Raw genomic sequence first — 60,948 nt, 5'->3', positions numbered from 1 at the left:
CATCCCTGAGGCTGTAGTTGAAATTAAAGCGTAAAAGCGATTTCTGGGCGCCATTCTGAGTGGTGATCCAAACGAACCGAATGACCCCGTTTGGTATCGAATTCGGGATTCAGAGGAACCGAGTCGCAGCCAATTAATAAACGCAGGTTAATATCATTCGAACGCCGTTCAATGAATCAAATAGTGTAGTTGAAATTACATTGAACAGTGAACCGAATGCCTCGGTTCGGTATCGAATTCAAAGAACCGAGTCGCGGCTAATCAATGGATGCAGGTTAATATCAGTTGAAGGCAGTTTAATGAGTCGAGTCGTGTGCAAGTGTCAAAAAGGTAGCGGTGTATGCTAATGTCGCTACACTTCTGAACAGGCACCAATTCCCACAGACATACTTTTGGCCAAAAACATGTTATACAGCATAAAAGCGTGAATATGCGTCCCTGAAGCCGTAGTTGAAATGATAGTGAACAGTGAACCGAATGCCTCGGTTCGGTATCGAATTCGAAGAACCGAGTCGCGGCTAATCGATGCATGCACGTTAATATCAGTTGAAGGCAAAAAGGGAGCGGTGTATGATGAGAAAGGTGTTCAAATAATTTTGGCCAAAACATGTTGTGGTGGTGGTGTGTGCGGGTGGTCAAATACAGTATAAAAGCGTGAATATGAGTCCCTGAAGCTTTAGTCGAAATAAAAACATACAGACAATCAGTGAATGGTGAGCCAAACGAACCGAATGTCTCGGTTCGGTATCGAATTCTTAATTTGGAGGAACCGAGTCGCGGCTAATCAATGCACGCAGGTTATGATTCGAGTCGTGTTCAAGTGTCAAAGAGGGAGCGGTGTATGCTAATAGCGCTACACTTCCTCTCTCTAAATCAATGCCTTTTATAGGCAGGGCTGCCTTTTACAGCCGCTGTGTTGTCAGTCAGTCAGTGAACAACCTGTGGTTCTTACACATAATAACTATAGCCTACAGCGCTTCTGCTCCAGCAACCCGGAACATGGACTCTCAGCTTCTCTCTGCACCATGAGCTGCTGTGTTTAACACACTGCCTGCACCCTTTATCTCCAAAAAGTGACTTTTACTCAAATTGAAAGGTAGGACATGTTTATAGTTTGTGGGTTCGTTTTTTGTAGTGAATTAGATCGACTTGAGAGGCTGTTTTGCTGTACAGGTATGAAAGTGTTTTACATACCAACCGTTCATTACGCAAAACTGTTTGTGCCGTTTCCTTTTGTTTTTAATCTCTGCTGTTTACTTTTTATTTAAATTAAAACTAATACAGTGCATATATGTGTAGAAACGTTCATCGGTAGGTGTTTATTTATCTGTAGTTGTATTTATTGCTGTAAATTATTGGTGCGTATTGACGCTTATGAGATTCTGAATCATCTGACTCAGTATTTGAGGTTTTGCGCATTTCTGACAACATTTAGCACACTATAGGTTCACTACACATTTCCAAGCATGATGCACATGTCAGAAACTGGTGAAACGTATAAAGATGCAAATAAAAGCTGCAATATGTCAGCAAGAGGAGAAGCGATCATATAAAATGGTCGGAAACTTCCTCTCTGAAGGCGCAATTGTGCCACTTCCTGATTTAGTTTGATGCAAAATCCACTTGTGTGCGAGTGCAAACAAGAAGTGGGTTTAAACCCGGTCTAATCATTCTTTCATTTGTTCTGAACACTTGGCTGAATCAGGGTCGCAGTGGGCCCTTGGCGCAGCCCTTGGCGCAGGGCAGCAGTAGACCTACACCCTGGACCGGGTGCTGGTCCGTCGCAGGACATCACACATTCACTTAAAAGCTCTTCAGATCAGCCAATCCACCTTCTGTATGTTCAACCCCTACATCTCAGTGGAGGTCCTGACATGAAGACCAGGAAGAACATGCAGCACTTGTCACAGACAGTGAGTAGTGGAGGCAAGGATGGATCAGGTTCTTAGGAACATTGTTGTTGTGCAGCTCTGCCAGCTGCACCCACTGTGTATAACGTTTGTTTCAACAGCTTAATGTTGCACAAAATAATTACAGTTTACCTCCAAGCTGTGGCGGTTTGTTTTAGTGCATGAGTTCATTTTAAGCTGCCACTTTATCCTGATCTGGGTAGCAGTAGCAACTGTGCAGGGCAGTTGTACCAGGGGACCTTCAAGTCAAGTCAACTTTATTTTTAAAGCACATTTAAAGACTACAAGAGCCAACCAAAGTGCTGTACAATATAAAAATCAGGCAGTAAAATCATAAAAAGTAGCAGTAAAGAATAACAAAGGACAGTAAAATTTAAAATAATGAATAAAAATACAGAAACAATAGGAAAAAGTTTGAGATGTACCCTGGACATAAGAAGAAGTTCTTTAAAACTTATTAAGGGCAATGAAAAGCCTGAGAGTATAAGTGTGTTTTTAAATTAGACTTAAAAACATCGATTGTGGATGACATCCTAATAAAAACAGGCAGGCTATTCCACAGTTTTGGGGCAACAACGGAAAAAGCTCCGTCACCTTTTGACTTAAGTCTAGATTTAGGAATGTATAGCAGCAACTGATTGGAGGATCTTAAAACTCGTGAGGTTGAGTATGGGCGCAGGAGCTCAGAGATGTACGTTGGAGAATTGCCATTTAGGACTTTAAAAGAAGAAGAAGAAGATATACTTTATTTGTCACATATACATATACAGGTGTACAGTACAATGAAATTCTTTCTTCGCATATCCCAGCTTGTTTGGAAGCTGGGGTCAGAGCGCAGGGTCTTGCTCAAGGACCCAACAGTGGCTGCATAGCAGAGCCTGGATTTGAACCCCCAATCTTCCGGTTGATAGCCCAAAGCTCTACCCACTAGGCTACCACTGTCCCTAAACTATCAGTAAGACCTTGAACTCAATCCTGTATTTAACGGGCAGCCAGTGTAGGGAGGCCAGCACAGGCGAGATCAACTCCCTTTTTTTGGTTCCAGTTAAAAGCCTAGCAGCTGCATCTAGAACCTTAGTGCCTACACTGATTAGGCCACTACAATCTATATTGGGCTGCTTATATGAATACTTATATAAAAGGACATGCATTACTCTTCTCATCATGCTTTACCCTTTTTCTTACAGCCAGCCCTGCTGGCCCGGAAAAAAATTTATTTTGGTATGTTATTGCAATTTCTTTAAAAGTCATATATTAAAAGTATGTTTTGTATGAGGGGATCATAACACTTCTCATGCAGTTTGGAGTCGACAGACCAATTACTGGCACAGCCGTCTATTATGCTAGCCTACAACCTATTGGCCAGCTGGGTGTCTACTCAGACATGATTGGCTGACGGTGGCCGAAGTCCTGCGATAGATTGAGAAGATATAGAAGATATCCTTTATTTGTCATATATACATATACAGATGTACAGTACAATGAAATTCTTTCTTCGCATATCCCAGCTGGTATTGGAAGCTGGGGTCAGAGCGCAGGGTCAGCCAACTTACGGCGCCCCTGGAGCAGACAGGGTTAAGGGCCTTGCTCAAGGACCCAACAGTGGCTACATAGCAGAGCCTGGATTTGAACCGCCAATCTTCCGGTTGATAGCCCAAAGCTCTACCCACTAGGCTACCACAGGCCCAATTGCACCCATTGTTTTCAATGAATCTGGACCTGCCGTTACCCTGACCAGGATAAATGAGGATGCAAAGTGCATCAAAGATTCAACAACACTGGATCAGTATCGGATTTGGGACATATCAGCCATATAAACATACAGTAGATGCCAGTAGATGGCCTATATGCCAGTAAGCACATCACTATTACACCTTTACATTTTTGCCTTACCTTTTTCCAAATACGTAACCTTGTTACTTTAGGGATGATGTATTTGAACCACTATTGGAATCAGTTGATATTTAGAGATTTGATTTCCAAATCCAACTCAAAATGGGATAAAGATTTTCCCTCATAAACAACACTGGATTCCAGACTTTTTCTGCTGTAGATAAGAATATTTATTATTCTTATCTACACATGAATTTACATGATTGTTTTATATATGGAGATAATATTTTATTTTTCTTATTTTTTTACACATGTACATGCCATCCATCCATCCATCCATCCAGCCATATTATATATTATCTATACACAATACTTATCTATACAAAACTGCAACTTCGTATTGAATAAAACAACATAGTGCCATCACCTTTACAGTGGAATTATTACAGATAACATGCATTATATATCTTTAACTTGTCCATATTATGCTAGCAGAGCTCAAACATGCCTCATTCATTTGTTTTACTGACCACCCCCACCCCAACTGCAATAGCTATTACATAATACACACTTTTCACTCAGTATATAAATTGAGATATTGTTTGTGATATTGTCTAAACACGGGTGACAAAGCTGGTTGCGACTTGAGGGTTTTAAGGTACTTAGTTTTACTCCCCACTTCCTGTCACCATGTCAGTGTGATATTAGTCTGGCAGGTTTATTTCTGAGATCATTCTTGTCCTGTATTCACATGCAGGATCGGTATCCTTGGTATACTCTCAAATTGTCTCAGTTTCTCAATTTTCATTTAGTTATTTATTTTTTGAAGCATTGAGGCCGGATCGTAAAACAGCAACAATAAGAGGTACGCTTCAATCCACATCGTACACATGAGGTAGCAGCTCACGTCTGGAATATCAGTCCAACAGATCCTTTGTGGTCAGCTAGTAGACTAGTTATCTAGAAGACATGCTTTGAACTTGCTGTTGAGGTTGACTTGTGTCGGCAGGTATGTTCTCTGAACCAGGCTTTGTGATCACTGATTGATGGAGGAGATAACAATGCAGACCGAGAGCAGAATTTAAAAGGCAAATGTGTCCAGCATGTGTGTGTGTGTGTGTCTTCCTGTTTTTTTAAATTTTTTTAGTTTCACTAATATGAGCTTGCAGAATAAAAACAGTAAGAAACACGGCAGTGCGTTCATGTAAGCTTCACTGGAAGCCGTGATGGAAAGATAGATGGACTACCATGAATCTGCCGTGCAGAATGCAAATGGGATATTCGGTTATTCGATAATCCCTGATGGCTGTGGCCTCTTTCAGCAGGATGATGCGCCCTGCCACAAAGCAAAAATGCTTCAGGAACGGTTTGAGGAGCACAACAACCAGTTTGACGTGTTGACTTGGCCTCCAAATTCCCCAGATGTCAATCCAATCGAGCATCTGTGGGACGTGCTGGACAAACAAGTCCCATCCATGGGGGCGGCACGGTGGCTAAGTGGGTAGCACTGTCGCCTCACAGCAAGAAGGTCCTGGGTTCGATCCCCAGGTGGGGCGGTCCGGGTCCTTTCTGTGTGGAGTTTGCATGTTCTCCCCGTGTCCGCGTGGGTTTCCTCCGGCTGCTCCGGTTTCCTTCCACAGTCCAAAGACACAATTGTCCATGACTGTGTTCGATATAACCTTGTGTGAACTGATGAACCTTGTGTAATGAGTAACTACCGTTCCTGTCATGAATGTAACCAAAGTGTAAAACATGACGTTAAAATCCTAATAAACAAACAAACCCATCCATGGAGGCCCCACCTCACAACTTAGAGGAGTTAAAAGACCTGCTGCTGACCTCTTGGTGGCAGATACCACAGCACACCTTCAGGGGTCTAGTGGAGTCCATGCCTCGACGGGTCAGGGCTGTTTTGGCAGCAAAAAGGGACCAACACAATATTAGGAAGATCATAGGCAAGGCAAGGCAAGTTTATTTGTATAGCACCTTTCATACACAGTGGCAATTCAAAGTGCTTTACATAAGGAAAAAAGAAAAATTAAAAGCATTAAAACATTTCTGAGATGTAGAACCTCAGAAAGGTTTCTTGCAAACATTTAGTTACATAGTCATAATGTTATGCCTGATCGGTGTATATTATTATAATTTTAGCAGATTTGTATCCTTGGACTGTTACTTAAACCAGAGTAGGAGATGTTTACTGTGGAAGCTCTTCTGGATAAGGGCGTCTTCTGAAAGCTGTAAGTGTAAATGACGCATCAGCAGTAAAACCCTGAGACGAGTTTTCAGTTTGACTCAGGACTCGACGGGTCTGTAGAGAAGGAAATCATTATTTCACACACTGATGTGAATTTTTAGACAGTGTGGTTTCACAACCCGTTTCTTTAATTACACCGACGCTCATCTGCACTCGCTGCTCTGCTGTCAGATCTCTCGCCTAAATGTTAAACAATACAGAATACTGAATCCTGAGTCGTCTGTGCTGAATAACTGGCAGAGAGGCTGTTTTTATCTGATGTTTGTTTGTTGTTTTGTTTGAGTTTATGTGTTGATTTGATGTGGGCGTGTCTGTATGAGGTGTGAGGGCGGAGATCGTTGTTTACTGTTCACTCTGTAACACTCCTCTGTTTACTGATCAGAAACTGCAGCTGAAGCTTTACTGCTGGATTCATCCGTTCATTCATTTATCTATCCATCAGTTCATCCGTTCATTCATTCATCCATTCATTCATTCATTCATTCATTCATCAGTTCATCCATCCCTCAGTTCATCCATTTATTTATTTATTGCTTCATTAATTTATTCATTCATTCGTTTATTGATTCATTAATTTATTCATTTATTGATTTGTTCATTCATCCATCAGTTCATCCATTCATTCATTCATCAGTTTATCCATTTATTCATCCATTCATTCATTCATCAGTTCATCTATTCCTTCATTCATTCATTTATCCATCAGTTCATTCATTCATCCATTCATTCGTTCATCCATCCATCAGTTCATTCATTCATCCATTAGTTTATTCATTCATTCATCAGTCCATTCATTAATTCATCCATCTCTCCATCAGTTCATTCATTCATCCATTAGTTCATTCATTCATTTATCAGTCCATTCATTAATTCATCCATCCATCCATCAGTTTATTCATTCATCCATTAGTTTATTCATTTATTTATCAGTCCTTTCATTTATTCATCCATCCATCAGTCCATTCATTCATTCATCCATCCATCAGTTCGTTCATTCTTTCATTCATCCATCCATCCATCAGTTCGTTCATTCTTTCATTCATCCATCCATCCATCAGTTTGTTCATTCTTTCATTCATCCATTAGTTCATTCATTCATTCATCAGTTCATTCATTCATCCATCCATCAGTCCATTCATTCATTCATTCATCCATCCATCCATCAGTTCGTTCATTCTTTCATTCATCCATCCATCCATCAGTTTGTTCATTTTTTCATTCATCCATTAGTTCATTCATTTATTTATCAGTTCATTCATCCATCCATTCATTCACCCATCCATCAGTCCATTCATTCATTCATTTATCAGTTCATTCATTCATTCATCCATCCATCTATTCATCCATCCATCCATCCATTCATCCATCAGTTCATCTGTTCATTCATCAGTTCATCCATTCATTCATTAGTCCATTCATTCATCTATCAGTTCATCCATTCATTCATTAATCCATCAGTTCATCCCTTCATTTATCAGTTCATCCGTTCATTCATTCATTCATCCATCAGTTCATCCATTCATTCATCCATTTATTCATTTATTTGTTTATTTATTGATTCATTTATTTATGCATTAACTGATTCATTTATTTATTTATTTATTAATGTATTTATTTTTTGATTAATTCATTCATTCATTTTTCTCATTTTGTCTCTCATAGTTGAAGTGTACCTATGATGAAAATTACAGACCTCTCTCATCTTTCTAAGTAGGAGAACTTGCACAATCAGTGGCTGACTAAATACTTTTTGACCCCACTGTATTTATTGATTCATTCAATTATTCATTCATTGGCTCATTCATTCATTTATTTTTTTATTGACTCATTTATTTATTCATTTATTTATTCATTCATTCATTGTCTGTTTTATCACAGCTTCATCCTGATCAGGGTCATGGTGGGTCTGATTCATTGGGCAAATAGCAGGAAACACCCCACACAGGTCACCAGTCCTTCACAGGGCATCGCAGGTCCAATTAGCTCATGGTCAGGTGTCCAAATACTTTTGGTCATATCATGTTCTGCCACTGCAGTTACATCCGCCTTACTGATACTTTATCCAGTTTCTACACTTTGATGATGAGCGGTAAAGTACACTAGCTCACTACCGCTGAGATCTGGGGATCCAGGGTTCGAATCTCAGCAGTGCTATCGGCCAGTCGGGCATATGCATGGACATGATTGGCTAACGTCCAATTAGTGGTGGGTTATACAGCAAAACAATATGTATATTCCTGATTAAAGATGTGAATGATTCTTTAATTATTATTAAAATTTAAATGTGTGTAAATAGAAAAGATTAATAGTGTCTGCAGTAAAACCCATGATCCCTGACATCAGTGCACATGCAGGACCGCCTGTACCAGCATGTTTGTACAAGCCCGACAGCCAGTGTGTTCCTGCATGTTCTCTTTTTTGTAATGCTTAGTTTTCCAGCTGTTTCTCTGATTTAAAATGCAGATGTTGGGTCAGAACCAGCCAGAGGTGTGTACCCTTATTCCACTGCACTTTGGGCTTCAGGAATACATTTATTTACCATTTGATATTTGTGTATTTAACATAGTTTTACAATTATAATCAATTTCTAATTAAAATGTAGAACAATACACTATACTGTATGGCCAAAAGTATTCGGACACCTGACCATGAGCTTGTAGGATATCCTATTTTAAAAACAAATGGTATTAAACTAGAGTGACGTCTGTGTGATCTTTTCTGCTAGAATCTGCGAGAAGGCTTCTCACAAGACTTTGAATTATGTCTGTGGGAATTTGTGACCCTTCAGTCAAAATTGTATTTGTATGGCCGGGCCTCAATTGATGTTCCGGTTCATTCCAAAGCTTTTTATTTTTCATTAGGGCTGAGGTCAGGGCTCTGTGCAGGACACTGGAGTTTTTTTTATTTAAGTCGAGCTTTTCTTGACTGTGCACAGGGGCAACGTCATGCTGGAACAGGAAAGGGTCTTCCCTAAATTGTTCCTGCAAATTGGGAAGCATAACATTTCCTTAATTCTAATTCCTATATAATGTAATTCCTTAAATTTAAAAAACTCCAGTGTCCTGCACAGAGCCCTGACCTCAGCCCTAATGAAAAAAAAAAAGCTTTGGAATGAACCGGAACATCAACTGAGGCCAAGCCATACAAATGCTGTTTTGACTGAAGGGGCACAAATTCCCACAGACATAATTCAAAGTCTTGTGAGAAGCCTTCTCAGAAGAGTGTCTGTTATTCTAGCTGAAAAGATCACACAGACGTCACTCTAGTTTAATACCATGTGTTTTTTTCAAAATGGAATATCCTACAAGTTCATGGTCAGGTGTCCAAATACTTTTGTCCATATAATGTATACACAAAGTACTTTGTGATCTAACACCCCAATTGTTCCTCATTTCCATAAAATGCTCTTTGATTCATGCTGATATTGGGACTGTATTAAGCAGGTTATGGTTGTTAAATGATATACTCATATTTAGGCTTTTGTACCTGGCACTTATTCCCCTATTTCATATTAGCTTATTTAATGGTAGGCTTGTCGTTTCAGCTTTACTCAGCCTGTTTGCTCACTGTTGAGAAAGGGAAAGTGGAAAACCACTCACACTAAAACCCCACAGTGGGCCACGGCCTGTGATTCAGAATCACTGCGGTGTAACAACAGGTCACCGCAAATCTGTGGGATGATTCACATACAGGTCTATGGTTAAATCAGTTTTAACCTGAGTTAATTATAAAGTAAAGAAAATAATTATGAAATTGCACAAAATAATAATAATAATAATACATTTTATTTATATAGCGCTTTTCAAGATACTCAAAGACGCTTTACATAAGACAAATAATCAAAACAAATACATACACCATACAAATCATAGTACAAAATCAAAATAGTACATCAACATCAAGAATAATTAAGATAAAAACAAAGAGAGCAGCATAAGACAGTTCATTAAAAATTAGCTAAATTATGAGAGAGAACAACAAATATAGAACAATTTCTTAAAATTAGACAGAAACAGGACAGATTCACATGCAATCAGGAAACTAAAAACTTTACAAGTTTTAGGATCTAGGACTTCACATTTCTGTCGTGATCTAAGTATAAAAACTATTAAAAAGAATAGCAAAAATAAAAGCATTTATTTCGTGGTGTTACAAGTTAAATGCCATTTTGAATAGATGAGTTTTGAGAAGTGACTTGAATTTGGACAGGTCAGGACAATCTCGTAGGTGTTTGGGGAGAGCATTCCATAAAGATGGAGCAGCTATGGAAAAGGCCCTGTCACCCCAGGTCCGGTGCTTGGTCCTAGAGGGTATGGACAGTAGGTTAGCCTCAGAAGAGCGAAGGCTACGGGAGGGAATGTGCTGATGGAGCAGGTCGGTGAGGTAGGATGGGGCCTGATTATGGAGAGCTTTGTGAGTGAATAGAAGAATTTTGAATTGAATGCGTTGAGCAACGGGAAGCCAATGAAGTTTTTGGAGAACAGGTGTAATATGATCACGGGAGCGAGTATGAGTAAGGAGGCGAGCAGCTGAATTCTGGATATACTGAAGTTTTTTTAGGATTTTGTTAGATGTACCATAAAGGATGCTATTGATTGAAATGAAATAAAATGATGATATTGATGATGATGATGATGATGATGATTGATGATGATGATGATTGATGATGATTGATGATGATGATTGATGATGATGATGATGATGATGATGATGATGATGATGATGATAATAATAAGATTAATAATAATGTAATAATAATAGTGGTGATAATAATAATGATGATGATGATAATAATAAGATTAATAATAATGTAATAATAATAGTGGTGATAATAATAATGATAATAATAATAATGACCATAAATAATGTAATGTTAATGGTAATAAAAATAATAATAACAATTATAATATAATAACTAGGGATGCATCAATACCATTTTTTCCCAATCGAGTACAAGTACAAGTACATGTATTTTTGTACTTGCCGATACCGATACCTATTTAGAATACCGTTTTTTTTTTACACAAAAACACACGTGAGAAGTGACGAGAAGTTTAATGATACCACGTCCAAAAATGCACGTCAACAAGTAGCGAGTGATCAAAGCGTTTGTGCGCTGACGTGATGAAATCAAGGAGGAAAAATAAATGAATCTGAGTGGATTTGGCAACACGAATAGCATGGATTGTTCTGTAGTGAGTTGGAGGTTAATAAATATGTTTGCAATGTTGGTGTTTTGTTGTTATGTTTTGTAGAGAACGATCAGGTCAGAAATACTGTAAAACGTGTGTGTGTGCTGGTGTATTCTGATATGAACTATATTATCCCCCTGTCCCACCTGTTTACACTCCTCTCCTGCGTTTCCCCTCACACCGTATCCTGCGTTCTCATTGGCTGTTCGACATGTCACTCATTCCCAGTTGCACATCTGAGATCAGATATCTGACGTGCTAGAAAACTCGAGCGCTCGGCGAGCCGGTCGGATCGAGTTGTTGGATAGTTCACACTTAGCGATCGAGAGCCGAGTTTTGATCGCCGAGCGAACGCCGAGTTGCTCCCGAGCCGGCAGATCTAGCGCCGACCAGTCGCCGAGCGAAAATCAGGGCAAGAATCGTGTAGTGTGAACCAGGCATAACACAGCAACGTGCACTAGGCTCACGGTATCGGATGTTTAGTATCGGAGCCTCGTTTGCGAGTACGAGTACAAGTTATTGAGCGCGGTATCGGGCAAATACCCGATACCAGTATCGGTACTCATGCATCTCTAATAATAACAATATAATAATAATAATAATAATAATAATACTGCACTGTTGAGATTCAAACTAAGGTCGAACCCAAGCTTGCTTTTTAGTTGCATTACTTGCAAGTCTTGCTGATATGAAACTCAGTGATGTTGTTTTTTTCATGATCTGCTTTACAGTCTGAGCTAAAACAGACAAACCTGAACACACAATATCACCATTCGGCCGTTTTCATTCACCCACACAGAGCACAAAATGAAAGGTTTCAGTACAAGGTGTGTATAAAAGCAGACTCGAGACGGTCACTAGAAACCTCCAGCACTGACAGATTTAGACTGACCTGCAGTCAAGTGTGTCTTGTTTGGAACTTTCTTAAACAATGACTAACATGGACCAGAGCAAAAGAACAACTGTTCCACTCATGTGAATAAACAGTGTAAATGTGTTGGAGCTTCAGGTGGAGGTTTTCAGGCCTTCATACTGTTGATATCAACTCACTCACTCAACAGGAGCTGATGGTTCTAACTGGATATTCTATTGGACTGTTGACTTTATAACAGTTCATTATAATTAATAATAATATGTTTTATCTGTTTGGCCTAGGATGTAACGATGCACCACAAGACAGTTAAAAATCAATTCACATGTGTAACGATTTAAATCGGTTTACATGCATAATGAATCGATATTCACTTTATTCAGCAGAGAGCACTGATGCTATTCACCTTGCCTGGTTGACGTCACTACAGGGTTGCCAGGTTCTGAATTTTCCAGCCAAATTTATTTATGTGAGGATACTTCCTTTATTTGTATTTTTAATTTATTTATTTAATGTGGGATTTATTTCATTTTAGTTTTTTTACACAATCAGGGAAATGTGCAGCGTTGTTTTGCATAGTTTGTACCTACCTCAGAAATGAAAGGACATTCATTATTTAGATAAATAAAAGATAAGCACAAATAGAGTATTTTATTTTATAATTTTTTAAAAGAGAAATAATAAAAGGAAACTGTCATCATTTGTCCTTAATTTAATTTTGTTTAAAAAATCGGGGGGAAAAAGTATCGTGAACCCAGTATCATGAATCGCATCACCTCGTGGGTAGAGTGTATCGTTACATCCCTAGTTTGGCCTGTAGTTAAAGGTTTGGACCCATCATCATAAACAATATTAAGTCTTCACTCCTGTTGAATGAACTAAACTTGGCCCTTCAGGTCAGCAGTTCTCAACCTTCTTTTCCTCTTAGACCCCTTGTGTTCAAAATACATTTCTGGAACCCCCTTGAATCGGGATCTTTCGTAGTAGCCGTCTGTTGACCTTTGCACTTTTGTTGTTGGTAAATTAAATATAATATTAAATATATACAGGCGGTTTCACATGGATTTATATGACATTACAAGAAATATTGATTTTCCTGTAATATCACGTGTGATTCTTTTTATTGTTATTATTATTATTTATTTATCTATTTTTTTACTCTCAAATAAATGCAACTGGACCCCCCTCTAGGCTCCCGGCCTCCGGTTAAGAACAACTAGTTTAAGCTGCCTTGTGGGGAGCAGCTGCACTAACATATTCAGTCCACCAGGTGGCAGCCAAATCCCACTAAACCCTGTTGTTGAACGAAATAAGCGCCACATCTTCCCTGTGTCAGAGGTTCCACTATTCCTGGGATTAGATGCTTCTCCTTTTGTCAAGGTCAGACAGAATTACAAGAGGTTATGAGCTTATGTTAGATGGTCTTCATACTGAATGTAGTCATTATTATTAATATTCTAATAATAAAGTAGTCTTTTATTTAAGTTATACACTATATGCGCCTTTGCAAACTACGCTACATAGACATTATTGAAAATAATTATTGAATACATGTGCACAGAGCAAGCTCTATAAAGACATGAAGAAAAGCTCGATTTAAATGAAAGAAACTCCAGTAGCCTGAACAGAATAAATGAACAGGAACATTAGTTAAGGCCCAGCCATTTAAATTTGGGCCCAAATTCCCACAGACATACTTTAAAGTCTTGTGATAAGCCTTCTCATAGGAGTAACTGTTGTTCTAGCTGGAATGATCACTTGGAGGTCAGTCTATTTTAATATCATTTGTGTTTGAAATGGGATGTCCAACAGCTCCTGACTGGGTGTCCAAATACTTTTGGCCATATAATAAAAGTCCAGTCGAGTGAAATTACCAAAGATGGATGACAGTTGAGTACTGGACACGTCTTAAGGCTAATTAAAGCAACCAGGATGCACCTGACCACAATAAAAATGGATTCTTTACAGGGACAGTAGCAAATGTAATCAGAGACATTACTAGCACTTGGGTGGAGTCGCTCTCTCTCACTCTCACATACTCTCTCATACGCTCTCTCACTCTCTCTCTCTCTCTGTGGGAGTGACTCACTGCTGAGCCCAGAAGCTTCTAGACGAAGCCCCGTCACCACAACTGGTCAGCATTGCCCCACCCCCACCCCACCCCCATTATACTGTTATTGTATTTTTGTTTTGGGGGGGGGGGGGGGGGGGGGGGTATAATTTTGGCACGTGGATACACACAGTCACTATGCGCCACAGCAGGGCTGATGTGGCGGACTGAGCCACACAGCCGGTCATTTACAGAAGGGGGTGTGATTTATGGGAAGTGATGCTCAGGGAGGGAAGATGGGCATCAGAGAGAACCTAACAGTGCTGAATCATGATGACTTTACTGAAGCCGGAGAGAGGAGTGTAATGTTTTCAAACCGGAGTGCAAGAGTAATGTAATACAGGGCTGTGAAAAAGTATTTACCCCCTCCTAATAATGGATTTCTTCTATTAGTTGCTAACTTGTCACATTTAAATGCTTTAGATTATCCAGCAAACTTGAATCTAAGACACAAGAAAAGACAAAATGCAGCTTTTAAATCATCATTCCAGTTATTAAGACAGACAGACAGACAGACAGACAGACAGACAGACAGACAGATAGACAGACAGACATAAAGATAGAGATAGAAAGATAGATAGATAGATAGATTGACAGACAGACATAAAGATAGACAGACAGATAGGTGGATAGATAGATAAATAAAATCAAATCAAGGTTTATTTGTCACATACATGGTCATACACAGTACAACTGGCAGTGAAATGCTTTAGTGACTGCTCCGCCACAGTAATTACAAAACTACAAAATAGTTAAAAAATATATTATACAACAAAATATAAAAAGTTTTTAAAAGTAAGAGTTTAGGACATTAGAAAAATTAACAATATAATTAAAAAGAGCAATTTAAAGTAAGCAATTTAAAGCAATTTAAAGTAAAATACCATGACAGACCCTGGTAATGACACACCCCCATACCATGACAGACCCTGGTACTGACACGCCCCATACCATATCAGACCCTGGTACTGACACGCCCCCATACCATGACAGACCCTGGTACTGACACACCCCATACCATGACAGACCCTGGTACTGACACACCCCCATACCATGACAGACCCTGGTACTGACCAGGGTATAGATAGACAGACAGACAGACATACATAAACATAGACAGACAGACATAAAGATAGACAGATAGATAGATAGATAGACAGATAGATAGACAAACAGACACACATTAAGATAGACAGATATAGATAGATACATTTACATTTTCAGCATTTAGCAGACGCTTTTATCCAAAGCTTACACAATGAGCAGAACACGATGAGCAATTGAGGGTTAAGGGCCTTGCTCAGGGACCCAACAGTGGCAACTTGGTGGTGGCGGGGCTTGAACCGGCAACCTTCTGTTTACTAGTCCAGTACCTTAACCACTGAGCTATCACTGGCCCTAATAAACAATAGACAGAAGGATAAATAGATAGACAGACAGACAGACAGACAGATAAATATATAGATAGACAGACATGAACAAAAATAGACAGATAGACAGACAGACATAAAGATAGACAGATAGACAGGCAGACAGATAGGTGGATAGATAGATAATAGACAGACATACATAAACATAGATAGACAGACATACATAAAGATAGACAGATAGACAGATAGACAGATAGATAGATAGACAGATAGATAGATAGATAGATAGACAGACAGATAGATAGATAGACAGATAGATAGATAGATAGATAGATAGATAGATAGATAGATAGATAGATAGATAGATAGACATTAAGATAGACAGATATACAGGTCCTACTCAAAAAATTAGCATATTGTGATAAAGTTCATTATTTTCCATAATGTAATGATAAAAATTAAACTTTCATATATTTTAGATTCATTGCACACCAACTGAAATATTTCAGGTCTTTTATTGTTTTAATACTGATGATTTTGGCATACAGCTCATGAAAACCCAAAATTCCTATCTCAAAAAATTAGCATATTTCATCCGACCAATAAAAGAAAAGTGTTTTTAATACAAAAAAAGTCAACCTTCAAATAATTATGTTCAGTTATGCACTCAATACTTGGTCGGGAATCCTTTTGCAGAAATGACTGCTTCAATGCGGCGTGGCATGGAGGCAATCAGCCTGTGGCACTGCTGAGGTGTTATGGAGGCCCAGGATGCTTCGATAGCGGCCTTAAGCTCATCCAGAGTGTTGGGTCTTGTGTCTCTCAACTTTCTCTTCACAATATCCCACAGATTCTCTATGGGGTTCAGGTCAGGAGAGTTGGCAGGCCAATTGAGCACAGTAATACCATGGTCAGTAAACCATTCACCAGTGGTTTTGGCACTGTGAGCAGGTGCCAGGTCGTGCTGAAAAATGAAATCTTCATCTCCATAAAGCTTTTCAGCAGATGGAAGCATGAAGTGCTCCAAAATCTCCTGATAGCTAGCTGCATTGACCCTGCCCTTGATAAAACACAGTGGACCAACACCAGCAGCTGACATGGCACCCCAGACCATCACTGACTGTGGGTACTTGACACTGGACTTCAGGCATTTTGGCATTTCCTTCTCCCCAGTCTTCCTCCAGACTCTGGCACCTTGATTTCCGAAAACAGTACTTTGGACCACTGAGCAACAGTCCAGTGCTGCTGTTTCTGGTTCAAAAGTGGCTTGACCTGGGGAATGCGGCACCTGTAGCCCATTTCCTGCACACGCCTGTGCACGGTGGCTCTGGATGTTTCTACTCCAGACTCAGTCCACTGCTTCCGCAGGTCCCCCAAGGTCTGGAATCGGCCCTTCTCCACAATCTTCCTCAGGGTCCGGTCACCTCTTCTCGTTGTGCAGCGTTTTCTGCCACACTTTTTCCTTCCCACAGACTTCCCACTGAGGTGCCTTGATACAGCACTCTGGGAACAGCCTATTCGTTCAGAAATGTCTTTCTGTGTCTTACCCTCTTGCTTGAGGGTGTCAATGATGGCCTTCTGGACAGCAGTCAGGTCGGCAGTCTTACCCATGATTGCAGTTTTGAGTAATGAACCAGGCTGGGAGTTTTTAAAAGCCTCAGGAATCTTTTGCAGGTGTTTAGAGTTAATTCGTTGATTCAGATGATTAGGTTAATAGCTCGTTTAGAGAACCTTTTCATGATATGCTAATTTTTGGAGATAGGAATTTTGGGTTTTCATGAGCTGTATGCCAAAATCATCAGTATTAAAACAATAAAAGACCTGAAATATTTCAGTTGGTGTGCAATGAATCTAAAATATATGAAAGTTTAATTTTTATCATTACATTATGGAAAATAATGAACTTTATCACAATATGCTAATTTTTTGAGAAGGACCTGTAGATTAGATAAACAGATAGATAGATATACAGACAAACAGACAGATAGGTAGATAGATAGATAGACAGACAGACAGACAGACAGATACATAGATAGATAGACAGACAGAGTCGAGGGATAATGAGGATCAGGATGTGACTCTACACAAAGCTGATCCGCATATGAACTCGCCTCGTGCAGGTGAAAAGATACAGTCAGCTACTGCACACGTGTCGGAGGGGGCGTGTGTCAGTCTTGCTCTCCTCAATCCATTTAACGATGTGAAACGTGTAAGTGTGTCGTGTGCAATACAATTTTTCACAGCACTGTATATGCTCACAGTGAGGGCTAGATGGGACATTCGTAGCCCAGTCAATAGAGCCTTGGACTGTCAATTGAAAGGTTGAGAGTTTGAATCCCAGCTCTGCTATGCAGCCACTGTTGAGCCCTTGAGCAAGACCTTTAACCCTCTCAGCTCCAGGAGAGCCACACACTGCCTGACCCCGCACTCTGACTCCAGCTTCCAAATCAAGCTGAGATATGCTGAAAAAGAAACTTGTACTGTGCACGTGTATCTGTATATATGACGAATAAAGGCGTTTTATTCTATAGATGATATGATTACTGAAATGTGTCTGCAGCGTTTATACTGCTGTACTACGTCCTCTGCTGTACAGGACTGTACAGAACTCCGAACCCGACTGACCCCAAATAATACAACACATGAACCGTTTACTTTAAATAACACGCTGACGTCCATTTTAATCTCTACTAACAATGCGTCTACAAGACTTTGAGCTTGAACTCCAGCAGTGGGGTCATCTTGGTCAGCAGCTTCCGTCTTGTCCATTTTTAAACAGCTGCTTTCTTGTTTTCCAGATGTTGAGTGAGGTGAGGTGAAAGGGCTCGTTTCTCTGGCCGTGCAAAATTTGTTGTTATTATTATAGTTTATTATTATTGTTTATTAGGATTTTAACGTCATGTTTTACACTTTGGTTACATTCATGACAGAAACGGTAGTTATTCGCCACGCAAGATTCATCAGTTCACAAGTTTAATGTCAAACAGTCATGGACGATTTAGTATCTTTAATTCACCTCACTTGCATGTCTTTGGACTGTGGGAGGAAACCGGAGCTCCCACAGGAAACCCACACAGACACGGGGAGAACATGCAAACCCCACACAGAAAGCCGGACCGCTCCACATGGAAATCGAACCCAGGACCTTCTCGCGTTACCCACCAAGCGACTGCGTGGGCCGACTAAGAATGAGCTGGATAGACATCAGGATGTGGATTGTATTATTAGGGGCTAGGAAGTAACAAGTGACACGAGACTGAGGGCATCGAGAGAACTGACTCATGTGTGCAGCCAACCATCACAAAGTGATGATGCCGGAGTTGCTTTATACATATGTGTATAAGTGTGTGTATATAGAAATGTGTGTAAGTATAAGAGTGTGTGTGTATATATAAATGTAAATATATATATATGTGTGTGTGTGTGTGTGTGTGTGTGTGTGTGTGTGTGTGTGTGTGTGTGTGTGTGTGTGTGTGTGTATATGTGTGCGCACTGTGTGTTGTACTCTTTGTCGGCCCCTCCTCGGTACACTATTACTCGATCATTCCAAGCACTGCAATTACACTTACGTAGTAATAACATGGTCATGTGTGTTTTATTGTTGTACAGGTGCATCAGGTGCATTAGTGTTGTTGGGAGCAGCTTTATATTGGGATCAGAAAGTGTCCACTAATAAAAGACGCACTGCGCATGAAAAAGGAAACTAGCTCTCATCTCTAACTGTCCACCCACAACCAGTGCTAACAGCGTGTGTGTTCCTAATAAAAAGGCCTGTTACGGGTTAAGGTACTGGACTATTAATCATTAGGTTGCCAGTTCAAGCCCCACCATTGCCAAGTTGTCACTGGCCCTCAATTAACCCTGCTTGATGTGTATTCTGTCATAAAAGTCGTTTAGGATAAAAGCGGAGCAGTTGGGGTACAGTCAGTACTTGTATACCCACAAAGTTTCTTTTGTATGGTTGTTGTACCTTAGAAAATCATAACATGTTGCATGAACCTAATAGGCATACCTAATAAAGTGCTCTGTAAGGGCTTTGATTGTTATATTTAGTTTGATTGTTTATAAGGTTGTTTTTTCTGCCTGACCGGTCGATAGCACCGCTGGGGATTCAAACCCTAAATCCCAGCAGTAGTGGTCTAACACAATGTACCGCTGCACCACCCGAGTGCTACATACTGTATATAACACTGTATCATAAAATGCTCGTCCTGTAAGGCCTCTCTAAATTCATTCATACACCTACTCCCACCCTGGGGTCATTCAGAGTAACCAATCTACCCTCTGCATGGAGGACTGAACCCAGCTCTGCAGGATCCTGATGCTGTGCTGTATTTTCCATCCAGCTGTGGTCAGAAATGCGGCAGCTGCCCTGCCTGTAACACACTGCAGTGTGGCGCCACGTGCGACTGAATCTGGGTCAGAAATGCTGTCGCGTCGCCACCGCCGTCGCCTACTTTCTCACTGCAGCATCTCAGCACTGCAGAGCCCCGCCCCACTTTGCTTCAGTCTGTCGGCTTCCGCCCAGCCCCCCTTCCCCGGTGTGTGTGCGCAGTGGGTGGATCGGGAGGGGCGGGTCTGCGCTCCCCGCCGGCTCAGCTGTAGTAGTAGTTGTAGTAGTAGTAAAGGGCACGTGGGGACACACGCCTACATCATTTACTCCTACGCTACATGGGCAGAAGTATTAGGACGCCCCTTCTAATTATTCATTCGCTGATTAATGTGTAAGGAAATTATATGCTTCTAATTTGCAGCAACAGTTTAGGGAAGGACCTTTCCTGTTTCCTGCATGAAGAAAAGCTCAGTTTAAAGAAACTCCTGAGTCCTGACCTCCGCCTCACTGAGTGATAGCTCGGTGGTTAAAGTACAGGTTGCCATTGCTGGGCCCCTGAGCAAGGCCCTTAATCCTTAATTGCTTAAACTGTATTCAGACCCAACTGTAAATCACTTAGAATAAAAACATCTGCTAAATGATACATATGTAAATGTAAATGAATGAAAATCAGTTAACTTACTTTTTTGACCAACATCAGTGCCCAGCTATACGAATGCTGCCATAGTTTGACTAAATGGGCACAAATTCCCACAGACATACTTCAAAGTCCTGTGAGAAGCCTTCTCAGAGGAGCGACTGTTGACGTTCTATCTCATTTAATTTTAATACCTTTTGTTTTTTTGTTTTTTTAACACAGGTTCACTAGATCATTAATAATATTAGGACAGCAACAGTTTAGGGAAGGTTCTTTCCTGTTTCCTGCATGAACAAAAGCTCAGTTTAAAGAAACTCCAGTGTCCTGCACAGAGCCCTGACCTCAGCCCCACTGAGGACTAGTAATTATGAGGTAGCCAGTTCAAGCCCCACCATCACCAAGTTGCCATTGTTGGGCCCCTGAGCAAGGCCCTTAACCCTTAATTGTATAAATTGCAGTCAGTAATAAGTGTAAGTCGCTTTGGATAAAAGCGTCTGCTAAATAAAGGCTTTCTTGACCAACATCAGTGCCCAGCCTTACAAATGCTGCCGTAGTTTAAGTGATTGTGCACAAATTCCCACAGACATACTTCAAAGTATTTAAAGTGAGAAGTCTTTTCATACGAGCAGCTGTTGATATTCTCACTCAATTTTAACTCATTTTTAAAACAAGCTCACGATCAGGCGTCCAAATACTTTTGGCCATATAGTGCATTTCACTTCTGGTGGTAAATGCAAACATCCTGCATCATGCATTTATTCAGAGGATATAAATCCTGCCTGATGAAGGTATATTGACCATGAGTGGTGTATAAAGCAGCACGCAAAATTTTGTACATTCAGGTTTTTCCTGCTCATATAAACTAATAATGCAAAAATGTGCCATTAATAAAAGTGCTCGCCTGGCGTTTTTACTCCAGCGCATTTATCAGAATGAGGAGAGTTGATATCGCTACAGAAACCGTATTTCTGGCAACCCGTTTGCATATATTTCATTATTGGTACTTTGCCAGATTACACGGCCTGAACCGAACTCATGGATCAGCTATTTATACCGAGCGGCTAATCTCTCCTCTCCCGCCGCACCTATCGGCTCCTCCCGGCATGTTTGGTATCCAGATCCCTTTTTGGCTCCCATGGAAACAGCAGAATAGTTTCAGCCAATGGGAGAACAGGGTGGATGGGTTGTAGTCAGATGATCTGGATTCAGTCAGCGCCTTTACCCACCTCTCCCCACACACACACACACACACTTTCCCAAACGAAGCAAGAGAGCAGGAGAGGGGGGTGCTGGGGGATCTGGTTGACTGACACACACACACACACACACCTTTCGGTGTAGGTCAATTGCACAGTATCCCCCCCCGTTTGTTTAAAGGGAATTGAAGCGGCTCTTCTGTCTCCTGTACACCAGATCTAAGAACTGAAAATGATATTTTGGATTAAAAAGAGCCATAAATAAATGACCTACAGGTTTATGTTTGATTATTTAATTCTAATCTGACCTAAATGACTGAATCTCTGTTATTCAAAGGCAGAAGTTTGATTTAATTGCGGCACATTTCATGTCTCCCCTCTCTTTTTCACCTGATTCAGTCGTGTCCAACGGTCCTGTGGAGAGAGGGCTGAGGCTGTCCTGCATCCCCTCCGACCCTTGTGCATCTGCCGATCACTTCTTTTCACCTGCCAGGGGCGGGGTCTCAGAGCAGAAAGCCACACACTGCCATCCGTGATCAGTCCCTCCCCTTGTGACAACAGTACCACATGGTTTGCAGCTATCAGCTGCCTGGGCGCCTGCACAGATACACGATTGGCTGTGTGTCTGTGCAGGCACCCGGCCCACTGATAGCAATTTTACCTCTGCGCCAACCGAGCGCCCTTGCTAATACTTTTTTCCTCCCAATCTTTAGCGTGTCCAATTTTTACCCAATTGCATTACACTTCCTCTCTACTGGTGCTGACCCCTGCCCCGTTGAAGAGCGCAAACTAATACACACCCCCTCCGACACGTGCGCAGTAGCCGACTGCATCTTTTCACCTGCACGAGGCGAGTTCATCTGTGGATCAGCTTTGTGTATGCAGAGCCACACCCTGATCAGCATTATTCCTCGACTCTGCGCAGACACCATCAATCAGCCAGCAGAGGTCGTAATTGCATCAGCTATCCGGTTCCCTCCCTGTATGAAAAACAGCCAATCGTTGTTCATGTAGCTGCCCAGCCCAGCCGGATGGCAGAGCTGAGATTCGAACCGTTGAGTTTGAAATGTCAGTAAACCTTTTTAACTGACTCTAGAGTGTCATTTTTACACACAACATTTGATTGGGCAACACATCGTTCTCATTAAGCTTAATGGCATAAGTGTTTTTGGAGGAAAGGGTAATCACGTTTGTGGATTAGCATTAGTTAAACGGCATTGTGGGTAATCGAGAAATTGACTTCTTTCAAAGACTTTTTTTGGTTTTTTATCTTTGATCAGAAAGTAAATCATGGACGTCATTGGCTGTTACATAATTCTGTGGAGAATCGATTGGCCCGATGCGAAGTTTTTGGATTTCGAGGTCGTCCCGTTTCCACAGACCGTTCTCTCTAATTGGTGGGTAGAGTGAGCTAATTCATATCATGAGCTGCTCGATACCCTCCCTGCTTTTCGGGAAATATTTCTCCTCTAGTTCCAGCCTGAGGACCGCCCCAGGGATTATAAACACTGATTTTTTTTTATCAGGAAAAGGTCACGGTTTCCTGAAACGCACGAAACGAAGAGATGCTGAAGAGAGTCAGAGTAAATAGAAGTATTGAGACTCTCCTTTTAATTATCAAATTCATGTGTTTCAGGTGTAATTAAACACTAATGTATAGAATGATATGCTTCTGACTATGCATCAGCAGTTTAGAGAAGCCCATTTCCTGCCCCTGTGCATATAGCAAGCTCTATAAGGACATGACTAAGGTCCTACCTGATTCTCGGCCGTAACACTTGTGTCACGGACCGTCCTACGGCAATTCAGTTAGCAACTGCTTAGTCAAAATGTCCAAGATGTTGAAGTCTAACGCAGCTGAAAACACTCTGGTAACTGAGCACTGACCTCAGCCTTGCTGAACAGCTTTGGAATGAACCGGAACATCAATCAAGGCCCAGCCTTACAAATCCTACTTTGCCTGAAAGGGCACAAATTCCCACAGAAGCCTTTTTAGAAGAGCGGCTGTTGTTCTAGCTGAAAAGATTTGTTTTTGACATGGGATTCCAACGTGCTGCTTATGGTCAGGTGTCCGAATACTTTTGGTCGTATAGTGTATGCTTAGCTGGTGTGTGTCCGTGTGTGTGAGAATGTTTGTCACACTTGTGGTGTGTGTGTGTGTGTGTATGCGTGCTTCCTCTGCAGGGGACAGCAATTAGTCAAACCTACAATATCACACCAGACACATGAGCAGTAATAACGATATTTAGGTTTCCTGTCAGAGATGACGGACGCGCCGCTGATCCATCTTCCCGTCCTCAGGTTTCTAATCGGACGCCATGGGGAACCTGATTAAGGTGCTGACGAAAGACATCGACAACAACGCTGGCAACTTTTTCCTGGACTTTGAAAGTAAGTACGAACGTGCACGGACGCTCCGCCGTGACCTGCTTCTGTAATCAGTCCTTGAGTCGATTTTCAGACAGGAGGACGTCATTTTTATGCTAATGTAACAAGTCAAAGTCACACCGCTGATGAAACGCTTAGCATTCCTTCAGATCGCTCACAGTTAAAGGAGGCTCATGGGTTAAAAATGAACAACCAAGCAACCCACATTTTGTCCATGATTTTTACAGCGACCGGCCAGTACAAACGATGCATCAAATCCAAACACAAAATGAAAAATACGTAATAAAAATTGTGGCAATGTTAAAACGTGTTTGTTTAATTATTATTATTATAATTATATAATTATTAATTATTTTTCTCTGCAACAAGGGTTTTAAAAACCTTGGCCTGCTGGACATGTTGCTGCTCTCACCCAATCGAGAAGAACAAAGGCTGTAACACGCCCCCACTGACACACGCACAATGACTTACTTCTATTTACCTGTTAGGGGTGGGATTTCACAGAGCGTGATCAGTTGCCCCCGTGCAGGTGCCGCGATCGGTCAGCAAGGAGGATCCTAGTTTCAGTTACTGTCCTGCCCCTTACAGACACATAGCCAACCGTGTGTCTTTGTGGGCGCCCAGCAGGACAATATCAATAGCTCAAGATCTCAGCACTGGTGGGCTAAAGCAGGCTCGCAGAGAAAAATAATAATAATTAAATAAACTGTAAGCAAACGCCCCCTTGTGGAGGCTTTATGTTATGGATTGTTTGTGTAGCTTGGATCGTGTAAAAAAAAAAAAATGGACATAATGTGGGTCACTTAAAAAAGTTTTAGGGCTAGAGTGTTTTACCGCTGTGCCACCCAAGCGCCAATGTGAAAACATTTTTAACAGCAAACCGCCATTACAGTATAAGCACATGTAAAAAAAAAAAAAAAACACATCTGTTTTAGCCAGCTGAACTGGCTCTAAAATACCAACTTATGATTTAATATCTAACTTAATACAATTGTTTGCAGTTGGTGATAGTGGTGGTTCTTCTAGACGTCTATACTAGACTTTCCCCTCTCGTATCTATCCATAATAATACGTCAGGCCTTTTTAAAAGCAGTTCTCAATCGAGAACTTTTGAACCATAAGTGTTTCTAGGAGGTGGAACTGAGTGCCGTTCTTGTTACAGATGCTCAGCCCACCGAGGCGGAGAGAGAGCTTTGGGAACAGGTAAACGAAGTTCTGACGGAGGCCATGAGCATCCTCCATGATCTGCAGTCCTACAGCGGAGCAGGAGACGCCATCAGACAGGTGATATCAGTAGTTATGAATAAATGTCAAACTTATACTGTTTTAATGTCTTAAACTGATTTAATAATCGTAATAAAACGATAGTAATATCTTGCCATTTAAAAACCCTGTAATTTGTCATTGTGTAACACTTGGAATCACCCCACACTGAGAAACAGGACACAACATCCATAAGCATAATCTATAATCTATACAGGTCAAGACCTGGAGAGCAATCCACACTGTATGGCCAAAAGTATTCGGACACCTGACCATGAGCTTGTTGGACATTATTAAAATAGACTGACTTCTATGTGATTTGTTTTCTGCTAGATCAACAGCCTCTCTTCTGAAAAGGCTTCTCACAACACTTTGAAGTATGTCTGTGGGAATTTGTGTTTGTATGGCTGTTGGTCAAGAAAGGCTAAATTGATGCTCAAGGGCATTCCAGAGTTGGCCAGTGAGAGCTAAGGTCAGGGGTCTGTGCAGGACAGTAGTTTTCTTCATGACTTCATAGAGCTTGCTTTGTCCACAGGGGCACAATTGAGTATATACTGTATATACATATATATATATATATATATATATATATATGTATATATATATATATATATATATGTATATATATATATATATATATATGCATATATATATATATATATATATGTATATATATATATATATATATATATATATACAGTGTATCACAAAAGTGAGTACACCCCTCACATTTCTGCAAATATTTCATTATATCTTTTCATGGGACAACACTATAGACATGAAACTTGGATATAACTTAGAGTAGTCAGTGTACAGCCTGTATAGCAGTGTAGATTTACTGTCTTCTGAAAATAACTCAACACACAGCCATTAATGTCTAAATAGCTGGCAACATAAGTGAGTACACCCCACAGTGAACATGTCCAAATTGTGCCCAAATGTGTCGTTGTCCCTCCCTGGTGTCATGTGTCAAGGTCCCAGGTGTAAATGGGGAGCAGGGCTGTTAAATTTGGTGTTTTGGGTACAATTCTCTCATACTGGCCACTGGATATTCAACATGGCACCTCATGGCAAAGAACTCTTTGAGGATGTGAGAAATAGAATTGTTGCTCTCCACAAAGATGGCCTGGGCTATAAGAAGATTGCTAACACCCTGAAACTGAGCTACAGCATGGTGGCCAAGGTCATACAGCGGTTTTCCAGGACAGGTTCCACTCGGAACAGGCTTCGCCAGGGTCGACCAAAGAAGTTGAGTCCACGTGTTCGGCGTCATATCCAGAGGTTGGCTTTAAAAAATAGACACATGAGTGCTGCCAGCATTGCTGCAGAGGTTGAAGACGTGGGAGGTCAGCCTGTCAGTGCTCAGACCATACGCCGCACACTGCATCAACTCGGTCTGCATGGTCGTCATCCCAGAAGGAAGCTGACGCACAAGAAAGCCCGCAAACAGTTTGCTGAAGACAAGCAGTCCAAGAACATGGATTACTGGAATGCCCTGTGCTCTGACGAGACCAAGATAAACTTGTTTGGCTCAGATGGTGTCCAGCATGTGTGGCGGCGCCCTGGTGAGAAGTACCAAGACAACTGTATCTTGCCTACAGTCAAGCATGGTGGTGGTAGCATCATGGTCTTGGGCTGCATGAGTGTTGCTGGCACTGGGGAGCTGCAGTTCATTGAGGGAAACATGAATTCCAACATATACTGTGACATTCTGAAACAGAGCATGATCCCCTCCCTTCGAAAACTGGGCCTCATGGCAGTTTTCCAACAGGATAACGACCCCAAACACAACCTCCAAGATGACAACTGCCTTGCTGAGGAAGCTGAAGGTAAAGGTGATGGACTAAACCCAATTGAGCACCTGTGGCGCATCCTCAAGTGGAAGGTGGAGGAGTTCAAGGTGTCTAACATCCACCAGCTCCGTGATGTCATCATGGAGGAGTGGAAGAGGATTCCAGTAGCAACCTGTGCAGCTCTGGTGAATTCCATGCCCAGGAGGGTTAAGGCAGTGCTGGATAATAATGGTGGTCACACAAAATATTGACACTGGGCACAATTTGGACATGTTCACTGTGGGGTGTACTCACTTATGTTGCCAGCCATTTAGACATTAATGGCTGTGTGTTGAGTTATTTTCAGAAGACAGTAAATCTACACTGCTATACAAGTTGTACACTGACTACTCTAAGTTATATCCAAGTTTCATGTCTATAGTGTTGTCCCATGAAAAGATATAATGAAATATTTGCAGAAATGTGAGGGGTGTACTCACTTTTGTGATACACTGTATATATATACATTTATATATATATATATATATATATATATATATATATATATATATATATATATACAGGGGTTGGACAAAATAACTGAAACACCTGGTTTTAGACCACAATAATTTATTAGTATGGTGTAGGGCCTCCTTTTGCGGCCAATACAGCGTCAATTCGTCTTGGAAATGACATATACAAGTCCTGCACAGTGGTCAGAGGGATTTTAAGCCATTCTTCTTGCAGGATAGTGGCCAGGTCACTACGTGATGCTAGTGGAGGAAAACGTTTCCTGACTCGCTTCTCCAAAACACCCCAAAGTGGCTCAATAATATTTAGATCTGGTGACTGTGCAGGCCATGGGAGATGTTCAACTTCACTTTCATGTTCATCAAACCAATCTTTCACCAGTCTTGCTGTGTGTATTGGTGCATTGTCATCCTGATACACGGCACCGCCATTGGATGCACATGGTCCTCCAGAATGGTTCGGTTGTCCTTGGCAGTGACGCGCCCATCTAGCACAAGTATTGGGCCAAGGGAATGCCATGATATGGCAGCCCAAACCATCACTGATCCACCCCCATGCTTCACTCTGGGCATGCAACAGTCTGGGTGGTACGCTTCTTTGGGGCTTCTCCACACCGTAACTCTCCCGGATGTGGGGAAAACAGTAAAGGTGGACTCATCAGAGAACAATACATGTTTCACATTGTCCACAGCCCAAGATTTGCGCTCCTTGCACCATTGAAACCGACGTTTGGCATCGGCACGAGTGACCAAAGGTTTGGCTATAGCAGCCCGGCCGTGTATATCGACCCTGTGGAGCTCCCGACGGACAGTTCTGGTGGAAACAGGAGAGTTGAGGTGCACATTTAATTCTGTCGTGATTTGGGCAGCCGTGGTTTTATGTTTTTTGGATACAATCCGGGTTAGCACCCGAACATCCCTTTCAGACAGCTTCCTCTTGCGTCCACAGTTAATCCTGTTGGATGTGGTTTGTCCTTCTTGGTGGTATGCTGACATTACCCTGGATACCGTGGCTCTTGATACATCACAAAGACTTGCTGTCTTGGTCACAGATGCGCCAGCAAGACGTGCACCAACAATTTGTCCTCGTTTGAACTCTGGTATGTCACCCATAATGTTGTGTGCATTGCAATATTTTGAGCAAAACTGTGCTCTTACCCTGCTAATTGAACCTTCACACTCTGCTCTTACTGGTGCAATGTGCAATTAATGAAGATTGGCCACCAGACTGGTCCAATTTAGCCATGAAACCTCCCACACTAAAATGACAGGTGTTTCAGTTATTTTGTCCAACCCCTGTATATGGTTAAGGTACTTGACTAGTAATCAGAAGGTCGCTGGTTCAAGCCCCACCATTGATGCTGTTGGGCCCTAAAGCAAGACCCTTATACATGAGTGTGTGTGTATATGTGTATGTGTATATATATATATATATATATATATATACTGTATATATATACACACACACACACACACACACACAGACAGGAACAGAAAAGTTTTCCTCATATAATTGATGTATTACACCTGTTAGCAGTTGATGTGCTTAAAACACATGAATTCAATAATTAGCAGGGGTGTTCCAATACCTTCGTCCATATACTGTATAAAGGAACTAGGACAAAGCACAGAACTACAAACATTAAACTGGTACACGTATCTAGAACTCTATCAGTGGCAAAACGCGTCCCAGAACCGAGCACAAACCGAGCTACATGTACAACAGGAAGCGGGTGACTACAACGTCCAAGGAGCAGATTAAAAACAGGGTGCATAGACAGGGCACGGGACACGGAAACAAAACAAAAACACACGTGGAGCGCTGGCACAGGGATCGCACCGCTGGAGGGGACACCAGAGAGGATGTTACACACTGACTGTGTGTGATAATATGACTGCAGTAAAACGATAATATGAATCAGCTGTCAGGTTGCATTCCTCCAGCTCTGCATCACCGGATTGTTTATCGTTCCGGCTACTTAAGCACATGAAAGAAGCTTCAGCTGATGATGGAGCCGTCGACACGCTGATTCACACGCCGCCGGTGCTGAGAGGAACACGGAGCGCTGTGGGAATTAGTCAGAGTTTATGGGAAATATCTTCACAGGTCCTTCACAGTTGAAAGGTTGGGGGTTTGAATCCCTTAACCGATTACGATCTGTGGGTGACGTACAATTGCAGACTCTGCGCTCTGACCCCAGCTCACGAACAAACTAGGATACACGGATAAAAACGTATGTGTGTGTATATAACCAATAAATCTGTTTATTTGTGGTTTGTTTGTTCAGGCCATCCAGCAGGCGAGTGATGAGCGTGCGCAGGAAAAGGCCTGGACTGCCGTGGTGCCGCTAGTAGGCAAACTAAAGAGGTTTTATGAGTTTTCTTTTAAGCTAGGTAAGAGTTTTAGCTATACTAATGCCTCACACAGACACACACACTCATACTCATTTACATACACTACACGACCATGTGCCAGCATGTTAGACCTCTGATCCACCCAAACGTGTCCCACGACTATTTTTAACATGCCGTCCTATTCACTTTTCATGCGATTGCTCATTTGGGTGCCTTTACTTATTCCCCATTTGCATTATTGATCGAACCAGTCGATCCATCCGTCTAAATCATCGACAGCCCGCCACCAATCCATCTGTCCATCCATCAGTCCACTTCCAATCCATCAATCCCATCTATGAAGCCATCTGTCCAGTTCCGGCATGATGACACCTCTTTGTCCTGTCTGTTTTGTAGAGGGTGCCCTGCATGGCCTGCTGGGATTTCTAACCAGCGCTCGCTGCAGCCCCACACAGCACCTGGAGCAGGAACAGGCCCTGGCGCGGCAGTTTGCAGAGATTCTTCACTTCACGCTGCGCTTCGATGAGCTCAAGGTAGGTCAGGCAGCTCGACATCAAGGTCAAAACTCCTCTTCTGACCGGCCTCAACAGAAGCAGCGCCATCTGTAGTACAAGTGAGGATAGGAATATGGAAGGGGTAGATATGATTGGGGTGGGTTAAATGAAAGGAACGTACAGGTACAAGGATGGGTGATGTGCTCAGGGACTCAGGACTACATTCAGGAGAAGAGCCTTAGATACATTTACAGGTAGGTATTTGTGACAATGCAGTTCAAATAGTTATGGATTAAGGGCCCTGCTCAAGGGCCCAACAGTAACTTCTTGGCTTAAACCAGCAACCTCTCATCCATCCCATTCATACTTTCATCCAACCATCTGTACAACCATTAATCCTATCCATCATCCATCCATCCAACCATCCAACCTTCTATACATCCAACCTTCTATACATCCAACCTTCCATCCATCCAGCCATCATCCAACCTTCCATCCCTTCATCCAGCCATCCACCCATCCATCCAACCATCCAACCTTCTATACATCCTTCCATCCATCATCCAGCCATCCACCCATCCATCCAACCTTCTATACATCCATCCATCATCCAGCCAGCCACCCATCCATCCAACCATCCAACCTTCTATACATCCATCCATCCATCATCCAGCCATCCACCCATCCATACAACCATCCAACCTTCAATACATCCTTCCAGCCATCATCCATCCATCCAGCCATCATCCAACCTTCCATCCATCCATCCATCTATCCATCCCTTCATCCAGCCACCCATCCATCCAACCATCCAACCTTCTATACATCCTTCCATCCATCATCCATCCATCCAGCCATCATCCAACCTTCCATCCATCCATCCATCCATCTATCCATCCCTTCATCCAGCCAGCCACCCATCCATCCAACCTTCCATCCATCCATCCATCCATCCATCCCTTCATCCAGCCATCCACCCATCCATCCAACCATCCAACCTTCTATACATCCTTCCATCCATCATCCAGCCATCCACCCATCCATCCAACCTTCTATACATCCATCCATCATCCAGCCAGCCACCCATCCATCCAACCATCCAACCTTCTATACATCCATCCATCATCCAGCCATCCACCCATCCAACCAACCATCCAACCTTCTATACATCCATCCATCCATCATCCAGCCAGCCACCCATCCATCCAACCATCCAACCTTCTATACATCCATCCATCCATCATCCAGCCATCCATCCATCCATCCAGCTATCATCCAACCTTCCATCCATCCATCCCTTCATCCAGACATCCACCCATCCATACAACCATCCAACCTTCAATACATCCTTCCATCCATCATCCACCCATCCATACAACCATCCAACCTTCTATACATCCATCCATCCATCATCCAGCCATCCACCCATCCATACAACCATCCAACCTTCTATACATCCATCCATCCATCATCCAGCCATCCACCCATCCATACAACCATCCAACCTTCTATACATCCATCCATCCAGCCATCCACCCATCCATACAACCATCCAACCTTCTATACATCCATCCATCCATCATCCAGCCATCCACCCATCCACCCATCCATACAACCATCCAACCTTCTATACATCCATCCATCCATCCATCCATCCATTTATCCATCCATCCCTTCATCCATCTATATATCCATCCATCCATCCATCCCTGAATCCCTTAGGTTGGATGCAGCAACAGATGGGATCACAAAGTGTATTTATTTTAAAACTCCTCTTCTGACCGGCCTCAACAGAAGCAGCGCCATCTGCAGTACAAGTGAGGATAGGAATATGGAAGGGGTAGATATGATTGGGGTGGGTTAAATGAAAGGAACGTACAGGTACAAGGATGGGTGATGTGCTCAGGGACTCAGGACTACATTCAGGAGAAGAGCCTTAGATACATTTACAGGTAGGTATTTGTGACTGAATGCGGTTCAAGTAGTTATGGATTAAGGGCTTTGCTCAAGGGCCCAACAGTAACTTCTTGGCTTAAACCAGCAACCTCTCATCCATCCCATTCATACTTTCATCCAACCATCTGTACAACCATTAATCCTATCCATCATCCATCCATCCAACCATCCAACCTTCTATACATCCAACCTTCTATACATCCAACCTTCCATCCATCCATCCCTTCATCCAGCCATCCACCCATCCATACAACCATCCAACCTTCAATACATCCTTCCATCCATCATCCAGCCATCCACCCATCCATCCAGCCATCCAACCTTCTATACATCCATCCATCCATCATCCAGCCATCCACCCATCCATCCAACCTTCTATACATCCTTCCATCCATCATCCATCCATCCAGCCATCATCCAACCTTCCATCCATCCATCCAACCTTCTATACATCCTTCCATCCATCATCCATCCATCCAGCCATCCATCCAACCATCCAACCTTCTATACATCCATCCATCCATCATCCAGCCATCCACCACCCATCCATCCAACCTTCTATACATCCAACCTTCTATACATCCAACCTTCTATCCATCCATCCATCCAGCCATCATCCAACCTTCCATCCATCCATCCATCCCTTCATCCAGCCATCCACCCATCCATACAACCATACAACCTTCAATACATCCTTCCATCCAGCCAGCCACCCATCCATCCAACCATCCAACCTTCTATACATCCATCCATCCATCATCCAGCCATCCACCCATCCATCCAACCATCCAACCTTCTATCCATCCATCCCTTCATCCAGCCATCCACCCATCCATACAACCATCCAACCTTCAATACATCCTTTCATCCATCATCCACCCATCCATACAACCATCCAACCTTCAATACATCCTTCCATCCATCATCCACCCATCCATACAACCATCCAACCTTCTATACATCCATCCATCCATCATCCAGCCATCCACCCATCCATCCAACCATCCAACCTTCTATCCATCCATCCCTTCATCCAGCCATCCACCCATCCATACAACCATCCAACCTTCAATACATCCTTCCATCCATCATCCACCCATCCATACAACCATCCAACCTTCTATACATCCATACATCCATCATCCACCCATCCACCCATCCATACAACCATCCAACCTTCTATACATCCATCCATCCATCCATTTATCCATCCATCCCTTCATCCATCTATATATCCATCCATCCATCCATCCCTGAATCCCTTAGGTTGGATGCAGCAACAGATGGGATCACAAAGTGTATTTATTTGGTCGATATAGCTTGTAAAATGGGTCATTACTGATATACAACACAAATGTAATTATTTACCTTCTAAATATGATTATGTTAAAATATAAGTTTAAATATAAGCTACTTTCTTTAAAAGTACTGATGGTCATAAGTCCCAACTGGACACTAAAGTAGCAGCATCTCTATCAGCAGTCATGCTAACTTAGCACTAGAGGTTTCTCATTAGCATGTAAACCTGTGATCGGATTATTGCTAAAACCAGATTCCCCTCAGTTATTACATGATTCTGTACGTGTCAGAGCACTTACATGCCTGGTAGTGAGATGCTGGTGTGTGTCGTGGTGGTACAAGTGCAGCAGGGTGACTGGGAGCTTAATGGACTAATGGATTAAAACGTCTTCCACTGTCAGCAGAATGTGGCAAGAACTGAGCACAAGCTAAAGTAACTGTGGATAAAACAGTATGAGTTTTAGTCTCTAGTTCTATACCTGCAGGTTATATACTACAGGCCAGGTGCAGTGGTGTGAAAAAGTATTTGCACCCTTTTCACATGGCCTGCTGTACATTTGCAACTAAAATGTTACTTATACTCTGTTCCCTTCAGATGACCAACCCAGCCATCCAGAACGACTTCAGCTACTACCGCAGGACCCTCAGCCGCATGCGAATCAACAACGTGGTCGTAAGTGCAATCCTTTTATCTGTGCGCTCTACTGGAAACGTGTTTCATTAGCACAGGGCTTATGTTTTAGTAATGCGCCGTTTCACCAGAGTCCGGGGGTTAACGAGCAGCACTCTAATCCGCCAGGCTTAAATCATTAAGTATCAGAGGTGTGAGGTCCTGACTCAGGGAAACGCTCCGTCTAGTCCTTTTCATCCAGCTCTCACAGGGCTGATCACGGGCGGGTGCTGGAGGTGGGGGGGCGGGTGCTGGATGTGAGCGTATGCTAATGGATTCAGCCTCGTAAGCATCCCAAGCAGGAAATAAGATGGAAGTTACATGACCTTGCTGCCCAATTAAAAGCTCCTGCGGTCATTAGGAATTATGAGCCGCCCCTCATCTAATGAATCGGAAGCTTTGGTGTTGGCAGGGCGGGTCTGCGTGCTGGGTGCACATTAAAAGTGGATTTACATTCATTTAGAGGGTAGAATAATGAATGAAATGTTAAATGTGCTTTTTCAGCAAACATTAAGAGAGGATTTCTGATTCTGAATCCTTCATTTGCATAGTGATGCGTATGGCATGTTTAGCAGCTACGCTATATGCATACATGGACAAAAGTATTACACTGATCACCATAACATTAAAACCACCTCCTTGTTTCTACACTCACTGTCCATTTTATCAGCTCCACTTACCATATAGAATCACTTTGTACTTCTACAATTACTGACTGTAGTCCATCTGTTTCTCTACATGCTTTTTTAACCTGCTTTCACCCTGTTCTTTAATGGTCAGGACCACTACAGAGCAGGTATTATTTAGGTGGTGGATCATTCTCAGCACTGCAGTGACACTGACATGGTGGTGGTGTGTTAGTGTGTGTTGTGCTGGTATGAGTGGATCAGACACAGCAGCGCTGCTGGAGTTTTTAAATACCGTGTTCACTCACTGTCCACACTATGAGACACTCCTACCTAGTTGATCCACCTTGTAGATGTAAAGTCAGAGACGATCGCTCATCTATTGCTGCTGTTTGAGTCGGTCATCTTTGAGACCTTCATCAGTGGTCACAGGACGCTGCCCACGGGGCGCTGTTGGCTGGATATTTTTGGTTGGTGGACTATTCTCAGTCCAGCAGTGACAGTGAGGTGTTTAAAAACTCCAGCAGTGCTGCTGTGGCTGATCCACTCATACCAGCACAACACACACTAACACACCACCACCATGTCAGTGTCACTGCAGTGCTGAGAATGATCCACCACCCAAATAATACCTGCTCTGTAGTGGTACTGTGGGGGTTCTGACCATTGAAGAACAGGGTGAAAGTATGCAGAGAAACAGATGGACTACAGTCAGTAATTGTAGAACTACAAAGTGCTGCTATATGGTAAGTGGAGTTAATAAAATGGACAGTGAGTGTAGAAACCAGGAGTTGGTTTTAATGTTATGGCTGATCAGTGTACATAGTTATGGTCCTAAGCCCTAATATGCGGATGAATGATCCGCTGTGGTGACCCCTTACTGATCAGTCCCAAATCCCAAATAAATCATTTACAATCATTCATCGATTCAGACTAACAAAATCAAATAATAATCAAAATACTAGGAACAGTGTGTGTTATCTATGTATCCCAAGTGTTTAAAGTTGCTGCATGTTAATGATTTCATTTATGCCACTAGTTTATTGTATTATTTAAGAATCGTTATAAGATGGTATAATAATAGTGACAGGTCTGTGCACTCTGTTGTGTCTGTAGACAGAGGAAGAGCAAGAGGTGAACAATGAACTGGCCAATCGCATTTCTCTCTTCTATGCGCACGCCACACCCATGTTAAAAACCCTAAGCGATGCCACAACAAAGTTTGTATCAGAGGTCAGTGTTTATTTATGTCTGTTAGCATTTACAAATGTATAATATATAGGGATGTAACGATACACTCTTCCTACGATGCGATATGATTCACGATACTGGGTTCATGTTACGATTTTTTCCTGATTTTTTTAAACAAAATGAAATTGAAGACAAATTATGAGAAAGTTTCCTTTATTATTTCTCTTAAAAAAAATAAAATGCTGTATTTGTGCTTATCTTTTATTTATCTAAATAATGAATGTCCTTTTATTTCTGAGGTGGGTACAAACTATGCCAAATAATGCTTAATGTGTAAAAAAAGAAAAAAAAGAAAGTATCCTCACATAAATACATTTGGCTGGAAAATCCCCTACCTGGCAACTTTGTGAAGTGCCGTCAACCAGGCGAGTTGAATAGCGCCAGTGCCCACTGCTGTTTAAAGTTTACATTTTACATTTACATTTTCAGCATTTAGCAGACGCTCTTATCCAGAGCGACTTACAGAAGTGCTTCTATAGTGAACATTTCATTTCTCAAGTTTAGGAAAACAACAGTCAAAGAACACAAATCTGCTAAAACCTGTTAGAACCAAAGTGCTTTTTTTTGTTAGTAAATAAGTACAAGTCAGCCTAAGTGTTTAATAAAAAGGTGCGTTTTTAATCGTTTTTTAAAGACAGCAAGAGACTCAGATGTTCGGACAGACAGAGGAAGTTCATTCCACCACTTCGGCGCTAGAACAGAGAACAGCCTTGATGCTTGTGAATATCGATTCATCTTAAATGAATAACCGATTTGAATCGTGACACATGTGCACCGATTTTTAACTGTCTTGTGGTGCATCGTTACATCCCTAATAATATATATACAGTTTAAAATTGCATTTACTTTTTTATTACAGAATACACATTTAGCAATAGAGAACACAACAGATTGTCTGAGCACAATGGCGAGCGTGTGTAAAGTCATGCTAGAGACGCCGTAAGTTCATTTTAAATTCCTCTTAGATTCACTTTTGCCTCTTTTACCAGTATTTCAAACGCCAGCGGTGGCTTAGTGCTGAAGGTACCAGACTGTTCCAAACGTTTGTGTATGTGATTTGACCGTAGCGAGTACCGCAGTCGTTTCGCCAGTGACGACACAGTGTTATTGTGCCTGCGCGTGATGGTGGGAGTCATCATCCTGTACGACTACGTCCATCCAGCTGGAGCTTTCGTCAAGTCATCAAAGATTGATGTGGGTACACTAATGCGCCGTCACACTAACTACACTAACTTTCATATTCCTTTCATATATAATGATTGCTGTATGTCTGTTATTCACAGATGAAAGGAAGCATTAAGGTCCTTCGGGATCAGCCACCTAACAGGGTAGAAGGTCTCCTTAATGCGCTCAGGTTCGTTTCCTTAAACATTTTCTCTCCTAGTATTTGTAGCATTTGTAGCATTTCAGCCTGTCCTTTTATTCATGCTAATTCGGGATGCACGTTACACCACCTGTCAGCAATCAAGTAATGGCGAGTGAAAAGTAGCATCTAAAATACAAAGATATGAGTAGATATGAAGTATTAAATAAGTATCAGGTGTGCTGATGGAGTAAATTAAAGAAAAAGTATATATATATACTGTATATACAGGGGTTGGACAAAATAACTGAAACACCTGGTTTTAGACCACAATAATTTATTAGTATGGTGTAGGGCCTCCTTTTGCGGCCAATACAGCGTCAATTCGTCTTGGAAATGACATATACAAGTCCTGCACAGTGGTCAGAGGGATTTTAAGCCATTCTTCTTGCAGGATAGTGGCCAGGTCACTACGTGACGCTGGTGGAGGAAAACGTTTCCTGACTCGCTTCTCCAAAACACCCCAAACTGGCTCAATAATATTTAGATCTGGTGACTGTGCAGGCCATGGGAGATGTTCAACTTCACTTTCATGTTCATCAAACCAATCTTTCACCAGTCTTGCTGTGTGTATTGGTGCATTGTCATCCTGATACACGGCACCGCCATTGGATGCACATGGTCCTCCAGAATGGTTCGGTAGTCCTTGGCAGTGACGCGCCCATCTAGCACAAGTATTGGGCCAAGGGAATGCCATGATATGGCAGCCCAAACCATCACTGATCCACCCCCATGCTTCACTCTGGGCATGCAACAGTCTGGGTGGTACGCTTCTTTGGGGCTTCTCCACACCGTAACTCTCCCGGATGTGGGGAAAACAGTAAAGGTGGACTCATCAGAGAACAATACATGTTTCACATTGTCCACAGCCCAAGATTTGCGCTCCTTGCACCATTGAAACCGACGTTTGGCATCGGCACGAGTGACCAAAGGTTTGGCTATAGCAGCCCGGCCGTGTATATCGACCCTGTGGAGCTCCCGACGGACAGTTCTGGTGGAAACAGGAGAGTTGAGGTGCACATTTAATTCTGCCGTGATTTGGGCAGCCGTGGTTTTATGTTTTTTGGATACAATCCGGGTTAGCACCCGAACATCCCTTTCAGACAGCTTCCTCTTGCGTCCACAGTTAATCCTGTTGGATGTGGTTTGTCCTTCTTGGTGGTATGCTGACATTACCCTGGATACCGTGGCTCTTGATACATCACAAAGACTTGCTGTCTTGGTCACAGATGCGCCAGCAAGACGTGCACCAACAATTTGTCCTCTTTTGTACTCTGGTATGTCACCCATAATGTTGTGTGCATTGCAATATTTTGAGCAAAACTGTGCTCTTACCCTGCTAATTGAACCTTCACACTCTGCTCTTACTGGTGCAATGTGCAATTAATGAAGATTGGCCACCAGACTGGTCCAATTTAGCCATGAAACCTCCCACACTAAAATGACAGGTGTTTCAGTTTCATTGTCCAACCCCTGTATATATACAGTGTATCACAAAAGTGAGTACACCCCTCACATTTCTGCAAATATTTCATTATATCTTTTCATGGGACAACACTATAGACATGAAACTTGGATATAACTTAGAGTAGTCAGTGTACAGCTTGTATAGCAGTGTAGATCTTCTGAAAATAACTCAACACACAGCCATTAATGTCTAAATAGCTGGCAACATAAGTGAGTACACCCCACAGTGAACATGTCCAAATTGTGCCCAAATGTGTCGTTGTCCCTCCCTGGTGTCATGTGTCAAGGTCCCAGGTGTAAATGGGGAGCAGGGCTGTTAAATTTGGTGTTTTGGGTACAATTCTCTCATACTGGCCACTGGATATTCAACATGGCACCTCATGGCAAAGAACTCTCTGAGGATGTGAGAAATAGAATTGTTGCTCTCCACAAAGATGGCCTGGGCTATAAGAAGATTGCTAACACCCTGAAACTGAGCTACAGCATGGTGGCCAAGGTCATACAGCGGTTTTCCAGGACAGGTTCCACTCGGAACAGGCTTCGCCAGGGTCGACCAAAGAAGTTGAGTCCACGTGTTCAGCGTCATATCCAGAGGTTGGCTTTAAAAAATAGACACATGAGTGCTGCCAGCATTGCTGCAGAGGTTGAAGACGTGGGAGGTCAGCCTGTCAGTGCTCAGACCATACGCCGCACACTGCATCAACTCGGTCTGCATGGTCGTCATCCCAGAGGGAAGCTGACGCACAAGAAAGCCCGCAAACAGTTTGCTGAAAACAAGCAGTCCAAGAACATGGATTACTGGAATGCCCTGTGGTCTGACGAGACCAAGACAAACTTGTTTGGCTCAGATGGTGTCCAGCATGTGTGGCGGCGCCCTGGTGAGAAGTACCAAGACAACTGTATCTTGCCTACAGTCAAGCATGGTGGTGGTAGCATCATGGTCTTGGGCTGCATGAGTGCTGCAGGCACTGGGGAGCTGCAGTTCATTGAGGGAAACATGAATTCCAACATGTACTGTGACATTCTGAAACAGAGCATGATCCCCTCCCTTCGAAAACTGGGCCTCATGGCAGTTTTCCAACAGGATAACGACCTCAAACACAACCTTCAAGATGACAACTGCCTTGCTGAGGAAGCTGAAGGTAAAGGTGATGGACTAAACCCAATTGAGCACCTGTGGCGCATCCTCAAGTGGAAGGTGGAGGAGTTCAAGGTGTCTAACATCCACCAGCTCCGTGATGTCATCATGGAGGAGTGGAAGAGGATTCCAGTAGCAACCTGTGCAGCTCTGGTGAATTCCATGCCCAGGAGGGTTAAGGCAGTGCTGGATAATAATGGTGGTCACACAAAATATTGACACTTTGGGCACAATTTGGACATGTTCACTGTGGGGTGTACTCACTTATGTTGCCAGCCATTTAGACATTAATGGCTGTGTGTTGAGTTATTTTCAGAAGACAGTAAATCTACACTGCTATACAAGTTGTGCACTGACTACTCTAAGTTATATCCAAGTTTCATGTCTATAGTGTTGTCCCATGAAAAGATATAATAAAATATTTGCAGAAATGTGAGGGGTGTACTCACTTTTGTGATACACTGTATATATATATATACACAGACAAAGCAAAATATTATGACCACTGCCAGGTGTAATGAATAACACTAATTATCTCTTAATTATGGCACCTGTTAGTGAGGGGGATATATTAGGCAGCAAGTGAAGCAGGAAAAATGACCAATCGTGAGGATTTGAGCGAGTTTGACAAGGGCCAAATTGTGATGGCTAGATGACTGGGTCAGAGCATCTCCAAAACTGCAGCTCTTCTGGGGTGTTCCCGGTCTGCAGTGGTCAGTATCTATTAAAAGTGGTCCAAGGAAGGAACAGTGGTAAACCGGCAACAGGGTCATGGGCGGCCAAGGCTCATTGATGCAATTGGGGGGGGTCCAAAGGCTGGCCCGCGTGGTCCGATCCAACAGGTGAGCTACTGTAGCTCAAATTGCTGAAGAAGTTAATGCTGGTTCTGATAGAAAGGTGTCAGAATACACAGTGCATCACATTTTGTTGTGTATGGGGCAGCATAGACCAGTCAGGGTGCCCATGCTGACCCCTGTCCACCGCCGAAAGCGCCAACAGTGGGCATGAGAGCATCGGAACTGGACCACGGAGCAATGGAAGAAGGTGGCCTGGTCTGATGAAACGTTTTCTTTTACATCACGTGGATGACCGGGTGCGTGTGCGTCGCTTACCTGGGGAACACACGGCACCAGGATGCACTATGGGAAGAAGGCAAGTCAACAGAGGCAGTGTGATGCTTTGGGCAAAGTTCGGCTGGGAAACCTTGAGTCCTGCCATCCATGTGGACGTTACTGTGACACGTACCAGTTACCTAAGCATTGTTGCAGACCGTGTTCACCCTTTCATGGAAACGGTATTCCCTGATGGCTGTGGAGCAAAATTGCTTCAGGAACGGTTTGAGGAGCACAACGACAGGTTTGAGGTGTTTACTTGGCCTCTAAATTCCCCAGATCTCAATCCAATCAAGCATCTGTGGGATGTGCTAGACAAACGAGTCCGATCCATGGAGGCCCCACCTCGCAACTTACAGGAGTTAAAAGGATCTGCTGCTGACATCTCGGTGCCAGATACCACAGCACACCTTCAGGGGTCTAGTGCCTCAATGGGTCAGGGCTGTTTTGGCAGAAAAAAGGGACCAACACAATATTAGGAAGGTGGTCATAATGTTATGCCTGATCTGTGTGTGTATGTGAAAAACTGTGAATTCATCTGGATCAGTTGCAGCTTAATGGTTAAGGTACTGGACTAGTAATCAGAAGGTTGCCAGTTGAAGCCACATCACCACTGCCAGGTTGCCACTGTTGGGCCCTTGAGCAAGACCCTTAACCTTCAATTGCTTGGATTGTATAGTCACAATTGTGAGTCGCTTTGGATAAAAGCGTCTGCTAAATGCCAAAAATGTAAATGTAAATGGATCTGCAAAAACTGGCTGTCAGGTTTCATATATTAAACTGCGGTTTTAAGACGAACGAGCAAAGTTTATTTTAGCTCTACGAGTCTGTATGTGCACAATTTCAGCCAACAAGTCGATTCTTCATGCCCGTCCATAATATTCTGGTAAACTTCAATTTGATTGAATCATTGATTGATTTCTGGGCTATGTTTTCATTATTGTCTTTAATTACAGGTACACGACAAAACATTTGAATGACGAGACTACCTCCAAGCAAATTAAACACATGATACAATCCTGACAAGGTTCAGAAGAAGCTTGAGTGTGACGTGACGGTGGTTATACGTATATATGTTTTAATAAAATAGGAATGGCTATGACGATGTGCAGGTGGCAGCTATTGGGAAACACTGCTGTGCTTTAGTTGTGTGTAGTTACCGGCTTCATCGTTTTAAACGAATGTTATTAATAATGAATTTTTAAAAGGAGCTTTTCTGCTGTGCTGTTTTTAAAAGAAACTGTTTTATTTTTTATATTTTTTATTGCTTGACTGAGGACCAAAGATTGAATATGGATACTTTTGATACCCCTTTAAACAAAATAAAGAAACGTTTCTGATACTGGTGTGTAAATGATTATTATTTTTAGACCATTTTGATTAGACGTTATATATGTACAAAAGTATTTGGACACCTTTTTTTATTTTTGTTTTCATGTGTTTCAGCCACATCAATTACTAACAGGTGTAATAAATCAATTAAATAAAGGTAAATATGTTCATTATTATAACTTTGCACCAATGGTTTAGGGAAGTCCCGTTTCTGTTCCAGCATGACTGTATTCATATACACAAAGAAAGCTCTATAAAGCCATGAATAAGTTTCAAGTTTAGCAGCAGTTGTACATTGAAGTTGTTCAGAAAGAGAAAGAGAGAGTATTGTGTGTGTGTGTGTGTGTGTGTGTGTGTGTGTGTGTGCATTTAAACATAGTAAAGTACAGAGATGATTGTAATTAAATGTAAACTTTGGCAAAGATTTAAAACAGCTGATTGTGTGACGGTTTCTAGTGCGATTGATGAATAATACTGCAGGACAGGTCATTGTCCAAACTGTCATTTGAAGTGGTATGATAGCTTGTAAAAGCTCGTTTTAAAGAAATTCTTAGAAGCCCTGACCTCAGCCCCACTGAACAGCCTTGGAATGAACCGGAACATCAATTGAGGCTTTCTTGACCAACATCAGTGCCCAGTCAAACAAATACTGTCGTCTTATTACACTTTTTATCCAAAGCGACTTCCAGCACTGTGTACAGAATACTGTCTAAGCAGTTGAGGGTTCAGGGCCTTGCTTAAGGACCCAACAGTGGCAGCCTGTCAGTGGTGGGGCTTTAACCAGCGATCTTTCCATTACTAGTCCAGTACCTTAACCGCTAGGCTACAACTGCCCATCTTTTGACTGCATGTGCACAAATTCCAACAGACATACTTCAGAGTCTTGTGAGAAGCCTTCTCAATAGAGTGGCTGTTGTTATAGCTGAAGAGATCACATACACATACACGGCACTCTGTTTTAATTCACTTTGTTTTGGAAATAGGAAATGGAAATGTCCAACAATCTAATTGTCAGATGTTCCAATACTTTTGTTCACCTCCGAGTGGCACTAAAAGGAAACACATTTTGGGTTTTTGGTTTTGCTTAGTCAAGGTTTTCACTCAAACTCAAACCTCAAACGTAGCTTAACTGGCATGACAAAATATGGACATTCGTATTGCCAAAGCTTACTTACATATTTAGGAAATAAAATAGAGAATAATAAGAATAGAAAAGTTATAGCAGAATAGAATGGAATAGAATTGAGGGTTAAATACGTCAGTGTGCTGCTCTGATGTGGGTGTTTTACTGATTGAGCCAAAATTCTTCCACAGCTCTGTGGGATAAAAATATTTCCACTGATCAAAGGCATTTTGTTGCATTTTTTTTGCAGTTGTACCAACCTCCCCTTTTCTGGAAGTCTTTCCATGTCACTGTCGTTTGATGTCTGTGGAATTTTGTACTTTTTGGGTCATAAGAACATTTGTAAGGTCAGACGCTGATGTTGGATGACAGGGTCTGATTCATCTCATAATTGTGATTCATTTTAAAAATGCTATTCATTCAACAGCTTCACCCAAACTCAGTCATACTTCTTAATTAAAGTATCGCCTGTGAGAAGACCGACTTTTCTTACTTTTCTCGGCTCACTCGCACAATTTTGGCTTAGTCGTGTTTGCTAAATTGCTTACATTTAACAACATCAGAGGGTGTTTAGATTTCTAAATCTAAATGTGAAATCTATAGCACAGATTCACATTTTATACAGTTTTTATTTACTTTTTATAATTTCTAATATACCTTATATTTAATACTAATATACTTAATACTTTAATACAGTATTTAAGGACTTAATTGTGTGTATCTCATCTTTGTAGTGTATACGCGTATGTGACCGTGTAGGCTCTGCACACACACAACAATTTTGTTATATTTTGTATATATTCATTTCACAGACGTTTTCCGACCTGCGCGCAGCCCTAGCGGACCCCTTCTTTTCACCCATGCATTCTGCACAGGTGCCTCTATCTGCTAATCAGGGTCCTTCCACAGCGTTTGAACACCCCACCCGCATAGTCCGGTCATCCCACCCTAGCAGACATGGTGGCCAATTAGTGTCTGCTGCAGGCACTGCCAATTATGCCCGAGTTTCGAACCGAGGAGTTCAGAATCTCGGCGCTGGTGTGCTAGCGGAATATCCTGCTGCGCTACACACCTGGGTGCTACACACTTTTTTTTTTTTTTTTTAAGAAAAGTGCCACCTGTCATGTCAGTCATTAAATTGCACTCATAAACTGAATGATAGAATAAATGGAAGCTATGATACACAGCACAGCTACCTTAACGGTTCAATGTAAACCTAGAACATCCAGCGACGGTGCAAGGCTTCATGCATAATTCTGTCTCAATTACAAAAATTCTCGTCCGTATTTTGACCCTCTTTTGCGTCCACAGAATTGATTGGCAGTTTTCCAGACTCAGTTACACGGGTTGTGTTTTTTTTTTTTTTTTTTTTTTTAGCTGCTTTAGACTTTGACATCTTGGACATTTTGACTAATCGATTGCTAACTGAATTGCCGTAGGATTGCTAGTATAAGAGACTTTTCTGTGCTCTAGTGTGCTGACAATGTTTGATGTGTGTGTCTTTTTGGGGATTCCATAATCAATGGAAAAGTGTGCTTCCCTACACATGTGATCATCTCTCTGTAGTCTGTGCTGCGCAGGCCAGTAAAGTGTTATGCTCATGATAGTTTGTCTATGTACAGTTTATTTATTACTTTATAAACTCAGCAAACTCTAAAGACGCTCGGTTACTCTAGGACGCCTCATAGTGGAAATTAACCAGTTAACGTGAGGTACTTGAACGCTACCCCTTGACTAGGTGACTTTAAAACTTTTGTTTCTTTAATGCGATTCAGAGGCGAACTTGGTCCTGTGCTTTAAATCCTGGATTTCTAAAACATTGGCTGCCTGGTTAAATTAGAACCAGATGCTTTTTTACTATTTCCTAATGCCGTGTTTGGGCCAGAGAGATTCGTTTCAAACCCACATCCTTGTTACTAACACATCGTCTGGACTGGACTGGTCATCGTCATCCCATGAGCAACTCGAGTCGAATTCCCTTTCACCTCTTCCGTGTCCGTCCCTGCCAAGTCGGCCAGGGATACAAAGGAAACGGGGACGGCGGGGCTGGAAAAGTTTTTCACCAGCGTTCCCGCTCTCAGCTGGCCCCGGCGCATGCCAACGTTCTCTCAGCCCGATGGAATGCGGCGTGACTAACGAACCCTCTCGCTCAGTGTTAGTCAGCTGACCGGTGGAGAAATGACACAGAGGGAGGAAGAGAATTGGGAACCTCGCGTTACGTCCGGTGAAGTTCAATCGAAGTGAGTAATACTGTTCTGCGCCGGACTGTTTAATGGGAAAAGGACCTCCTGCTGAGCGTGTACGGTTTCATCTGTTCTCCTCACCGCAGTGCAGCGCGACCGGCTCGCTTTCACACGGAGCTCGGAGCAGAACGCACACTGCTTTCTTAATGGCTTTCCCGAATGATCGAGACACTTTTACCAGCGCTGTCTGGTTCACAGCCAAATCCCTGCCTGTACCCAGACAGCGAGAGGCACAGCTGATGACTTCCTACCAGTGTGTGTGTGTGACCTGTAATTCCAGAGCGCCATCTCCCAGGGTGGCCACTACAAAGCAGACCAAACACCATATGGTGGAAAGATTGCTCACACTGATCTTCAGCGCCGGTGTCAGCACAAACAAACACACAAAGTCACCTCAGGTCATTCAAACCAACGGGTTGTGGTGTCACAACCCGCTAGTATGCCAGCTAATGTCTCCTTCCGTGCACCGAAAACTGTCCTGTTAAACTGTCCCTGACGACCTTGACTTGTTTACCTTCATATAAATTTGAATGTAATGACAATTTATTTACATTTGAAATTGACTCATTTGTCCGCCATGTTTGTCATTTTCTGCGAGAAAAGTTGTGCCGCACTGAATGCTGGGATTGCCTTCACCGCTAAGGAAGCATCGGACGCTCCCTCATTATTAAGTCACATTATCACTCAGAATTTTTTAAAAATTTATTTTTCTCCCCCAGTCTAGTCGTGTCCAGTTACCCTGATTGCGTCCTCTATACTGATTCGACCCTTCACCGCTGACTGAGGACGCCTCTCAACTGACATGCGCCCCCTCCAGTACGCACAGTCAGTACAGACTGCATTTTTCACCTGCACGAGTCGAGTTCATACACTTGACGGGCACTGTGTATGGAGGACCACACCCCCATCAGCATTATTCCTCAGCCCTGTGCAGGCGCCATCAGTCAGCCAGCAAGGGCCGCAGTCGCACCAGTTATGAGGACCTATGATCCGACTCTCTTACCCCTAAGAACAACAGCCAATCGTTGTTCATACTGCCGCCCAGCCTAGTCGGAAAGGCAGAACTGAGGTTCAATAAGATGTATTCGAAACCCCAACTCTGGTGAGCTAGCGTATTTTACTGCTGTGCCACCTGAGCGGCTCATTATCACTCAGAATTAAGGCACCTCAGTAGAAGCATTTTATGGAATCTAGGGTTAGGGAATTTAGACACGCCTTCTTCTCAGGAGTGTAAGATTACGTACAATGTAGAGAGATCACTAGGTTTTCAGGCAGACCCTGTATATGTGGTTTTATGTTAGAAGCAGGGCTGTCAGGTGTTCAGAATTCATGGTAAGGTGTAGGATTAAATGCCATGTGAGTTGAGGTACTGTACATTAAGACTGTACTGTGTGCTTTTAGGGCACACAAGGCTGGTCAGGTTGGTGGATTGATCCATCCAATCCAGTCTAATAGCAGCTTTTAATCAGAATTTACTCACATGATCAGTGTTCCAATAATTTGTGTTACCAGCCAACTTGCTGAGTTTTGCTTGGGGTTGCTTGGAGTTAATGATGGATTTGGTCTCTCAATTGTCCAGCTCTACTCTGCCCTTAGTCAAGGCTCATATAAGAGTCAAATTTTATGAGTGAAGATACAGCTCATGGGGAGGGGGGGTTGTGAGTGGCGCCAGCGTGTCACTTCAAAGTGAACAGACCCAACAGATCCTGTCAAAATACACACCCGTCCATCTGGAGAAAACTGGAACCCAGTCTGCTATTCGGACCTAATGGTTTTGAACACATCTAAATTTGGTAGTCATACTTTAGGTGTATCTGTCTACAAGGACCACAGATAAAGTGCCTAGTATTTTATACAGTTGTATATCTTTGCCCTGATCTATGTTTTGCTATTGTTCGATTGCAGTTTGACAGGCAGCTCCTTGGGCTTCATGGCTTGAGAATGGAGTGTAAATTGCGAGCTCTTACAGATTCAGGTTTATCCACTGTCTGGGTCCTTTCTGTGCAGAGTTTGCATGTTCTCCCCGTGTCTTTGTGGGTTTGGTTTTCGTCCCACAGTCTAAACAAAACATGCAGTCAGGTTAATTGGAGACACTGAATTGCCCTAAAGGTGAATGTGTGTGTGTGTGTGTGTATGTGTGTCTGCCCTGCGATGGACTGGCGCTTTGTCCAGGGTGTTACTGTGTGCCTTGTGCCCATTGAAAAGCTGGGATAGGCTTCAGCACCCGCCCCCCGACAACAATTGGATAAGCGGTTAAGAAAGTGAGTGAGTGTTTCTGCTATAACAGTTGCTAACAAGTGTAATAAATCACTTACATAGGAAATGCTATGCTTCCAACTTTGCCGCAACAGTTTAGGGAAGGCTCTTTCCTGTTCAAGACACAGAGCCCTGACCCCAACCTAACGGAACAGGTTTAGAATGAACTGGAACATTAATTGAGGCTTTCTTGATTAACATCAGTATCTAGCCCCACAAACGCTCTTTTGACTGGATGGGCACAAATTCCCACAGATACTTTGTACTTTAAAGTCTTGTGAGAAAGCTTCTCAAAAGAGCTGCTGTTATTATAGCTGAAAAGATCACATAGAGGCCAGTCTGATTTAATACCATTTGTTTTTAAACCTGGATGTCCCAACAACCTCATGGTGTCCAAATAATTTTGGTCATATAGTGCATACCCTCCAATTTCTTTAAAGTAGTCACTTTACCTTTGTTTGTTTTTGGGAAGTGATAGGAAAGAGTGAAAGTGTGAAACTCCTCACAGACACTGACGGTGAGAGGATCAAACCTAGATCCTCAGGACCATGGCTGGATTACTGACCGGGCCAGTGGGGCCAGCGCCCAGGGGCCCTTGAGGTCAGGGGGCCTGGCCCAAAACATTTTGCGATGCCTATCAACATTTATGATACAATATATTTTTATTTCCGAGGGCCCTCATTTTAAGGATCCTCTGACTATTAGGGACTTTGACCCCAGGGCCTCTTGGGGGCCCTATCCATGCTTTTGGGGCCCCTAACCATGCTTTTGGGGCCCCTAGCCATGCTTTTGGGCCCTAGCCATGCTGTTGGGGGCCCTAACCATGCTTTTGGGCCCTAGCCATGCTTTTGGGCCCCTTATGAAAATGGATGAGGCGTTGTGGCACTGCTCTGACTTCGACTTCTGGCTATTAGGGGTCCTAGGAAAGAGGGGGGCATATCTTTAGAGGGCCCTGGTTATGAGAGCCCCTACCAGGGGGCCCTAGAGAAGAGCAGGGCATACCATTAGAGGGCCCTTGATCACGAGGGCCCCTGCTATGGGGCCCTTGACTTCCATAGAAGTCGTTTACCATGGCTCCTTGACTTTCTAGGGACCTACAAATTGCCAGGCAAGCTACCATATTTCATAACAGACGTTTTGTTGCAAATATGCGATTCAGGCCCTTACTTAATGTTTCTGAATTTGTATTGTTTCAAAATTATTATGTTCAATTTCTCTTAAGCGCAGAGACACAAATTAATTTAGCAATTTAGCAATTATTTAAATTTAAGACAAGCAATTTCAAGCAGTTTGAATGCATACACACACTTAACTGAGCTATTTGATGTTCTTTTCATGCCTGACAATATGTCCAACAGTGAGCTCACTTTAAAGGCTAACTCACTCACTTTGCCCAGGGGCCCAGACTATCCTTAATCCGTCCTTGCTCAGGACAAATGTCAGCGTCTGGCACCCACACCTCCCGCTGCACCGCCACGCCACCAAATGGCAATTCAGTTAGAATTTGCTTGGAAAGAGCGACTGAACCCGCCGGCCGAGCGATGCCATTCCAACGCGGCACACCGATGAGTCAGGGAGATTCGAACCCGCCACCTGTTGCGCCCGGGCTGCGAAGAATGTTCTGGAAGCCATCCAAAATCCACACCGCCCTACCACCGGGGTTCTGCCTTCGTGTGGAGCCGCACCACCCACATCTGAGAGGAAAGTGCCGACAGGAGGCTGCAGGTGGCAGCAGTGCAGCAGACAGGGTCCCTCCGCCAAGGTCCTCTGCACGTCTACCAGAGGAATGCCAGGGTGCCAACGTGAAATCTGAAAAATGAGGAAGTTCAGAGTACTCAGGAAACATTGAACGTCGATCTCCAGACGTTACTCAACGGAACTAGTGTGAACAGCATTTGCCGTCCTCTGTAGCGCTGGGAATGAGAAACGGAGACACGTTGTAGCACCACCGTACACCAAAGTTAAAAATATCCACGCTGTGTTCCTTTAATGGAAGGAAGTCCTGCGGTTAGCAGTTTGCTGACACACGTAGCCTTGCTTCATTTTATTTTCAAACCCAGCAGCACCCCCCGAGCAGCCGAACAGTTTCCGTCCTTCATTATTTGATCTCGAGTTCCTCATGGACATAGAGCTACGCTAAGAATTTGGACACCTGACCAAGAGCTTGCTGGACGTCCCCATTTTCAAAGCAAATAACCTCTATGTGATCTGTTCAGCTTTTGACAAGACTTGTGGGAATTTGTGCCCATTCGGTACAAAGAGCGTTTGTATGGCTGGGCACTGGTGTTGGTCAAGAAAGCCTCAGTTGATGTTCCGGTTTATTCCAGAGCTGTTCAGTGGGGATGAGGTCAGGGATCTGTGCAGGCCAGTTATATCTCTATAGAGCTTGCTTTATGCACAAGGGGGCAGTCATGCTGGAACAGGAAAGGGCCTTCCCTAAACTGTTGCTGCAAAGTCGAAGCATATAATCTCCTTTACTTGATGATTGATAGTGCATTCTTTCATTAACTTTATCCCATGTAAAGCACTTTGAATTGCTGTTGTTGTTGCTATTATTATTATTAAGGCGGCATGGCTCGGTGGATAGCAAGAGTGTCCTGAGTTCGATTCCCAGGTGGAGCGGTCAGGGTCCTCTCTGTGAGGAGTTTGCATGTTCTCCTCACGTCTCATTAATCCAGTACAGTCTGTTCTCTGTGGTCAGACGACCCAGCAGACGGGACCGCCGCGTATGGACCGCATCAGCACTTTTGTGTGTGGGGTCAGACCACAGAGTTTCAGGTTCCTCCGAAATTTTTGTTATTACTCGTGTGGAAGGAGAGGGGGAAATTCTTCACTGTCTGTGTGGCAGGATTACTCAAACTGGCATTTACAGTTAGTGATGGTTTACATTTCGTGTATTCTGGGAACAGTCAAAGTCAAAAGTTTACATACACCTGTAAGGAGCTTTCTGTCTTCTGTCTGTAAGCAGTCTTTCTGCACCTGTTGTTTTTCTATAAGGAATTTTGGGTAATCATACGTTTAGTTAATTGCTGGTTTGCTTAAAATATTTCTGCTGGTCCCGGGGGGGGGGGGGGGGGGGGGTTACATAATCCAGGACCAACAGACCAAAAACCCCTGTTGAGCAAGCCGAGGGCGACAGTGGCAAGGAAAAACTCCCTTAAAATTACAGGAAGAAACCTTAAGAGGAACCAGATTCAGCAGGGACCCCCATTCTCCTTTGGTGGCCTGAACAAAATTTATAACTAGCAAAATATAAATAAATAAATAAATAATTGGAGTTCTTCATTATTCAGTCCAGTCTGTGATAAAGTTCATAGTGAGTTCCTGACAGGTGTCCATCACATCTAGCAGGAGCAGCGTTGTTGGCACAGCAATCTCGACTTGCAGTCTTCAACCTCGGGTGGGTAAACAGGTTTCTGTTAGAACCACCTCTGGGTAAATTAACAGAAAAAGTAGATAAAATGTAAATCATTAAGAGTAAAATGTCAGTTTTACAGAGAGTAGCTTTAGACTCCGGCACCCCTAATTATTACAGCATAACTAAAAGGGAGAGCGAGCAGGTAACAAGGTCGTGAAGGCTTTCACAGGACATCAGCGCCCACCTCCCCCACCAAACCTGAGTGATCGAACAAGAGAGGCGGAATGACAGCAACACAACATCCCTGATCACCACAAGTTTCTATGACCTAGAACCCCCAAGCTCTGCGCCTTTGTCTATAGTCGTGGTGGGCAGCTCCAGGTCAGAAATCAGACACAGCCAGAAGCCAACACGCAGTGTCAGCAAATATACACCCAGCACCTTCGACTGTTCATTTGATGTTCTGGAACATCAGTGATTATGGCTGGTAAATGATTTGTGCTTGTATAAATAGAGCAAGTTTGACTGCACCTATTACACTAAGCCACAAGCATGATGATCAAAATTTTTATGCAACTTCATATCCCAGGACATGAAACCGTGGTCTGTTTGCCAAGAGAAAATGGGTCCAGATAAAAGACCTCGCTCAATAGTGGCAACCTGGTGGTGGTAACTGACCGTTATGGTTTAGTATGTGTGTTATGATGCACTTAGGGTAGAAAATATAGTTGCACATGCATGGTGCAGGAATGGTGAATGATGCATCCTCTTCTCATCCCAGTGGTTGCAGAAATGCTTGAAATTCCTCGTCTGTGATTATGGCTGGTGAGTGATTTGTGCTTGTATAAATAGGGGAAGTTTGACTGCACCTGTTAGACTGAGCTACAAGTGGGAGTAATTTTTATGCAACATCATATCCCATTAAATACAAAGGTCATGGAACAGTGGTCTATTTGCCAAGTGAAAATGGGTCCAGATAAAGGATCTTGCTCAAGGCGCAATAGCCTTTGATTACTAGTCCAGGACGTTAACCACTGAGCCACCGCTGCAATCTAACTTAGTGTGTAGCACTGTCGTTTCACAGCAAGAAGGCCTTGGGTTTGATTCCCAAATGGAGCGGTCTGGGTCCTTTCTGTGTGGAGTTTGCATGTTCTCCACATGTGTGTGGGTTTTCTCCGGGAGCTCCGGTTTCCTCCCACAGTCCAAAGACATGCAGTCAGGTGAATTGGAGATACAAACTTGTCCATGACTGTGTCTGTCATTAAACTTGTACTGATGAATCTTGTGTAACCTGTAATCACCTGTCCTGTCATGAATGTAATCAAAGTGTGTAAAACATGACGTTAAAATCCTAATAAAATATACTGGAAGCAGCACCAGCGCATTACCACCCTTCATTCCTCAGAGCGCTCTCTTATCAGCTGTTCAATAGAACGAGCCGGACGGTTTTATCTCCTCTGCAGAAATGCACCCACTCCTCCCAGATGCATTCACTTCAGCTTACTCAGACAAAACTGTAATCCATGCTGGGAACCAACAGGCAGGGCAACAGTGCGGCGATAAATACTGACACTCGCGCAGAAAAGCCGCTCAAATATTAATACTGGGGTTTTACAACCGGCTATAATTGAGAATCTGAACGTGCAGCAGTTTCCACCTGCGCCTGAGTATCCAGAAGTGCTTCAACCAGCGGCATCGTTTATAGTCTATCGTAATTATTATTTAGAATCTAATCTAATCACCCCATCCTGTTTGGCCTCATATATACCAGGTAACAAAAAAATAGTATCCAAATACACTGACCGTGAGCTTGCTGGACGTCCTATTTCAAAAACAAATGCTATTAAAATAGTGGCCTCTGTTTATAGTTTATGGTCCAGTTTGTCATCTAATATACCAGGTATAAGAATTTAACCATTTTAACTATTAAAACATCTGTATTGTTAAATCCAAATACACTATAGGGCCGAAAGTATTTGGACACCTGACCATAACCTTGTTGGACATTCCATTTAAAAAACAAATAGTATTAAAACAGACTGACCTCTATGTGACCTGTGGGAATTTGTGCCCATTTGGTAAAAAAAAAATGACAGTGTTTTTATGGCTGGGCGCTGATGCTGGTCAAGAAAGCCTAAATTGATGTTCCGGTTCATTCCAAATTTAGAGATTTTCTTCATGTCTTTATAGATCTTGCAGCTTCCATGTGAGTTTTCAGAAGTGCTTTAACCAGTGACATCGTTCATAGTTTATCGTAATTATTATTTAAAATTGAATCATCTGGTCCTGTTTGCCAGGTAACCAAAAAAAAACAGTATCCAAATACACTGACCATGACGTTACAGGACGTCCTATTTCAAAAACAAACAGTATTAAAATAGTGACCACTGTGTGCTTGAGCTTGTTGGACATTCCATTTAAAAAACAAATAGTATTAAAACAGATACCTCAGTATGTGACCTCTTCTGTGGGAATTTGTGCCCATTTGGTCAAAATAAATGACAGAGTTTGTATGGCTGGCGCTGATGTTGGTCAAGAAAACCTGAACTGATGTTTCGGTTCATTCCGAAGCTTGAGATTGAGTTCTTTAATTTAAACTGAGATTTTCTTAAAGTCTCACTTTGTGCACAGGGGTACAGTCATGCAGATGAGGGACCTTGTTTAAGGCCCAATAGTGACAACCTGGTGGTAGTAGGGCTTGAACCAGTGACCTTCCGATTACTAGTCCAGGACCTTAACCGCTGAGCTACCGCTGCCATCTAACTTGAATCAGGGGCGGCATGGTGGCTTGGTGGGTAGCAACTATGAGCTTGTTGGACATTCCATTAAAAAAAACAAATAGTATTAAAACAGTATGACCTCTGTGTGACCTATGGGAATTTGTGCCCATTCGGTAAAAAAAAATGACAACGTTTGTATGGCTGGGCGCTGATGTTGGTCAAGAAAGCCTTAACTGATGTTCTGGTTCATTCCAATTTTAAACTGATATTTTCTTTATGTCTTTATAGACCTTTCTTCCTTGCTTTCACAGGGGTACAATCATGCTGGAACAGGAAAGGACCTTCCCTAAACTGTTGCTGCAAAGTTCGAAGCACATAATTTCCTTTATATAATTGATTTATTACACAAATTTAAAAATAGAACTGTACAGTCATTTCATGCAACTTCATATCCCAGGGAGTGCAAAATACATGGAACAGTGGTCTCTCTGCCAAGAGAAAATGGGTCCAGATGAGGGACCTCGCTCAAGCCCTAATACAGTAGCTTCAACCTGGTGGTAGTAACTGACCCATATGGTTTAGCATGTGTGTTATGACGCATGTGCACGGTGCAGGAATGGTGGGGTATAAAGCAGGTTGGTGTGGAGTACCGTAGAAAGGGCGTCCTGATACTTTTGAACTGTACAGTTAGTTTGGGCACTTCTCAGTGTTGGGGGGAGGAATGCACCTACACCGAGTGCTCAGCCGTAGATATCAGTTTCCTAGAACTGTAGTTACGTAACGCTAACACAGATCCGATAAGCTTCTGTTTCACTGCCTTGTTTCTGCATACACACATACCACACACACAGCTTGTGGATTTACAGATGTTCTATTCCAGCTGTCTAACGGGTAAAGCCTTTATAGTCATATATACGCATGTCCCAACATGTTTGGAAGCTGGGGTCAGAGTGCAGGGTCAGACGTTGTACGGCGCCCCTGGAGCAGACAGGGGTAAGGGCCTCGCTCAAGGGTCCAACAGTGGCTGCATAGCAAGGTGAAGTAAGAACCACTAAAAACAGGTTCACTATTAACTAGAATGACCAAAAACAAGACTTTAAAGGATGCAAGAAAGAAGACCCTGACAAGTAAAATTGCAAAGTGCAAAAAGTGAAGCTCTCTTGACTGTGGACAGTCCACCGACCCCTTCTTATTCACCTGTACTTTTGGTGGATTTGTTTGTAAGGTCAGTCACGCATGGAGAGTCACGCACTGATCTCCACTTTTGTAAAGACGCCTCGGGCTACTAACCAGGGTCATTACGCAGTGTGAAAGACTCCGCCCCCTTTTTTTAGTCTGCTCTTTTCTCACCCAGCAGACTTAGTGGCTGGTGGATTTGCACGTGAGGTCAGTCTCACGCATGGAGAGTCATGCACTGATCTCTACATTCCTCCACTTCTGTACAGGTGCCTCAAGGTACTAACCAGGGTCCTTATGCAGTGTTGAAAACCCCGCCCTCTTTTTTTAGTCTGTTTTATCCCACCCAGCAGACTTAGTGGGTGGTGGATTTGCATGTGAGGTCAGTCTCGCGCATGGAGAGTCACACACCATTCCTCCACTTTTGTAAAGACGCTTCGGACTACTAACCTGGGTCATTACGCAGCGTGGAAGACTCCGCCCCCTTTTTTATTCCGGTTATTTCCCACCCAGCAGACTTAGTGAGGGGTGGATTTGCATGTGAGGTCAGTCTCGCGCATGGAGAGTCACACACCATTCCTCCACTTTTGTAAAGACGACTCGGACTACTAACCTGGGTCATTACACAGCGTCAAAGACTCTTTTTTTATTTTAGTCTGTTTTATCCCTCCCAGTAGACTTAGTGACCAATTTTTGTCTGCTGCAGGCACTCACAATTGTGCCTCTAGAGGGCGCCCAGACAACCAGTAGCATATAACACTGTGCGCCTATAGTTATGTTACTTAGTAATTATTGGTCATAAAAGACAGTGAATGGATTCATGCACATGGACCTCTAGTGCTTTTTAAAATAATCAAAACCCCACACAAGGCTTTTGTGTGCAGTGAAAGCGGAATCTGGTAACTCACCCGCCGGAAGCGTTCCATTCCTATAACGACTGCACGCGGGGCCGCGGCGGGTGATTTAGAGCTGAATCACTGGACAAACAGTAGCTTCCCGCAGAGCAACATGAAGCCTTGTAGCCGCCGCTTATACCAACAAACGCTGTAATTACCTCAAGTACGATTTCCTCCCTCTCGCTCACACCGACTCTCGTTGACCTCTCGGGCGCAGACAGGAGCGACGCTATTGGATGCATAAGAATGGGGTTATTCATGATGGCACAGGGATTTTTTTTTATCATAGGCGCCGTTTTACGTTGAAAATCAGCAATAATTCAGTATGTTCAGCTTTCACACATCTGTAATGACAATTCTGTTCCACTCAGTGTGGATACACTCAAAGCAAAACTTGATCAGCTGGGTCTTGTGGTCATTTCTTACTCTCTGGGTGAGACGTTTCGTTAATAATAGAAACTTATTGATAATGAAATAAAGAAACAAACAATCACAACTACATTGGATAACTTTTTAAAGAAATCGTCATCCAGTGCTATCAAACCAGTAGCTTAAACACAGAGTGCACGTTTGTGAGAGTCAATAGAAGAAGAAGTTGAGGAAGAATGTATTGATGACACTGTTCATGTATCATCCCAAGCCCCACCTTTCCAGACAGACACGGGAAGAACATGCAAACTCCACACAGACCAAAGGACCCAGACTGCTCCACCCGGGAATCGAATCCAGAACCTTCTTGCTGTGAGGTGACAGTGCTACCCACCAAGCCACCATGCTGCCCCTATCATGATCGTGATGCCTTATCATGATTGTGTCTAGCCCGTACATCCAGATATTCCTGACCCCGGAATATAATCTGTAAAATGATATGTGATGTGATATGTTCCTTGTATCCAAAATGTTTATCTAGCCCACTTATTATTTATCACATTTCGTAGCTTATAGTGTTATAAAATCTTTACCCCACTCTCACATTCAGAGCCATGTGTCACTGATGACAGGACCAAATTACAGTAAGTGCTTTGAGGCCTGTTAGCACTTCATGTAACACGTTATATCATGTTAATGTAACATTAAATAACCCATTTTCATTAATACCAGTGACACTCAACACAGCTAGTCTGCTTCAGCAAGTAAAAACGTGTTATATTAACCTGGATTTCTGTCCTCATTTCTTGTCCTCGCTACCTCCTCTCCTGTCCTATATAAGAACGGTTGCTGGATTTGGCTTATAGTTGTCAGGGAAGCCAACGCTGGATGAAATCTCTGCCCGTCATGACGTTTTTATTGCACAGTCTATTGCTGACATGATCTATATTTTTTTTACACTGCTTAATAGAGAGCTCAAAACAAAACATGCCTCAATCTTTTGGTTTGCTTACTTTTTCTCCCAATTTAGCACAGCCAATCCACCGCTGGGGACCCCAATGGTGTCCAAGGACACATATTCACCTGACACACACTCCCTCCGACGTGTGCGCAGTCCATCAATCCCTTCTTATTTACCCATACTTGGTGGATCTGCGTGTGAGGTTAGTTTCCCGTCTGAAGAGCCACGCCCCAAACTCTGTGCTCCTCCACTTTCTGTACAGGGGCCCTGGGCAACCAAGGTCCTTACACAGCGTTAATAACTCCACCCTTTAGTCTGGTCTTTTCCCACCCAGCAGACTGAAAGACAGTTTTGTCTGCTAGAAGGCGCCCAACCGACCGGTAGCAGAGCCGAGATTTGAACCCGGGAACTCAGAATCTCTGACTTGTCTTAAAGCTAATCTTGCTACCTATTAAGAAGAATGACTTGCACTATAGGCAGTTGTAGCCTAGCGGTTAAGGTACTGGACTAGTAATTAAAAGGTCGCTGGTTCATGTGCCAACCACTGCCAGGTTGCCACTGTTGGGCCCTTAAACAAAACAAGGCCCTTAACCCTCAATTGCTTAGGCTGTATGCTTTCACAGTACCGTAAGTCGCTGTGGGTAAAAGCGTCTGCTAAATGCCGACTACGTGAATCCTTATATTCCTTCTGTAAATGGAAATGAAAGTAAACGGGTGCTGGTTTCTCTGCTGTTAAATCTGCAGCATTTGTATTTTTCTCTACTGCTGCTACTACCTCTATTGGAGAGATGCCATACAAAATGTCATTGTACCCGTGTATAGTGACTGTAAAGATTCTATTCTATTGTATCACAGGGAGCCGAATGAGAACGAGGCCCGTGAGTTGAAGCTTTACGCTAAAAACTCCCTCCTTGTTTCCAAAACAAAGTGCCTCACGTGCACATGTGCTGACGGACGCCGCAGTGACGACGGATTTGAGTTGACTGTTTTTACTGTTGGCACTGAAGCGATAAAGCGCCGCTTTAACCACTCCAGGCAAAGAAGGATGCCAAATATTTACAGCAAGGAATATTTGTTATGTCTTTAAACACATGCCCGTATTTGTCTTTGAAGCCGTATTCACTAACGTTAATGTTCTACTGGTGCGGAAACAATATGATTACACCAACGGGCAACCAGTGCCGAGAAACCCCCCCCAGATTCCTCTCATTTCTCTGTTATGGCTTATTTGTAACACTAACTGTTTTATTTAATGTATCTAGGGATAAAGTTATCCAGCTCACATATCACCCCCTGTGGAAAATGTAACTCTGTATTTGTTCACTCAATCACCCAAATCACCACAATAATTTGAAATAATTGAATAATTGAAATCTGATCACCTTAAACCCTCCCATCCACATCAGTCACCTTACATTTTCTACAATATGCAATAATTTAAGGAAATACCAGAGCTGAGAAACAAGTTGTTGGACTATATCAGTCTGAAAATGCTTACAAAGCCATTTTTTAAACATGTAGGATTTAATCGAACTACCTAAAAGGGGGCTGTTTTTAATGGGTGTGGTACGGTGGTGCAGTGGGTAGCACTGTCACGTTACAGCCAGAAGGTCCTGGGTTTGATTTCTGTGTGGAGTTAGTGTGAGTTTTCTCCAAGTGCCCAGTAATAGACTGGCGGGGTGTTTCCTGCCTTTTGTGCAATACATCGGACCCACTGCAACCCTGACCAGGTTGACGCGGTGGTAAAACACACAATGAATGAATGGGCTCCGAAATTCCTTGGTAGATTCCAGATTTTATGATGCCATACGAACAGGCAAAGAATCCAGTAGCAGAAGCAGCAAAGCAACCCCAAAACATCACTGAACCTCCACCACGCTTGACAATAGGTTTCATGTTCTTTTTCTTCTTTAAAGGATTGATTTCATTTTCTATTTTGTCTTCTCAGAGGGATTGTTGCTTCTTTAGGTAAGTTCTGGTGAGTCCAGTCTGGCTATTTGTGTCTCTGTGTCGGCAGCAAGTGGTCAGCTGTAGTGCCACGACCTGTAAACTTTAATAGTTTAGGTTTTGGTTTTGACATCCTTGGACAATTAGTTGCTCTTATTTCTTTTTGCCATGCTTAGTGCCCAGAGTCACCTTCTTCCATTTTTTTATGTATTTCCCCCTTTTTCTCCCAATTTAGCATCGCCAATCCAGTGCTGGGGACCCCAATGGTGTCCAAGTTGTTCATATTCCATTAATCCCTTCTTGCACTTCCATACTTCAGTGGATTTGTGGGTGAGGCTGGCTTTGTGTAAGTAGAGCCACGCTCTGATCTCTGCGCTCCTCCACTTTCTGTACAGGCGCCCTGGGGAACCAAAGTCCTTACACAGTGTTAATAACCCCACCCATTAGTCCGGTCTTTACCGCCCAGCAGACTGGAGGCCAATTGTGCCTGCTAGATGGCGCCCAGCCGAACGGTAGCAGAGCCAAGATTCAAACCCAGGAGCTCAGAATCTCGATGCTGGTGTGCCCCAAAACTGGTTGCTTTAAAAGTGTGATTCCTAGATTGGCAGCACCTCCATAGTTTTGAGATGGTGCCAGTAATTTTGTCCAGTTTTTTCTGTAATTCTGCATGGAATGGCAACAGATTTGCCAGTTTTCTCAGCTTTTTATGTTCTTCTATTGCATATAAATAGAAAAGCTGTTGTAATTGCGACAATTTTCTGGTAGAAGTGCCGGTAAGCCAATATTTTTAACCATGACTGACCTGGTTATGCTGTTTACAGGACCAGCTAATCCTAATAATCAACTGAGATCCAAACATTTGTCGACACGTGAAGGTACCCATTCACAAAACTGGACCAGGGTCTGAAACTGAGAGTGCGTAGACTGATTGGAATGGCTCTGGTCTGCACTAGGTCACCTCTAACCTGAGGGAAAGCAAACACTACACACTGCAGTCCAGCTGTTAGCTGCGCAGCATAGTAGCCTGGCGTCAGTCTGGTAGAAGGCTTTCCTCACGCTGTTCCAGCCAACAAAGGCGGCACTGATGCTCAATACAGCCGGATAACAGCGAGAGGTCAAAAAAGGCTCCGCTCTGATAGAAAGAACATCGCCTCGTACGGAGGGGGCGGCGGGA

The 60,948-nt window shown here is 42.9% G+C and overlaps 1 protein-coding gene across 3 annotated transcripts; it reads left to right on the top strand.

The window, feature by feature from the left end:
• The first annotated feature begins 847 nt into the window (after positions 1-847).
• Positions 848-42,703, top strand: fam49ba (family with sequence similarity 49 member Ba). 3 transcript variants are annotated; one of them, XM_062993863.1, is made up of 11 exons: positions 848-1,096; positions 24,011-24,100; positions 25,260-25,381; positions 29,951-30,056; positions 30,414-30,550; positions 34,362-34,439; positions 36,179-36,295; positions 37,173-37,252; positions 37,381-37,507; positions 37,597-37,667; positions 42,350-42,703. In XM_062993863.1, exons 2-11 carry the CDS (start codon positions 24,028-24,030, stop codon positions 42,414-42,416), a joined length of 978 nt encoding a protein of 325 aa, XP_062849933.1. In that variant the 5' UTR covers positions 848-1,096; positions 24,011-24,027; the 3' UTR covers positions 42,417-42,703. The 3 variants fall into 3 exon arrangements, with proteins under 3 accessions (XP_062849933.1, XP_062849936.1, XP_062849935.1); XM_062993866.1 differs by lacking the exon at positions 848-1,096 and adding an exon at positions 19,243-19,329; XM_062993865.1 differs by lacking the exon at positions 848-1,096 and adding an exon at positions 19,897-19,962.
• Positions 42,704-60,948: the final 18,245 nt, after the last annotated feature.

The sequence above is a fragment of the Trichomycterus rosablanca genome, chromosome 4 (assembly GCF_030014385.1).
Source record: "Trichomycterus rosablanca isolate fTriRos1 chromosome 4, fTriRos1.hap1, whole genome shotgun sequence".
NCBI classification, from domain to species: domain Eukaryota; kingdom Metazoa; phylum Chordata; class Actinopteri; order Siluriformes; family Trichomycteridae; genus Trichomycterus; species Trichomycterus rosablanca.
Note: the sequence above shows the minus strand (reverse complement) of the source record. Positions and strands in the feature narration are given on the sequence as shown.

What these genes read in the sequence shown, in the direction of transcription:
- fam49ba (XM_062993863.1), top strand. Translation starts at nt 24,028, where the DNA reads ATGGGGAACCTGATTAAGGTGCTGACGAAAGACATCGACAACAACGCT. An exon ending in TGAGTTTTCTTTTAAGCTAG is followed by an intron (nt 30,057 to 30,413) that starts GTAAGAGTTTTA and finishes TCTGTTTTGTAG; the next exon opens with AGGGTGCCCTGCATGGCCTG. An exon ending in TCAAGTCATCAAAGATTGAT is followed by an intron (nt 37,508 to 37,596) that starts GTGGGTACACTA and finishes TGTTATTCACAG; the next exon opens with ATGAAAGGAAGCATTAAGGT.